The sequence below is a fragment of the Schistocerca nitens genome, chromosome 9 (genome assembly GCF_023898315.1).
Source record: "Schistocerca nitens isolate TAMUIC-IGC-003100 chromosome 9, iqSchNite1.1, whole genome shotgun sequence".
In the NCBI taxonomy this organism is placed as follows: domain Eukaryota; kingdom Metazoa; phylum Arthropoda; class Insecta; order Orthoptera; family Acrididae; genus Schistocerca; species Schistocerca nitens.
The window spans coordinates 236,299,682-236,371,770 of NC_064622.1; positions in this window are offsets into that span (position 1 = coordinate 236,299,682).

Here is a 72,089-nt window from a genome sequence, read left to right on the forward strand (position 1 = left end):
AGGTACGTAGCATCAATGAAAAAACTACCAATGAAGGTTATGATATTCCAAAGATCGATTGCAGGAACTATTATGCACACTAACAGATCTTGATGATAAAATACACGATCTTCTCGATGACGCTGATTCCGCTGTTCATGTGTTCAAATGCGACAAATACACAGACGCAGCCAAACACACTACTGTACGCACGTCACGGGGAATAGTGGGGAAACTTACGTATTCCATAGCTCAAACTACCATTAGTGATGAAGAACAAGCTACGACGATAACTTCAGTTGTTCCACCATCTACTATCAGATTTCCCACTATAAAACTTGAGACGTTTCCTAGAAATGCTGAGAACTGGACTCGTTTTTGGGAACGATTCAAGCAATCGATTGATTAAGATCCCACGATATCCACCATTCGCAAACACATTTTCTGCGTGGCAGCTTAGAAGGGGAACCGAAGTATTTAGTTGATGGTATTGCTGTGATCTCTGGCACATATGAAGAAACCAATAGACTGTACACAGCACTCTACGGCGATAAAGATAGTATTATGCAAGCTCACACGCATCATTTAGAATCTATTAAACCCATTCAATTTCCAAATGAGACTCCCTTAATTCTACATTTATCGAGTGCAATCGCCGCATCCAAGCGTTGCGCGCGCTTAATGAAGACGTAAATGGTAATGGTCCCCGAAATAGCACCAAAAATTCCCAGAACGTTTCCGGAAGAACATATCTGTCACTCAAGAGTTTGTATTTGTTATGGCAGAATGAGTGCTAGTGTGCGTATAATATTGGTTTTTCGTTCGAAAGTCTTGGAAAGCCAGTTTAGTTTTGCTAGGAATAATTGTGAGTGCGTGAAGAAAACCGGTGTTTTAGAAAGGGACATCCTTCAGGTGATAGAATTTATATGAACGGAAATAGACGCAGCGCTTGCCTCGAAGAAGATCCGTTGCGACAATAAAACGTAGACTTACCATCCACAGCTGCAGCGCTTCATGTCCACGCTGATCAGAAAGGGCAATAAAAACTACGGTCCATTTTACCTTTTTGAGAAGAACCTGGCCATTGGGGCCAAGAACGTAATTAAGTTACTAACATCAATGGAAAAAAGCAGAAATAGAAAAGTACTAACCGATTTTTCTTTGCCTAAAAGAAGACATAAAATGACAGACTGCGGGAAGAAGGGTAGGGTATTTTGATCTAATTGTAAAAAATCGTAACTTAGCGTTTGCACGTTCAAATCTCATACTAGCTCCTCACGATGGCTTAGCCCTGTCAGTTTCGGCACTAGGGCAGCGAGGACTAATTGTAAGACTTGCATCAACGCGTACGAAAGTGACCACTATTTCAGGCCTCAGTCCAGAGTTCCACAAGATATTAAGAATGTAATACATGTTTGCACACAACAGTTTGTTGATCCACAGACAGATTCCCAAGAAGATACGCCCATCGAAGTTTTAGTTGGTAGTGATCATGACCGGATGATTGTCACCGATGATTTACCCTCCCATATTTTTATATCCATTGTACGGTTTCCCACCATATTCGGTTGTATCCTCAGTGGCTACAGATGTGCGAATTTAGCTGTTGTCAACTTTTAACTTCAGACTCAAATACCCACAGATGACCATTTGAGACTATTCTGGGATCTAGATACTACCGGCATAACTGCACATCATGATGCAGTAATGACTAATAAAGATTCTGCACTCTTTCAAGAATTTCAGGCATTTTATCTTGTGCAGGATCATCGAAGAGTCGTTCGTCTTCCTAAGAAACGAAACATTAATTTTATTCTACTAACCAACTGGACGCAGAAAGTAGGTTTCGAAGTTTAGGTAAAAGACTTCTTAATAACGACTCCTTAGAGGAAACCTACCAGTCTTATGTTGGAATACATTACAAAGAACCATGTAGAACTCGATCCTCTTGAAGACCCAAGCAACACCAAATTTTACCTTCCACATCCTGACGTTAGGAAGCAAAACTTTGGTAAGATAAAGTGGAGGCTAGGTTTTGATGCACTGCCTCACGAGATCAACGCATCCTTTCTCAACAACACTTCAGAGGCAGGACCAAAGATTCTGCCGGAAATAGTTGTTGCTCTGCTACAGTAACGGATACACCCCCGTGGCTGTTATTAGCGATGTTATGCAATCGTTTCTGCAACTTATCTTGCACGAAGACGACACAGAATTTACAAGATTTTAATGGCACCAAGTTTTTCAAGATAGTCACTACCATGGCGAACGAAGGAACGACTTATCATTTCAGTAGTCTTTCATTCGACCTGACATTCAGTACATTCCTGATTTCGGTAACGCTGAAAGAACAAGCTGCTAAACATGAGACCGCATTTCCCGTCGTTGTACAAATACTAGCCAACGATATTTTCATAGATAACTTCGATTTGGTTCAAATGACGACGGTGAAGCTATCGGTATCAATTACGATCTAAGTGCCCTTATGAAACAATTGAACTTTCAATTAGTGAAATGATCCACTACTTCAAATCAGTTATAGGACGTGTGGAGAACCGAAGGACGAGAGATTATTTTAACATTAATACGAATGATGTCACGGAAAAATTATCTCATGAACCTACTACCAAAAGGTAACTACTACGCACTGTTGCGAGAATTTTACTATCCACTAGGATTATTCTCTCCTGTGTCAATCATGGAAAAACTATTATTCCAAGAAACGTGTTGTAGAGGAATTGACTGGAATGATTTGCTACCCAAAAATTTGGCAACACAATGGATTACTTGGGTATCTAATTTACCTCCGTTGTATTCCATTATTGTCCCTCGATTATTGTCAGCGACGTTCATATTCACTTATTTTATGATACTTCGGAATGAGCGTATGGCGCAGCTCTGTATATCCACATTGTTTCACACGATAACACGGTGATTCAATTGACCTGTAGCAAGAACAGATTTGCACCTGTCAAAAGGATAATACTGGCAAGTCTCCAACTTCTAGCGACACTTGTGGGAACACGATTACTAAGCTGTTTCTGTACAGATGAAGGGTACGACATTACACATGCAGTGTTACGGACGGACGCCCCAGTGACCATAGGCGGGATACGCAGTGCTGGGAATCGATGGAAGACATTCATCAGTAGAACAATGTCAGAAATTCACACATATACGTCTCCTAGTCAGTGGAGACATTGTCCTGGAAATGATAACCTAGCATATCATCAGACACGGGGACTTCTTGGCAATCGAATCCTATCTGCGCGTGTTTGATGGGAAGGACCGCCATGGCTTCCACACCCATAAGAATGTTGGCCATCTGGTACTTCAGAAATGCGTAATGACACACCGGAAAAAAGGAGGAATGTAAAACACGTGATAGCAGTTGCTATACGTCAAAGCATCATAGACATTTCCAAATTAAGTTCCTACTGGAAACTAATTCGTATAACCGGCTGTGTCCTTCGCTTCATACTTAAGATTCGCCACAAACACAAACCTACTGGAGAGCTGACAGCATTCAAACTCTCCAGTGCATGCACGTAATGGATCAAAATATCCAACGTCAATGCTTCACACAGGAATTCCAATTAGAGAAGCTGTACTGACTTCTGACCTGGTGATCTGGCTTTCATTCAAGAGGATGGATGACCAAGAGACATGTGGACGGAAGGGACAGGAAGATGTTTACAGGGAAGAGACAATAAAATAAGTATGATAATACCACGCACGCCAGAAGGACAGCAGATAGCACGTCCATTTCAGCTGGTCACCCCCAGGAGGTTGACCAGGATGGGGAGCATGTTGGGAATTGAAGTCGTCGGGATATTTATGATTAGTGATACCCTTCGTAAGACATAAATCATTGTAAACTCTTTCGTTATATGTATGTTCTATAGCTTTTAAGTAGAGTGTTATGTTAGAATGTAAGTATCTATGTCAAGAACATGTAACTATCCGACTTACCTCCTTATAAATGCATTCCTTCAGTACAGTAAGGTTGATTGTAAAGTCTTCAATTGATGGAGGAAGGAATAATTTGAGAGTCGAGTGTTGATCACTAACGAGAGAAGTGGTACTCCTTTTTGGTCGTGGATTCAAGTGAACTATATTACATGCTGCATGCCGTGTCAGTTAGGGTTCTGACTTCCATTCAAATGGTTTATCCTTTGAAATCAGAATTTCACTGACTACCGTTTGCTGTTCATATGTATGATCTGTGTCTTCTAGTGAAGAGAGCTGCGCAGGCCGCGGTGGTCTAGCGGTTCTGGCGCTGCAGTCCGGAACCGCGGGACTGCTACGGTCGCAGGTTCGAATCCTGCCTCGGGCATGGGTGTGTGTGATGTCCTTAGGTTAGTTAGGTTTAAGTAGTTCTAAGTTCTAGGGGACTTATGACCTAAGATGTTGAGTCCCATAGTCCTCAGAGCCATTTTTGAAGAGAGCTGCATTCCGAAACGTGTTCTTCACCCTCCAAAACTATTTCATCATTACGAGATTATCTTGAGTAGAAACACTTACAAAATATATGAATTCTATAGGTAGGAAACGAGTGATATGTGTGGAAGTGAATCAGTTAACTGATTTGTTTACAGATAGAAAAACAATGAGTTGCGATCAGCTTTCATTCTTTCCACAGAAATAGACATTCTGTTCAAATTAACATTTACTTCATTTCTTTATACCCTCATTGCTGGACACATACAGATTTCATTGTTGACAAATTGAAAATTGTCTCAATTTGCTGCATCAACGAAATTTAAAATAAGCAGGGTCTAAAAACACCCGAAAGCTTTGAGATGTACTGTTCCTGTGAATGCGAAACTAAAGCTCCAAAACAATATTTTTCTGTCAGAATATACTTCAGTAGGTGACAAATAAAATCGAAGAAGGGAATTTATAAAAACGATAAATTTTCAAAATGACAGAACATCAAAAATACATGTGGGTTAAAGTAGTCTTAATAACCTACTAAAGTACAAAAATCAGTACTTTTAACTAGGTATAAAAGACGAAACATAATATGCTTTACGTAAATGGTCTCACATGATGCACGTAGTGCTATTAACATCACGCAAGTTTCTCAACAGGGTAGCGGCTGTGAGGTGGACATGTGAGAACCAAATAAGAGCCAGAGAAATTATTGTGTAAGTAAATTTTTTAGCTATGGAGATAAGGTTACGAATTTGAAGAAAAAGGGAGCATCCACCATCCTCCCACCACCCACCCCTCTCCCCAAACGACTGTTTTAGTGTAAAATTTATGTCTACATATCTACAATATTGGCATTGCTTAACAACACAGCAGCGAAAAGAAGTCCGTATTACATTTATTAATGTTGGCACTGAGACCAATCGACTGTGACATGCGGGAATAATTTGGCGACCGTGGGGTCTTAGGTACGTGTTAAAAGCCGGCAGCTGCGAGGACAGGTTTAACTGAAGACCAGAGCATGTAGCAGCGGCGAGAACAGCCGGAGAGGAGTGAAGCCCTAGTTTTGGCAGCGGGCGCGGGGACAGAAGCATTAGCCACACGGTGCGAGTGTGTTTGGCAGGTTGCCGCCCAACTTAGGTGAGAGGTGGGTGAGCGGGCGTCCGGTAAGCAACTGCGTGCCTGCGTGCGCTGGCTGCGGGGATTCTGGGGCTGGTAGCCCGCCAACAGTTCCGCCAAACAGCGGCGCCACCCGTACACCTGCCGATGCGGAATTCCGGCGATTTGTCATTTGCGTTTTTACACTATGTGCCAGATATTTACAGGCGTCGGCTGGAAACGATTCGTAATTTGAGGAACGCACTGTTCACTTCAGGAGAGTTTGCAAGCAATATCAGAGTTTCCAGAATGAGATTTTCACTCTGCAGCGGAGTGTGCGCTGATATGAAACTTCCTGGCAGATTAAAATTGTGTGCCAGACCGAGACTCGAACTCGGGACCTTTGCCTTTCGCGGGTAAGTGCTCTACTATCTGAGCTACCAAAGCACGACTCACGCCCCGTCCTCACAGCTTTACTTCTGCCAGTACCTCGTCTCCTACCTTCGAAACTTTACAGAAGCTCTTCTGCGAACCTTGCACAACTAGCACCCCGGAAAGAAAGGATATTGCGTAGACATGGCTTAGCCACAGCCTGGGGGATGTTTCCGGTTTCCAGTCTTAATCTGCCAGGAAGTTTAATATCAGAGTTGTTCGCAGTAAAATGACTCCTTCCACATCATTACGACTTTTGTGAAAATGATTTACCGAACATGAAACGATCTTCTGGCATTGACGGCCGGGATGCCCCGTCCGGGGAAGCTCGACCGCCGTGTTACAAGTCTTATTTCAGGTGGCGCCAGACTGGGCGACTTGCTGTCGGTGACGATGAGATAAAGATGAGGACAACACAACATCCACTCCATGGGCGGAGAGAATGTCCAAATCGGTCGGGAATCAAACCTGGGCCCGCTGAATTGTACACAAGCGAGGTAGCACTCAGTTAAGCAGGCGAACCTATCGAACATCAAACTAACTAGCAAATTAACTACAGTGGCTGATGATGGGAGATTTCAGTGTCTCTCGAATGGAGTTAACAGTTCAGGTACAGACAACTGGCCATGTGCTAGTAGAACACACGATCTGAGGCTTCATTAGAAACTTAATTATCTATGAACAGTTCATTCACCCCGGGAATCTCGTATCTCGAACATTTTTTTGGCTGATATCGACACTGATACTGGCAAGAGTCCTGTCCGTCGAATTCCAAGACTATCGAGAGTGTTTTAACTATGAGCTCGAAGTGCGTGATGTAATTACTAATTAAAAACTTTCTAATTTTCTCCTGTACTTATACTGTAGAACCCTGCTTCCTGCCACATTTCATTATTCTAGATCAACGGGAAGTACGCTATAGGTTTTAACGAGGGAGTTTGTAGATGTCGAAATATGTTACATAAATCGTAGAATCTCTTGACTGCATTGATGTGGTAGCCGTTGCACCTCCAAGGAACATTAAACCTTAGTGTCTGACATAAATTTGGAACTTGATTTGGCTATCCGTTCCTGGGAGAAAAGGGCTTTTGGCAGTCGGTCAGAGAGACTGACGGACGTAGAACAAAATGATCCATTAAGGGCTCCCTTTTTGCCGACTCAGGTACAGAATCCTAAAAATGGCCTAAGTGTAAACCAAAGATTTTTCTAAAAAAAAAAAAAAATAAGCGAGGCATGACAGTCGAAGTAAATACGATACAATTCGGGACTCACGGGATGCATTCCGCATCACAAGGGGCTCGCAATCGTGGCAGAAAGAATGAAACCAGTACTGTAAGCAGGGTTTAAAGTACGTATACAGAATATCATCGCTGCTGTTTAACTTCAGTGGGAAGAACCAATCTGCCAACGGCCTTGCCGCAGTGGTAACACCGGTACCCGTCAGATCTACATCGACATCTACATGATTACTCTGCAATTCACATTTAAGTGCTTGGCAGAGGGTTCATCGAACCACAATCATACTATCGCTCTACCATTCCACTCAAGCGCGCGGCAAAAACGAACGCCTAAACCTTTCTGTTCGAGCTCTGATTTCTCTTATTTTATTTTGATGATCATTCCTACGTATGTAGCTTGGGCTCAACAAAATATTTTCGCATTCAGAAGAGAACGTTGGTGACTGAAATTTCGTAAATACAGTAGATCTCGCCGCGACGAAAAACGTCTTTGCTGTAATGACTTCCATCCCAATACGCGTATCATATCTGCCACACTCTCTCCCCTACTACGTGATAATACAAAACGAGCTGCCCTTTTTTGCACCCTTTCTATGGCCTCCGTCAATCCTACCTGGTAAGGATCCCACACCGCGCAGCAATATTCTAACAGAGGACGAACGAGTGTAGTGTAAGCTGGCTCTTTAGTGGACTTGTTGCATCTTCTAAGTGTTCTGCCAATGAAACGCTACCTTTGGCTCGCCTTCCCCACAATATTATCTATGTGGTCTTTGCAACTGAAGTTGTTCGTAATTTTAACACCCAGGTACTTAGTTGAATTGACAGCCTTGAGAATTGTACTATTTATCGAGTAATCGAATTCCAACGATTTCTTTTGGAACTCATGTGGATCACCTCACACGTTTCGTTATTTAGCGTCAACTGCCATCTGCCACACCATACAGCAATCTTTTCTAAATCGCTTTGCAACTGATACTGGTCTTCGGATGACCTTACTAGACGGTAAATTACAGCATCATCTGCGAACAACCTAAGAGAACTGCTCAGATTGTCACCCAGGTCATTTATATAGATCAGGAACAGCAGAGGTCCCAGGACGCTTCCCTGGGGAACACCTGATATCACTTCAGGTTTACTCGATGATTTGCCGTCTATTACTACGAACTGTGACCTTCCTGACAGGAAATCACGAATCCAGTCGCACAACGGAGACGATACCCCATAGGGCCGCAGCTTCATTAGAAGTCGCTTGTGAGGAACGGTGTCAAAGGCTTTCCGGAAATCTAGAAATACGGAATCAACTTGAGATCCCCTGTCAACGAAGTTAAGCCGGGCTTGTCTAGCACTTAGATTGGTGAGCGCCGTTGGCAAGCGGGGTACACTCTGCCCTTGTGAGGCAAACTGAGGAGCTACCAGACTGAGAAGTAGCGGCTCCAGTCACGAAAACTGACCACGGCGAGGCGAGCGGTGTTCGGACCACACGAACCCCATATCCACATGCAGTGACGCCTACGGGCTAAGGATGACACGCCGGTCAGTCAGTACCGTAAGGATCTTTAGAGGCTCTTCGGATATAGTTTAGTTTTTATTTTAGTGAAGAAGCAATGTATGCGGTAAAATAGTGTGCGATAGCGGGAATAACGGTAAAATTTATCAACGATAAGGTCCGAAGACACCTTTCTGCCCAAAAGCATGGAAGAAATTTGTATGGAATAGACTTGATATGTACCACAGAGATTCAGGATAAACAACCCTATGGCGAAAGTCATGCGAAGGAGTAGATAGCGAGGAATAACAAACTTAACCTCGAATTTAATTAACGCTGATGACCAACATTTGTGAGACAAGACTACATGGCATAATGGACGTAGGAAGTAATATTGGGAATTAGGTACTGTCGACGAAGAGGTTTTGAGAGACGAAACAGAGGCTAGCACTGAGACGTTACTGGTGTCATTTCCTATGGAATTATCGGGGAATTCGCCGTGAATGATTAATATAGGGGGCGGGAACCGTAAATGTAGATGGCGGGACGATGAGTCTTACTTCCTTCCTCCAAAATACCATCCCTGTGTCTTACTACTGCCCCCCGTTTCGTTGTCACAAGTTAGCAGATACGTGGAAGATAGCAGAGGCAGAATACTTAATGCGAAGAAAAAATCCACCAAGAAAACTGAGTAGTAGATTTGGTACCATGACCTAAACTGCGAACTACGCTCCATTCGGAAAAGTCTGGATACAGACCCAGAGGAAACACAAATAAGTGGCACACGTTTATTTAACAATAAATTACAATTAAATATGGAAGTTACAACAAATATATATACCATATCATACATTGCGCAATTTATAACAATTTCAAATGACTTTTCTGTTGCAGATGCAACGGACGACGTAGCTTTCACAATCAGACGGTGTCTATGGCCTACCTGACAGTTGCCTTCTCAAATACATTGACAAATACGAGGCTCAGAAGAAATATAAAATCATTACAGAAAATAGCATTAACAGATAAAGCCGGCAATAACGCCACAATTCGAAAATCGGAAAACTGTTTTAAAGGATTGAAACTTACTCGGCCAATCCTGCCGTAATAAAAATCTACAACTGATAAAACTTAGCAATCAGTAAATGAATCAATAATCTTTGCGAAAAGAACTAAGGGCAGAAGTGCCGTGGCACTTAAAAGGAAAATTAAATGTCTCTGAACAGGAAAATCGTAAGAAAGCTTTCATTAAATCTGTTCTTGAAATACTAAAGTTAAACAAATTTAAAACTTCTTATCTCGTATTCCCGTTACCTGTATTCTTTTTCACATCATCAGCCTTTTGCGGTTACAGGCATACATGTATGCCCGGCAGGTACGGCACCCAGACTGCTACGGGCTTATGTATACGCCCATGAGGTAGAACAGGCAAACGGCTACGGGCATTAATTTATGCCCGGCGGTTAGAAGACTTGACGGCTAAGGACTGGATACTGTTTTATGTAACTTATTTACATTCATTTAAGCCTGGACGCAGGAGAAGATAAACGTGCACAATAGAACGGCGACTAAATGTGGCCCATAGTGCTCAGAGCCATTTTGACTAAATGTGGTCTGAGTTCCGACGTTCGTGCCCTCACTGCCATTATCTGCTCTTCTTAGTGATGTCAGAAGGCGTTACATCTTTCACCTGCTCCTGGTTTGCTTCTGTTTACGAGTCGAGGCATTAGATACGATTCGATTTCCTAACTTCCAAAAGACAAATGACACAAAAATATATAACCAGACGGGGACGAACTATCCTAATGAACCAACGTTTCAGATGTCACAAATGGAGAATATCGCAGCAGCTAAGTGCAGATTCACAGCAACACTAGCGGCCGCGCAGAAAAGAAAATGGCACGCAAGGCCAAGTAAACGTAAATTCATTTTCTAATCTGTAAAATATATAAATACAAACATAAACTCTAAGACAAAGAAATCGACTCATCGTGAAATAATTATCCGTATTGGGCGAAAATCGGTAGATTTGATTTACACTCCTGGAAATTGAAATAAGAACACCGTGAATTCATTGTCCCAGGAAGGGGAAACTTTATTGACACATTCCTGGGGTCAGATACATCACATGATCACACTGACAGAACCACAGGCACATAGACACAGGCAACAGAGCATGCACTATGTCGGCACTAGTACAGTGTATATCCACCTTTCGCAGCAATGCAGGCTGCTATTCTCCCATGGAGACGATCGTAGAGATGCTGGATGTAGTCCTGTGGAACGGCTTGCCATGCCATTTCCACCTGCCGCCTCAGTTGGACCAGCGTTCGTGCTGGACGTGCAGACCGCGTGAGACGACGCTTCATCCAGTCCCAAACATGCTCAATGGGGGACAGATCCGGAGATCTTGCTGGCCAGGGTAGTTGACTTACACCTTCTAGAGCACGTTGGGTGGCACGGGATACATGCGGACGTGCATTGTCCTGTTGGAACAGCAAGTTCCCTTGCCGGTCTAGGAATGGTAGAACGATGGGTTCGATGACGGTTTGGATGTACCGTGCACTATTCAGTGTCCCCTCGACGATCACCAGTGGTGTACGGCCAGTGTAGGAGATCGCTCCCCACACCATGATGCCGGGTGTTGGCCCTGTGTGCCTCGGTCGTATGCAGTCCTGGTTGTGGCGCTCACCTGCACGGCGCCAAACACGCATACGACCATCATAGGCACCAAGGCAGAAGCGACTCTCATCGCTGAAGACGACACGTCTCCATTCGTCCCTCCATTCACGCCTGTCGCGACACCACTGGAGGCGGGCTGCACGATGTTGGGGCGTGAGCGGAAGACGGCCTAACGGTGTGCGGGACCGTAGCCCAGCTTCATGGAGACGGTTGCGAATGGTCCTCGCCGATACCCCAGGAGCAACAGTGTCCCTAATTTGCTGGGAAGTGGCGGTGCGGTCCCCTACGGCACTGCGTAGGATCCTACGGTCTTGGCGTGCATCCGTGCGTCGCTGCGGTCCGGTCCCAGGTCGACGGGCACGTGCACCTTCCGCCGACCACTGGCGACAACATCGATGTACTGTGGAGACCTCACGCCCCACGTGTTGAGCAATTCGGCGGTACGTCCACCCGGCCTCCCGCATGCCCACTATACGCCCTCGCTCAAAGTCCGTCAACTGCACATACGGTTCACGTCCACGCTGTCGCGGCATGCTACCAGTGTTAAAGACTGCGATGGAGCTCCGTATGCCACGGCAAACTGGCTGACACTGACGGCGGCGGTGCACAAATGCTGCGCAGCTAGCGCCATTCGACGGCCAACACCGCGGTTCCTGGTGTGTCCGCTGTGCCGTGCGTGTGATCATTGCTTGTACAGCCCTCTCGCAGTGTCCGGAGCAAGTATGGTGGGTCTGACACACCGGTGTCAATGTGTTCTTTTTTCCATTTCCAGGAGTGTATATACACAGACAAAGAAATGATTACCATTTCAGGAAAAAAGCAGCATGATGATTTATTCAAGAGAAAGGGCTTCACAAATTCCGCAAGTCACTAATGCGTTGTTCCTCCTCTGGCCCTTAAGCATGCAGTTATTCAGCTTGGCATTCATTGACAGAGTAGTTGGATATCCTTCTGAGGGAAATTGGCGCCAAACTGGTGCGTCAGATAGTCAAAATACTGAGCTAGTTCCAGGATCCTTAGCATAATGACAGAAACTTTCTCAACTGGGCAAAGATCCGGCTACCTCGCCGATGAAAGTAGGGATGGGGAAGATCTAAGAGAAGGAGCGTGTGTGTGTGGGAATCATCAGCTGCAATGTAAGCCCACGTGGCATGCCATAACAACAGCAAACAGGCGGGTACGATATCGAGGACGTACCGTGCTGCTGCTGTCACAGATGACAACTAAAGGGGTCCTGCTATGAAAAGAAATAGTACCCCAGACTTCATTCCTGGTGACAGTCATAATTTTACAGTAGAAGCAACTTAAAATCTGTCTGGAAATAGAATCTTATCGTAAGCTCGTAAGCTTCGCTCATTGAGCTAAACGATCCGTTTTACTCTACTCTATTGCAAATGGATGGAATTGAGCTCCCCACAAACCACACCTCATCAAACATCTCTTGTAATACATGAGGTTTTTTGCTGATGATGCTGTGTTGTACACAAGTGTGTCGCAGAAGAGTGACTGTGGAGTGAAACAAAATGACTCAGACAAATTTTCTAACTGGTGTTATGAATGATAGATGGCTCTAAACGTAGAAAAATTTACGTAAACGCAGATGAGAAGGACAATAAGATCCGTAATATTCGGATACTCCATTAGTAGTGTCTCGCTTGACACAGTCAGGTCGTTAAATATCTGGACGTGACGTTATAAAGCGATTTGAAATGGAACGAGCATTAGAGGACTATGGTATGGAAGGAGAGTGGTAGACATCGATTTATAGGGACATATTTAGGGAAGAATGATTCACCTGCAAAAAAGGTCGCACATAGAACGCTGGTGCGACCTCTTCTTGAGTACTTCTCGAGTGTTTGGGATCCGCAAGAGGTCAAGTTAAAGGAGAACATGGAAGAAATTCAGACGTGCCCTGCTAGATTTGTTAGCGATAGGTTCCAAGAAACCGCAAGCGTTTCGGAGTTACTTCGGGAACTCAAGAGGGAATTCCTGGAGGGATGGCGTCCTTATTTTCAAGGAACATTGTTGAAAAAACATAGAGAACCAGTATTTGAAGCTGGCTGAAGAATGATTCTACTGCCACCAACATACATTTCGCTTCAAGACCACGCAGATACGAGAAACTACGGCTCCCAAGGAGTCGTATGGAAAGTCCTTTTTTCCTCATTCGATCTGCGACTGGAACAGGAAAGGCAACGATTAGTAGTGGTACTGTCTCCGCCAAACACCTTCCGTTGCCTTGCAGAGTACGAATGTAGACGAATCAAGAAGCAAAGTCGGTGAAATATTCCGTAAGCATATACCATGTTCACTAGAGGCCAGTGCGGATACTTCCCGTTTGCCTTCTGTATCTGACGGGCAGATAGAGTCACAGGGCGAGTTAAAATTGTCACCTGACTGCTAATTCCACTATGATTCCTACTGATACGGTTTACATAAATCGACAATACACTGACCGAAGCCAGATAGATATTGCAATTGTAGGAAGCCGCATCACGTAATGCATATAGCACTACGTTGCTATCTGATAAATTCGAGTTGAGTATCCCTGCGGAGGGATTTTAATTATACATTCCACTGTTATCTATACGAATACCTGTCAACTCGGAGTTCGCGCAACGACTATAAAGAGGTTCCTTAGTACCACCTTCTGTAGTGAATCAGTTTCGAATCATTGAATTTATTATTACACTCACTAAACCTTTGGGGCTTTTGCATCGTCGCCAGATCAATTTCGTACTGAAACCCATGGCATAACAGCGAGAAATATTTTATTTTAATAACTGTAGCATTTCCGCTCGTGAAAGTTTATATTTTGCACATAAGTAAATGCCTTCGCCTGCTCTATCTCATCATCCACTGCGATACTGATCGCCAAGCGACTATATACAGGTTGGCCACAAAGTCTGGATTCATTTCAAAGAGATTATGGATGCGTTTATATAAATTTATTATCAATTTATTAATACCTTTCCATTTGCGCTTCAGCAGAGCCTCCCTCCGGTTCCAAGTATTGTTTCCATCGCTGGAAACCAGACCTGAACCCATTATGAAGCACATTTTGTGAAATATCCCGGAATGGACCGGTTAGATCCTGGAGACCTCTTTCCTTTCTACTGTACTCCCTTGGTTTTATGTACAACCAAGCAAAGAATCTAAGGTTGTAAAATCAGGCGAACGCGATGCCCAAAGTCATGCTGAACATCCACCTATCCATCGGTTGATTAATTTTCAGTTCGGCACTTCCACATCTAATAATACCACCACTTGCAAAGTAGGTTAGAAATCAGATTAATAATATTGCTCACGCAGCATTTGTTCGCTTTATCGGGCAACAACAAAGTTATTGACTGTGGATGGTATCGTCAGAATGGAAATAATGAAGTCACTGCCAAAAAGTCATTAATTTTGGCACTTATCTTGAATGGATTCCCACGTAGATTTCATTGAAGTTGTTATGGCTTATCTTGTTGATTGTAGGGTGATTCCACTTTGACTGCTAGAAGGTCCAGATCTGTATTTTAGCAATATTTGAAGACCTAACAAATGCGTTTTGCAGGAAATTCTTAGTGAACAAACAATCCCAGATCATAACAATGGTATGGTAGAAATAATTTTTGACTTGGTGTTCACGATTCACATTTTTATTAAACTTCTTGTAAATTCACGTATACTTCTTCTTAATTGTCACATCATCAAGAAAACAGTCTTTGAAACAAAGACTGTTCTGTGCGCATTCGCGCCAAGCCGGTACAAGTAAGTCAAAGATTATGACAGTCTCACAGAAATGAATACACACAAGAACTATATCACTGTAATATATCGATACATCGGAGTACCTATACATTAATAAAACCAAATGAGAATATTGTCACAAAAATATGTCTTTTACTACGCAGAAAAGTAGTACGATATTACTGGTATCGAAAACTGGGGTTTGCGTGCCGTAAAGGTCACTTAAATAAAGAACCATTACACATACTACGGTAAAAACAATGAAGGGATGCTCTGACTGTGGGAACAAAGCAGGGTTAGCAGTGCCTTACTGCTGAAGCTGTGATTCTAGGAACTGTTCCAGTATATCTAGGAAAATGTTCCTTGTAAGTGTTTCTTCTGAAAAAATGTGGGTTCCATATCCTGCAGTCTTTTGAATGCAAGTCACACATTCAGTTATAGTGTCTCCATATCATTCAGTCATAGTGCGAGGAGGTTCGTTACTCAATATGCTGCAGTTATGTTCTTTAATTTTTCTGCAGATGTGGGAAGTGGCCTCATCAGTAAACAAACTGTGATTCGTGAGGTCCGCTGTATCAGGCTTCTATCGAACTGGAACACTCAGCTTGGCGAGGTAATATTCGTGGTCTTATACGTTACAGCACCTGAATGGGAGCAGCTCTTTTCCTTGGCATCAAGTGTAAAACATTTAAAATAGTTGATTTTGGCACATCTAGTTCGTTGATTAAACGACGAGTTGATGAATTCATACTTCCTTCGATTAGTTCTCTAATTTCCTGAACAGGATTTTGCGGTGCAGTGGGTCTACTGTAGCGACATTTCCAGGTCTTTGGAAATGATGGACAAGTAACTGGTTTTTTGCTGTTGTTGAAGTTGGCCTGTGGAATTTGAGCTCTTGTTGCTCCTCCCGACATGATAAACTACACTGTCGCACACTATCTACGGTCAAAACTTCATCTATCGTAAACACTCCGCTAGATTGTCATAAAGAAACAAACAATAGCCTCGCAAAGTCGCATAAATGTGTTATAATTATGTATTATGTAAATGGCTCCTATATGTTGTGTATGCTTCGTACACAACGGTAAGGAGAGATGGTTACAGAGTGGTTCAGGAGCTGTCTTCGTAGGAAAGCTGGACAGAAGTAGAAGTGATTAGTGAACAAGTAACGCAGCAAACAGAAAATTTACTTAACTTGTATTTCTCCAAATGTGTGAACACTATTCACAAATGATGCAGCAAGAAATAGAGTCCAGCTGTTGATATCAAAAGGAAGAAGAATGAACAAATGTGTCGTAGAGTACTGACACCAAGAGCAACTGGGTTGAGTCGCTGCCGCTGACCATCCTATATTATGGGGGCGTGGCTCACCGGGTGTGCATCATTGGATCTACTGAATCCTGCATGACAGCTATCAACGTCCAACAAATACTTGCAATTCTGTTGCGAACGTAACGATCACGACCACCCATTACTTCCTAGAACTGGTCCAAGGTTTTATGACCAATCTCTACATTATTTGTACATGTTTGGCATTATGTAGTATTTTGTAAGTTTTTATCAGATTGGTAAGCAAGATTTTCCCTTCGAGGTCATTGAAGGTGGTTTCGCATTTTTATCCCTTCATTGGTTTTGGTTTCGTTCTGGAACTGTTCGTAAATAAGGCTTTGGCTTCGTTTGTACCAGATGTAGCTCTCTTTACCTTTCCCTCCCTCCTCCCATCATAACAACTTTCTAGCCAGGGTATTGTATCATCGAAGGTTTTTCACTTTAAAACCTTGCTCTTCACGTTCGCACGTAAAGTTTCTTTCACAACAAGCTAGAATTATATTCACTTACACTCTTCATATTTGTCACAAACGTAAACGTTTAATGTTGATTGCTCAGATAATATGCAGTCAGTTTCCTGTAAACTTAGTAACTGACAATATTATGTTACCTTTATTTATTTTGTTTAATATGTGTAGTCGCAGATGCTGTAACAGCCAGATTACCACATATTTAGATGCCTACGGTAGACGAACTGAAAATTTCTTAGATCTCGGACATTGTCATTAATACGTTCCGTATCTATCTGACCAAGATAGTTTTCTAGAAAATACTTTCTGGACCACTCTTACGCGTCTTCCAGCCCACGATCTGTTTTATGTGGACGACTCTTCCAGCCTAGAGCTGACCAGTTAGAATCATGTCCTATTACAGCAGCCTGAACAAGAAATTTATTTGCTGTATTTCTTCAGATTTTCCTGAAGTCTTCTACCATTTCAAATACTGAGGCAAGTGGTCTACAAAAGTTCATAACTACCATGTTTGACCGACCATTAACAGTCACCGTCAACCAGATTGTGTCAAATTCGGAATCAGTAATATTTTTATAAGATCTATCGAGTTCTTTACCGATACAGTTATTTCAACACGAGTGGGTTTCAGCCAATCTAAACTATGTGTATTCCAAAGGGAATTTGAGATTTCCGGTTTGGTTTCAGTCAGTGCTATTGGCCAATTGTTACCGTCACTGAGGCTCTATTTTGGTTAGCTAAAATCACGTTAACGTCGGGGGTTCCAGGGGATTCCAGGAGCATCGAAGACACCATAGGATTCGGCTACATACCGTTGCAGTCCAGGGCAGTAGCATTAAACCTGCAAACGGAGACGTCGCAGCTTCTAGCTGTTTCCAGAAAACGCCTCCTGCCTTTTGCATTTACACACAAGCAGTCCATGTCTGCTTCCGCTGTGCAGAATTATAAAGCTACACCAAGTGAGATTACAGTAAGCTGTGGGTATTTACTTTACAGGTACGTTCGACTAATTCTATAATGAAACGTCCAAAGAAAATGATCTTTCCCGTAAAGTTCAAGTTGTTTCGTAGTTTCGGTGTCATACGTCTTGTAATATTTAGTTTAAGTAAGAGATCCTCTAACTGCTTGAAACACATGAACCATTTTATTTAACTAAAAGCAGAATTTAGTTGCCTTTGCTCGGTTTTTTTTCAAGACAGGAAATTCATTTCTACGCAAATTCGATACGAATATCGTGCACAAAGCGGCGGAGAACTATGAAGGAGACGCTGACATGCGTGAAATTGGAGTGTTCGGCGTTGAGACGTTGCCTCACAAGGAAAATAAAAACATTTCACATTATTCACGGTCCTGGTCCTACGAGCTTCTAAGCTCGCTCTAAAACGTTCACGTACGCGCTGTTTCAAAGCAATTCCACGTATATTGCGACGTAAAGTTTCATCTCGGCAATATCACCACTATGAAGGAGAGTATATTGCCGGAGAAATAAGTGCACAGCAGCTTGCCTTATAAACTGTCTCCATAAGGGAAATGGACAAATTGCATTTCCCGTTTACAGTACAGAAACAGTAGAGACGAACCACCACAGAATGTATCGTACCTTACAAAACAGTGTAAGTCCCATGCATAACAGTAACAAATTCAAGTTATTAAGGTATTCGAAAAGGAAAACAACCTTCACAAAGTACAGAAAATTGTTACAAGTCACTGGAAGTAAATCTTTCAACCGTGTAATTAGAAGGTTGAATAGAGCCAGAGGAGTTGTTGCGCAAGTTCTATTTATTTTTGAAGGCTGTTTACAGAGCTCCTAAATGTCGTACAATATAAAATAAAGTGTAGGCCGAAGCGAGTATGGAAATAAAGTCAGAAAATCGCAGAGGCTGAAAGACAAAAATGTTATATACAGTTATTAGTAAAAGCTAGCAAAATACAATATAATCTCTCAATACGTAGGAATTGGCAATAAACACTAACACCACCTCAAAGATTTTTCCATAAACACCTTTCACTAAAATAATAACTGAATCGGTTTCGAGACAGTAACGAAAAAGAACCTGACAGTATGATTTACTGGTTGGGCTAGTGGGACGTCGAAGTCACTTTTCATATTTTCCAAAGTGTTCGAGGTATCTAAGTAAAGTGTTTGCAATGTGCTAGTACACAAAGCTTCAAATATTTGTATGTTTACCTAAAGCTCGTAAGTTTTGTAGTCTTCCAAAACAGTAAATAATTTTGTTTGTTACAGTTGGTAACCCGTGATAAAATAATCGCGGTGAGTTGATGAATAATTCATTAAAGATAAAGGTATTGTTTGAAAAGTGAAAATTGTGTCCTGAAATATTGCGAACGTAACGCAACAGCCTAATGGAACTTGAAGTGAGTAGAGTCAAGTGGCACGTCATCTGAATATCAGTCCAAAACGTAGCCGACACGTCAGTGTACTGAGTTGACGTTTTCCCTGAAGCAGAAAATTTTCTATATGCTAGGTAACTGAAAAGAAATTTCATTGAACTTAGTTAATATTTCAGATGATACTGCATCTGGCACTTCTCTAGATGTGGATGATATTTCATTACGTGTGATACACATTTCAGAATGTATAGCTGCTATGTAATTATTAGTGCACATTTCGTTCCGCATCGCTGAGATTTCTGAACATATTATCTCTGCTTCATAGTTGAGCAGTATAGTATTCAGATCTAATAGGTCACTGGTGGTGGGAATAATAACAGCATTAAGTATTTCGCTTTCAACCCGCGATTCAGTTTCGCAAGCTGAAATGTCAACATAACCCACAGCTATATCAATAATTTCACCCTCCTTTGTTAATTCAATCTCCTGTAAATTTTCGTGCCCCACGTTAAGCAACTTCCCAGTCTATAAAATGACACAGAAAAGTTTACTGAAGTCACATTTCTGAACAGACGTAAATCAAATTAATGTTAGCATGCAGCTTAATACAAGATTCATCCATGTTGCGCAACGAAGCTACTCATTATCGTTGACCCTACTCACTATTATGAAATAAAAGCAGAAGGTCTATACTGCATGAGCACACTTTTGAAAAGAGGATCACTCTATGCACAAGTCTTCTTTTACAGCGTCATGCTTACATCAGATTTCCAATAATTGAATAGCTTTTTAGTTACGTTCGTTATCCACCTTTTTTGTATAATCTTTTTTGTTTTCTTTGTATAATTCTTCCAGTTAATGCTGTTATTGTTTTTCTTTCCTATGTTTACCAGTATCATTTCCATCAAAGAGAAAAAAAAATGATTATAATGATATGACAAGACTAAGTTTTTTGTAGTTTACTTATGTAAAATCGCTCGTTTTCCCGATCAAAATGGAAAATGTTTGATATTTACACTGAAATGCTTATGCTGTATTCTTCCGAAGCTGAATCGTTCGGAAGTCAGAACAAATGACAGTGCGCAGCACAGGAACAGAACACGGCAAGCATAATTAAAAAACAATAATAGCAACGCTGAATCTCATCTAATGCGGATGGTCAGTTTACTTTAATTTGGTTACCAGTACTAATAGTCGTCAATATATGAATATTTATTGCCGTGCAGATTTGTTTGGTTACGGCGAACTCTGATTATATGAAATATAGTGCAGCGAAATAAGAAAATATGAGCTGGACTTCGCTAAAGAAATTTACACTGGAAGGTTTCACCTTTCCCATATTGTACAAAGCTGCGCATAATGACGCACGGATAGCGTACAAATCGACACGTCACCAAACTAATTCCCTTCCAATGTAATTAACACTCAAACGTAACAAAAATTTATACGTCATTAGTGAAAGGCAGTAGTGTCGTTTCCGATGAATAAAACATAGACCATGTCGGAACTTGCATTTATTATTTCAGATATACTTGAAACATATAACGAGAGATGCATACACTCTGTAAAGCATAAGAAGAGAGAAAGCTGATAAGAGGCGATTTGGGCTTCATATTTTTCAAGGTGAACGTTGAAAATAACAGCAATGATAGCTGTAGAAATACGGTAGTGGTATTTTACAATATTATGTTTGCCGAACGAACTAATTAACTACATTCCGAAAGCACGCACCATATGCATACCAACAATTTGCTCACGTTAGCCGTCACTTAGCTAAGACATAAAGCACTCACAAACACACAGAACACTGTTTTGACCGCTAATGGCACTTTCAATGTATTGAGGATATTTCGCAGGTGCCATACGCAGTCAGATACAACACATCCTGCCGGCTTGACAGAATCTGCATTTATGTTCAACATGAATTTCTCACAGTGTTTCCAAATTTTTATCGAACAAACATCCCTCACATACTGCAACATATTGATGAGACGGTATAATGCAGATGTCTGCTACCACTCGCGAGTTCTTTCTGTAGTGAAGTGGTGCGTGTTTGTACCAGCGTCTTTTAACATTTACGTGTCACTCATGATAGTATTTTGTAATATGCAGTGGTACAGTCCTCAGTTCTTTTTCATTTCTTTTATCGTGTACAACCTTCGATTTGTTATTGCAAGAATTGGTGCTTCTGATTTCAGCAGGGACATCTCCGTGAAAATGCTTCAGGTCTGTCGCGAACGGTATGTTTGCAAAGTTTAATCTGAGTCTTTATAGCCAATATTTAGACCTCACTCTGATTTACCGGATACAGTCCTCCTAAAATTGGTGACCTGAAGCATGCCTCGTCCTTTGATTTTACCTTTATTACTGTGTTAGAGCCCGGCGAAATACCATCTGACTTTCGGGAAAATGTTGTTGTTGTGGTCTTCAGTCCTGAGACTGGTTTGATGAAGCTCTCCATGCTACTCTATCCTGCGCAAGCTTCTTCATCTCCCAGTACGTACTGCAGCCTACATCCTTCTGAATCTTATTAGCTTATTCATCTCTTGGTCTCCCTCTACGATTTTTTACCCTCCACGCTGACCTCCAATACTAGATTGGTGATCCCCTGATGCCTCGGAACATGTCCTACCAACCGATCACTTCTTCTAGTCAAGTTGTGCCTCAAACTCCTCTTCTCTCCAATCGTATTCATTAATTACTCATTAGCTATGTGATCTACCCATCTAATCTTCAGCATTCTTCCGTAGCACCACATTTCGAAAGCTTCTATACTCGTCTTGTCCAGACTAGTTATCGTACATGTTTCACTTCCATACATGGCTACACTCCATACAAATACTTTCAGAAACGACTTCCTGACACTTAAATCTATACTCGATGTTAACAAATTTCTCTTCTTCAGAAACGCTTTCCTTGCCATTGCCAGTCTACATTTTATATCCTCTCTACTTCGACCATGTTCAGTTATTTTGCTCCCCAAATACCAAAACTCCTTTACTACTTTAAGTGTCTCATTTCCTAATCTAACTCCCTCGGCGTTACCCGAATTAATTAGACTACATTCCACTATCCTCGTTTTGCTTTTGTTAATGTTCATTTTATATCCTCCTTTCAAGACACTGTCCATTCCGTTCAACTGCTCTTCCAAGTCCTTTGCCGTCTCTGACGGAATTACAATGTCATCGGCGAGTCTCAAAAATTTTATTTCTTCTCCGTGGTTTTAAAACCTACTCCGAATTTTTCTTTTGTTTCCTTTACTGCTTGCTCAATATACAGATTGGACAACATCGGGGAGAGGCTACAACACTGTCTCACTCCCTTCCCAACCACTGCTTCCCTTACATGTCCCTCGACTCTTATAACTGCCATCTGGTTTCTGTACAAATTGTAAATAGCCTTTCGCTCCCTGTATTTTACCCCTGCCACCTTCAGAATTTGAAAGAGAGTATTCCAGTCAACATTGTCAAAAGCTTTCTCTAAGTCTACAAATGCTAGAAACGTAGCTCTGCCTTTTCTTAATCTAGCTTCTAAAATAAGTAGTAGGGTCAATATTCCCTCACGTGTTCCCATATTTCTACGGAATGCAAACTAATCTTGCCCGAGGTCGGCTTCTACCAGTTTTTCCATTCGTCTGTAAAGAATTCGTGTTAGTACTTTGCAGCCGTGACTTATTAAACTGATAGATCGGTAATTTTCACATCTGTCAACGCCTGCTTTTTTTGGGATTGGAATTATTATATTCTTCTTGAAGTCTGAGGGTATTCCGCCTGTCTCATACATTTTGCTCACCAGATGGTGGAGTTTTGTCAGGACTGGCTATCCCGAGGCTGTCAGTAGTTCTGATGGAATGTTGTCTACTCTCGGGGCCTTGTTTCGACTTAGGTCTTTCAGTGCTCTATCAAACTCTTCACGCAGTATCATATCTCCCATTTCATCTTCATCTACCTGCTCTTCCATTTCTATAACATTGCCCTTAAGTACATCGCTCTTGTATAGACCCTTTATATACTCCTTCCACCTTTCTGCTTTCCCTTCTTTGCTTAGAACTAGGTTCCCATCTGAACTCTTGATATTCATACAAGTGGTTCTCTTTTCTCCAAAGGTCTCTTTAACTTTCCTGTAGGCAGTATCTATCTTACCCCTAGTGAGATAAGCCTCTACTTCCTTACATTTGTCCTCTAGCCATCCCTTAAATTCAATATTTCTCCTGTCACCCAAGGATTTCTACTAGCCCTCGTCTTTTTACCTACTTGATCCTCTGCTGCCTTCTCTACTCCATCCCTCAAAGCTACCCATTCTTCTTCTACTGTATTTCTTTCCCGCATTCTTGTCAATTGTTCCCTTATGCTCTCCCTGAAACTCTGAAAAACCTCTGGTTTAGTCAGTTTATCCAGGTCCCATCTCATTAAATTCCCACCCTTTTTAAGTTTCTTCAGTTTTAATCTACAGTCCAGGAAAATATTATTACACAATTCCGAAGACCGCAAGAGCGGAAAAGTGCAATAATATCGCACAATCAGCTTAACAGCTGATGCATCCAAGTTTCTGATAATAATATACATAAGACTGAAAAAAAATTGAGGGTGTTTCAGATGACGATCAGTTTGGCCTTAGGAAAGGTAAAGGCACAAGAGAGTCAATTCTAACATTGCAGTTGATAAAAGAAGCAAGGCTAAAGAAGTATCAAGACATGTTCATAGCATTTGTCGACCTGGAACAAGCGCTCAACAGTGTAAATGGTGGAAGATGTTCGAAATTCTGAGAAAAATAGAGATAAGCTATAAGGAGAGACCGGTAATATGCAATGTGTGCAGTATAAGAGCGAAGAAGGTATAATAAGAGTCTACAGCCAAGAACGAAGCTTTTGGATTAAAAAGGGTATAAGACTGGGATGTAGTCTTTCCCCCTACTGTTCAATTAGTACTTCGAAGAAGCAATGACGGAAACAACACAAAGGTTCAGGAGTGGAGTTACAATTCAAGGTGAAAGAATGTCTACCATACGATTCACTGATGACATTGCTATCGTGAGTGGAAGTGAAGAAGGATTATATGACCTACTGAATGGAGTGAACGGTCTAATGAGTACAGAATATGGACTGAGAATATAACAAAGAAAGACGGAAGTAATGAGAATTAGAAGAAATGAGAACAGTGAGAAACTCATCAACAGGACTGATGGTCACGAAGTATATGAAGTTAAGGAATTCTGCTACTTAGGAAGAAAAAAAGACTGATGGAGTAAGGAGGACATCAAAAGCAGACTAGCAATGACAAGAATGGCATTCCCGGCCAAGATAAGTATACTAGTATCTAACTTAGCCCTTGATTTGAGGAAGAAATTTCTGAGAATGTACGTTTAGATTAGATTAGTACTTGTTCCATAGATCATGAATACGGCACTTCTTAATGATGTGGAACGTGTCACGTTAATAAAAGGTGTCTATACAAGATATTACGTTATATACAAGATATTACATTACACAAAGTATTACATGACACTTAATATTTTTGATTTTTTTTGTGGAGGGTGGGGAAATTACCCACTTATTATATCCAAACATTCATCTAATGAGTAGAAGGAATTTCCATTAAGAAATTTTTTAAATTTCCTTTTAAATGCCATATGGCTATCTGTAAGACTTTTTTCATGCTATTAGGAAAGGGACCAAAGACTTTTGTGGCCGCATAATTTACCCCCTACTGAGCCAAAGTTAGATTTAACCTTGAGTAGTGAAGATCATGTACACTGCTATTACTTTTGAATTAGTTCGGACTGTTAATAACAAATTTCATAGCTGAATATATATGTTGTGAGGCTACAGTGAAGATCTCTAGCTCTTTAAATAAGTGTCTCCAGGATGATCTTGGATGAGCTCCAGCAATTATTCTGATGACACGCTTTTGCGCAGTGAACACTCCTTTACTCAATGATGAGTTACCCCAGAATATGATGCCATACGAAAGCAGGGAATGAATACAGGTGTGGTAGGCGAATTTACTCAGACGTAGATCGCCAAAATTTGCAACGACCCTAATAGCATAAGTAGCTGAACTCAAAAGTTCCAGCAGATCCTCAGTGTGTTTTTTCCAGTTCAACCCCTCATCAAAGAATACACTTAGAAATTTTGAATATTCTACCTTAGCTAACCGTTTGGGAATTGTTTGGAATCGGTGTTTCCTGATCGAAGTCTATATTTATTAATGCTGTCATTCCATTTACTGTGTGGAACTGTGTATATTGTGTTTTGTTAAAGTTTAATGAGAGCCCATTTGCAGAGAACCACTTAATGATTTTCTAAAAACATCACTTACAATTTCACCAGTTGATTCATGTCTGTTGGGTGTGACAGATATACTTGTATCATCGGCATAAAGTAACAGCTTTCCATCTTCGTGAATATAGAATGGCAAGTCATTATTACATATTAAGAACAGCCGAGGACCCATGACCAAACCTTGCGGCACCCCATTCTTGATTGTTCCCCAGTTTGAGAATTCACCAGTTTTTTGCATATTGTGGGAACTGCCTATTTTAACTTACTGCACTCTTCCAGTTAGGTATGATTTAAACCATCTGAGCACTGTCCCATTCATACCATAGTACTTGAGCTTATCTAGAAGTATTCCACGATTTACACAATCAAAGGCCCTTGATAGATCACAAAAAATCCCAACGGGTGACTTCCGGTTACTCAGAGCATATAATATTTGATTAGTGAAAGTATACAAGGTGAGTCACCTAACATTACCGCTGGATATATTTCGTAAACCACATCAAATACTGACGAAGCGATTCTACAGACCGAACGTGAGGAGAGGGGTTAGTGTAATAGGTTAATTCAAACCATAAAAAATGCACGGAAGTATGTTTTTTAACACAAACCTACGTTTTTTTTAAATGGAACCCCGTTAGTTTTGTTAGCACATCTGAACATATAAACAAATACGTAATCAGTGCCGTTTGTTGCATTGTAAAATGTTGATTAAATCCGGAGATATTGTAACCTAAAGTTGACGCTTGAGTACCACTCCACCGCTGTTCGATCGTGTGAATGGAGAGCACCAAATTACGTAGGGATCCAAAGGGAACGGTGATGGACCTTAGGTACCGAAGAGACTGGAATAGCACATTACGTCCACATGCTAACACCTTTTTATTGGTCTTTTTCACTGACGCACATGTACATTACCACGAGGGGTGAGGTACACGTACACACGTGGTTTCCGTTTTCAATTACGGAGTGGAATAGAGTGTGTCCCGACATGTCAGGCCAATAGATGTTCTATGTGGTGGCCATCATTTGCTGCACACAATTGCAATCTCTGGCGTAATGAATGTCGTACACGCCGCAGTACATCTGGTGTAATGTCGCCGCAGGCTGCCACAATACGTTGTTTCATATCCTCTGGGGTTGTAGGCACATCACGGTACACATTCTCCTTTAACGTACCCCACAGAAAGAAGTCCAGAGGTGTAAGATCAGGAGAACGGGCTGGCCAATTTATGCGTCCTTCACGTCCCATGAAACGCCCGTCGAACATCCTGTCAAGGGTCAGCCTAGTGTTAATTGCGGAATGTGCAAGTGCACCACCATGCTGATACCGCGTACGTCGACGCGTTTCAAGTGGGACATTTTCGAGCAACGTTGGCAGATCATTAAGTAGAAACGCGATGTATGTTGCAGCTGTTTGTGCTCCTGCAATGAAGTGAGGACCAATGAGGTGGTCGCAAATGATTCCGCACCATACATTTACAGTCCACGGTCGCTGTCGCTCTACCTATCTGAGCCAGCGAGGACTGTCCACGGATCAGTAATGCATGTTCCGTAGATTCACTGCCCCGTGGTTTGTGAAACCCGCTTCATCGGCAAACAGGTAGAACTGCAACGCATTCTCTGTTAATGCCCATTGACAGAATTACACTCGATGATTAACGTCATCACCATGTAATTGCTGATGTAGCGACACATGAAACGGGTGAAAGCGGTGACGCTGCAGTATGCGCATGACACTACTTTGACTCAGTCCACCGGCTCTCGGAATGTCCCGTGTACTCATGTGTGGGTTCATGGCAACAGCAGCTAACACACCAACTGCACCCGCTTCTCCTGTGACGGGCCTGTTACGGACCCGTTTGCGTGCTACGACCATACCTGTTGCATACAGTTGGCGGTAGTTGTTTTGCAATGTGCGGCACGTTGGATGCTCTCTGTCCTGGTAGCGTTCTGCATACACCCAGCAGGCTTCAGCTGCATTTCGTCAACACTAGCCATAGATGAGTATCATCTCTGCCTTTTCAGAGTTCGAATACACTATGGTCACAGTTCCTACAACACTACACTATCACAGACGTGTGGTAACACGGTTTACTACAGTTGGTCTGCGTGCGGAGACGAATGCAGAATAACAATAGCAGCAAGCGCTACATGCGGGCACTGCAACAGTTAGACCAAACCACAACAGTGCACTACAGCTACACTAGTAAACATGGTCGTCATCGTAAACATGTCCCTGCAGATGCTGCTCGCCGACCGTGGCCCGTGTTTGTTACAACACGCAACTGAACGTCGGAGGTTTCAAGCGTCAACTTTAGGTTACAATATCTCCGGATGTAATTAACATTTTACAATGCAACAAACGGCACTGATTACGTATTTGTTTATATGTTCAGATGTGCTAACAAAACTAACGTGATTCCATTTAAAAAAACGTAGGTTTGTGTTAAAAAATATACTTCCGTGCATTTTTGTGTGGTTTGTATTAAACAATTACAGTAGCCCCTCTCCTCACGTTCGGTCTGTGGAATCGGTTCGTCAGTATTTGATGTGGTTTACGAAATATATCCAGCGGTAACGTTAGGTGACTCACCCTGTATATAGCATTTTCCATTGAAAGCCTACATGGAATGATTCGACGACCCTACGGGGAGGAAATGTCAACTAGGGTACGACGACTGGAGAACCTACGCAAGAAGAAAGGTCAACAACTCTGCTCACTCACTTTTCTGCTACGCTATCGTGATAACCGGTATAGTTCCCAAGTTTTTAAAAGTGAGAAGAATGTTTCATTCGGCACAAGCTAACCGTATTTACTCTCGTATGGAACTGGCATTACTACGTGAGCGGATACATCAGACACGACGAGGACTGTCGGTATGTGATGGCCAACTGCTAAATCTTCATTTACTTATTAGCAATACTATGCAGTTTTGTCATTGGAACAAAGTGGACAGTTTAACATTTAGATCTATGGAGATTAGGGCAGAAGTGTCTTCCAATAGGCAGAAGGAGAAGTTTGATCGTCTACAAGAGGGTCGACAGGAAACACCGATTCCAAACAATTCCCAAACGGTTATTAATTTATCGGAAAAAGAATTGTCTAAGGAAGAACTTTCTGTTCTGTCTAAAGGAGGGAATTTCGCAATAACTCCATCCAAGATTCCTATGGAGGACATTATTGCTAATATAGAGGCAGGAATTCGTCAGTTACCATCATATTCTGCTGATGAAATTAGAATGGAAACCTCCAGGATATTACGCAAAGCTAAGCCACCCAGCAGCAATCTGTCTCAAGGGGAAAGGAAGGCATTGCGGGAGATCAATGCAGACAAGAATGTTATTATAGTTGCCGCTGACAAGGGAAATGTTACTGTTTTAATGAATACTGAGGATTATCACAAGAAGATCAGTGATCTCCTGGAACCCAGCACATACAAGAAGTTGAAAAAGGATCCCACAACGAATGTGCTGAATGCCACCAACCGTCTGATAAAACAGTCTTCCATTCCTACAGTAGTTAAAAAGTATCTTTGTAAAACGGAGGCTTATCCTCCGAGATTATATGGATTACCAAAGATACATAAACCTGATGTTCCTTTGAGACCAATAGTCAGCGCAATTGGAGCTCCTACCCAAGAATTAGCCAGACACCTTGCCTCTTTGTTACAACCTTACATAGGCAAAACTGAGAGTCATATTAAAAACTCTCTACACTTCATTGAGAAATTCAGGGAAATTACTGTCGGTCCTAATGACATCCTTGTCAGTTTTGATATAGTGTCATTGTTCACGATGGTTCCAGTTGATGAAGCTCTCTCCCACATAGCCGATATGTTCCCTACTGATATAGTAGCCTTGTTCCAACACTCTATCCTCAACCTGTTTTCAGTACAATGGTGAATTTTATGAACAGATCGATGGGGTAGCCATGGGAAGCGCCCTAAGTCCCGCTATTGCGAATTTATTCATGGAATCTCTTTAACATCAAGCACTGCAGTCGGCCAAAAAAAGCCCCTCGAAGTGGTGTCGGTATGTGGATGATACCTTTGTAATATGGAATCATGAGGAAGAAGACTTGAATGATTTCCTGGTACACTTAAATAGCATCAACCCAAAGATTCAATTTACTATGGAGTAGGAGAAGAATGGACAACTTAACTTCTTGAATGTATCAGTTATCAAACGGGCGGATGGGACCTTAGGCCATAAGGTCTACAGGAAAGGTACACATACTGATCGCTACCTCCATAAGAACTCAAACCACCACCCTAGGCAAAAGAGGGGGGTCATAAAAACACTAGTGGATAGGGCCAATAATATTTGTGAACCAGGCTACTTACAAGAAGAACTAAATCATTTACGAATCGCCTTTGCGAAAAATGGTTATACGGAAAACGAGATTAACCGAGCACTTCACTCAAATAGAAAAAATGCCTAAAAATAGGGGAGAGCAACAACCATCAGCTGGAAAAGTATTTCTTCCGTTCACCCATAATATCACGGATCGCATTGGAAAAGTACTAGCCAAGTTTCAGGTAGAGACCATTTTTAGACCTACTAAGAAAATTAGTGAATGCCTAAGATCAACAAAAGATGCTCGTCACCCCCTAGCCACCCCAGGGGTATATAAAATTCCGTGTAGTTGTGGCTGGGTTTACATAGGAACTACAAAAAGAAGCATCAATACACGGTTGACGGAGCACAAAAGAAACTGTCGCTTGGGACATATCGACAAATCGGCAGTAGCGGAACATGTATTTAAGGATGGAGATCACGAAATAAAATTTGGTGAAACAAGCGTGCTAGCGAGGACGTCGCACTATTATACACGTATGTATAGAGAGGCAACTGAAATCCACAAACATCAATACAATTTTAATCGTAAAGAAGAAGGATTAAAATTGGATAAGATATGGCGGTCGTCGTTGCATCAATCACGTGGCAATCGATTGCCTGCAATCGAGAGAACAGACGATAGCCAGAGATAGCTGCACATCGACGCCACGTGACGTGGGGTGGCGCCCCCTACGATCTCCATATAAGCGGCGGCCCCAGCTGCTAGCAGCCTGTCGTCGACTCACCTCGGAAGATGTTCTCCGTAGTTGAGACCGAAACGTCAGGAAGTGTTTACTCATGAAACTGATATTTTGTCAAAAATTTATTTTTACAAAGGTGTGAAGATACTCTACAATACATTACTTTTTCAAGAATTTGGGATAAGGCAGTCAGAAGACAGATTAAGTGGTAGTTGTTGACATCAGACGTATCCCCCTTTTTATGCAGTTGTTTAACAATGACATACTTCAGTCTATCTGGGAAAATACCCTACATCAGAGAGCTAGTACATATGTGGCTAAGAATCCCACCTATACCTAGGGAACAAGCTTTTATTATCCTGCTGAAAATGTCATCAATTCCATGCGAGCTTTATTCTTGAGAGAATTTATTATCTTAATAACTTCAGAAGGAGAGGTGGGTGGAATTTAAATTGTATCAAATGGTGTGGTAAGGCCTCTTCCATTAACTGCCTTGCTTCTTCTAATGAACATTTAGATCCTATTTTCTCTACAACATTTAAAAATGATTCTTCAAAATGTTTTCTACTTGCGGCTTGTTGTTTATCAAGTTTCCATTCGGTTTGATGGTGATGCCGTCATCCTGTACTCTTGGTTGCCCTGTCTCCCTTGCAATAATATTCCAAATTGTTTTGATTTTGTTATCAGAGGTATTAATCTCACACATGATGAACATGCTTCTGGACTTTTTAAGAACCATTCTTAATGAAGCACAGTAGTTTTTATAATATTTGGCTGTTTCTGTGTCATTACTCTTTCTTCTTACTAGACACAGTTCCCTTTTGTGGTTACAAGATATTTTTATTCCTTTAGTAAGCCAAGGTTTTTTGCATGGATACTTATAATTAGGTTCTACTGCTTTCTTGGGGAAACAGTTATCAAATTCTCTTACAAGTGTGTCATGAAATAAGTTATATTTTAAATTAGCATCGGGTTTCTTATACACCTCATCCCAGTCTAACTGCTGAAGATTTTCTCTGAAATTTCTAATTGTTGAGTAATTAATTGAATGCACAACTTTGGAGGGTAGGAAACTTCCTGGCAGATTAAAACTGTGTGCCCGACCGAGACTCGAACTCGGGACCTTTGCCTTTCGCGGGCAAGTGCTCTACCAACTGAGCTACCGAAGCACGACTCACGCCCGGTACTCACAGCTTTAGTTCTGCCAGTACCTCGTCTCCTACCTTCCAAACTTTACAGAAGCTCTCCTGCGAACCTTGCAGAACTAGCACTCCTGAAAGAAAGGATATTGCGGAGACATGGCTTAGCCACAGCCTGGGGGATGTTTCCAGAATGAGATTTTCACTCTGCAGCGGAGTGTGCGCTGATATGAAACTTCCTGGCAGATTAAAACTGTGTGCCCGACCGAGACTCGAACTCGGGACCTTTGCCTTTCGCGGGCAAGTGCTCTACCAACTGAGCTACCGAAGCACGACTCACGCCCGGTACTCACAGCTTTAGTTCTGCCAGTACCTCGTCTCCTACCTTCCAAACTTTACAGAAGCTCTCCTGCGAACCTTGCAGAACTAGCACTCCTGAAAGAAAGGATATTGCGGAGACATGGCTTAGCCACAGCCTGGGGGATGTTTCCAGAATGAGATTTTCACTCTGCAGCGGAGTGTGCGCTGATATGAAACTTCCTGGCAGATTAAAACTGTGTGCCCGACCGAGACTCGAACTCGGGACCTTTGCCTTTCGCGGGCAAGTGCTCTACCAACTGAGCTACCGAAGCACGACTCACGCCCGGTACTCACAGCTTTAGTTCTGCCAGTACCTCGTCTCCTACCTTCCAAACTTTACAGAAGCTCTCCTGCGAACCTTGCAGAACTAGCACTCCTGAAAGAAAGGATATTGCGGAGACATGGCTTAGCCACAGCCTGGGGGATGTTTCCAGAATGAGATTTTCACTCTGCAGCGGAGTGTGCGCTGATATGAAACTTCCTGGCAGATTAAAACTGTGTGCCCGACCGAGACTCGAACTCGGGACCTTTGCCTTTCGCGGGCAAGTGCTCTACCAACTGAGCTACCGAAGCACGACTCACGCCCGGTACTCACAGCTTTAGTTCTGCCAGTACCTCGGTAGCTCAGTTGGTAGAGCACTTGCCCGCGAAAGGCAAAGGTCCCGAGTTCGAGTCTCGGTCGGGCACACAGTTTTAATCTGCCAGGAAGTTTCATATCAGCGCACACTCCGCTGCAGAGTGAAAATCTCATTCTGGAAACATCCCCCAGGCTGTGGCTAAGCCATGTCTCCGCAATATCCTTTCTTTCAGGAGTGCTAGTTCTGCAAGGTTCGCAGGAGAGCTTCTGTAAAGTTTGGAAGGTAGGAGACGAGGTACTGGCAGAACTAAAGCTGTGAGTACCGGGCGTGAGTCGTGCTTCGGTAGCTCAGTTGGTAGAGCACTTGCCCGCGAAAGGCAAAGGTCCCGAGTTCGAGTCTCGGTCGGGCACACAGTTTTAATCTGCCAGGAAGTTTCATATCAGCGCACACTCCGCTGCAGAGTGAAAATCTCATTCTGGAAACATCCCCCAGGCTGTGGCTAAGCCATGTCTCCGCAATATCCTTTCTTTCAGGAGTGCTAGTTCTGCAAGGTTCGCAGGAGAGCTTCTGTAAAGTTTGGAAGGTAGGAGACGAGGTACTGGCAGAACTAAAGCTGTGAGTACCGGGCGTGAGTCGTGCTTCGGTAGCTCAGTTGGTAGAGCACTTGCCCGCGAAAGGCAAAGGTCCCGAGTTCGAGTCTCGGTCGGGCACACAGTTTTAATCTGCCAGGAAGTTTCATATCAGCGCACACTCCGCTGCAGAGTGAAAATCTCATTTTGGAGGGTAGTTTTGAATTACTGAATGGAGGTATGTCATATACTGTATATAGCAGAGCATCATGATCAGAAAGGCCATTTACAACAGGAGAAGAATTTATGGTCTTAAACCTATCTTGGTCTACAAAAGTGTTATCTATCAATATGCTGTTGTCCTTTACTGCCCGAGAAGGAAAGTTAATGACAGATGTCAAATTGAAAGAACCGAGCAAGACTTCCAAGTCATTCTTTCTATTACACTCTTTCAGTGAATCAACATTGAAGTCCCCACAAATAATAATTTGCTTTCCCCTATCTGACACATAGCACAACAAGGCATCCAAGTTTTCCAGGAATATACGAAAGTTTCCTGAAGGGGACCTATATACTGCTACAATTATAAAAGAGCCCTCCTTCAGTTTAAGTTGACAGGCACATTCTTCTATATGTTGCTCTGGACAAAACTTTTTGTATCTAAGCTTTATACACAGTGATAACTTGTGACATATATGGCAAATCCTCCTCTCACCTTATTCTCTCTACTCATATGTGCAGCTAGTTTATAACCACCGATATGAACCTTTTCCATTTCAGACACAATGTGATGCTCAGACAGGTATAGTATATCTACTACATTATCAGATTCAATGACAAACCAGGAGCTCATTTACTTTATTATTCAATCCCGGAATATTTTGGTGCAAAATGGTAACATTATTTTTTACTTTACTGGTGTGAGAATCTACTTTTTTCTTTAATCCATCAATTTTTGGTTAAATATGGTAACATTATTATTTACTTTCCTGTTGTGAGAATTTTGTGAGTTTTGGATCTCTTTAGCACCTGCCTGCCTGAACTTCTCATTGGACACTGATATTAGGTACATCCATGAGTACTAGTGTCTCCCCTTATGGATTTCGCTAACAACCCTGCCAGTTTACCCTTCCCATTCCTATTGAGGTGTAGTCCATGCCTTGTGAAATCCCCCCTGTCAAAAGCATCGACAGGAATCAATCCAATGTCTGACAGAGTAGCCACCCTACGCAACTGATACAACTCCATATTTACCCTCCTGACAGATCGGTTCAATCGGGGTTGATCACGCCGCACGAAAGCAGGCACCAGCCCAACATTGGTATGGGTCGTTGCTGAGGCTATTTTCACCAGGTCACACTCAATACTGTAGCCCTGATCCCTATCATTACTGTTTCCCACTTCACCCACTATCATCACATGATCCTGCTTTGTGAAACCATTGCGCAAGGAATCTATATCCTGTACCACCTGGCTACGACTTGCACTTGGCTTGAAAAAGTTTGTGACCTGGTAACTGTCACCTGATTTTTCCTGCAAAATCTGGCCCACACCTCTTCCATGGCCGCTACCTAGCAACAGAACTTTCTTCTTACTTTCTACTTTTTTTGAAACAGTTGGTTTCCTAGTGAGATTCTGTTGCATCGTAACTACGTCTACTTCTACTGGAGCCTCTTCCTTACTTAACTGTGGTAGCAAGGCAAATCTGTTGGTTGTGCCAATTGGAAAACTGTCAGACACTGTCCTCTTTCTGTGGCCCCTGTTCCCAGCTACCACTTCCCACCACTGTTTACCCTCCTCCTCCCTTAACCTCTTCAGTTCCTTCCTCGCTCTGTCCAAATCAGGCTGAAGGGCTTCAATTTTGTCCTCCTGTTCAGCTATAATTCTATCTCTTGAGCAAACCCTGCAAAAGAATAGAAGAGTCTCGTTTGCTTCCTCAATTCCCACGCCGCTACAATTTCCCCAACGAAACCACCTGTCACAACAGCTGCACAAAACCCCTGAACTAACTTTCCTACTGCAGCTCACACACTTAGTATCCATGGTAGTTTGGAAATTAGTTAAAAGATTTACTAAGTGATAACGATAATATATTAAATACGGATGCAAAAGCACACTAAATATGTTTTGGAAACTAATATGTAAGTAAGCTATTACCATATGTACTTAAATTTGTGGTATAACGCTAAATATGCACGATCAAAAATTAGGCCTAAACAGCCGAATGTAACAAAAACAAACTTTTTGCGAAGAATACGTAAATAAAAGAAAAACCTTTAATGGCAAGCTTGAAGAGCACACTAATGAACATATTTAATTAGTTAATCTATACCAAATGCACTTAAATTTGCGGTAGAACGCTAAGTATGCACACTCGGAAAGTAAGGCAAAGCCGCGAAATATAAACAAAACGAACTTTTTGCGATTACTGGAACAATACGCAAATAAAAGAAAAACCTTCAATGGTGAGCTTGAAAAGCAGCCTAATGAACGTATTTCATCTGTTAAACTACAGCAAATGCACTTCCAATTGCGGTATAACGCTAAATATGCACACTCGAAAATTTAGGCCTAAGCAGCAGTAAGTAAACAAACGAACTTTCGCGATTACTAGAACACTACGCAAATAATAGAAAAAAATTTAATTTTGAGCTTGAAGAGTACACTAAAGAACGTATTTAATTAGTTAAAAGTGTTCAACTACAATTAATTACAACTTAAATTACTTATATTTCACGAGAGCTCTGTCTCCGTACGTGCGGCCTTGTGCAGGGCTACCAACCCACGTTTGGAACAGAGCGTTGTATGGTAGTACAACATGGGCTGTGTGAAAACCAGAACAGAATACAATCGAAGCATTTGAGATGTGGTGCTAAGGGCGAATGTTTAAAATTAGGTGGGCTGATAAGGTAAGGAATGAGCAGGTTTTGCGCAGAGTCGGAGAGGAGAGGAATATTTGGAAACCACTGACAAGATAGGATATTTGTTAAGACACCAGGATATGAGTTTCATGGTACTGGAGGGAGCTGTAGAGGGCAAGAGCTATAGAGGAAGACAGAGATTGGAATACATCCAGTAAATTATTGAGTATGTATGATGCAAGTGCCACTCTGAGATAATGAGTTCGGTCGGCCAAAAAAACCCATCAGAAGACTGATGACTTAAAAAAAAACTACATGAATATTTACAGTTTCGCTTGTTAAAATCAACATACTGCTGAATTATTTCCTTCAACATCCAAGCAGAACCTCTCGTCTGAAAAGACTCGAGTTTTTTTAACAGCTTATCAGTAGCATTAGTCAAATATCAATCCTCTCTTGCTCCAGTGGGCATTAAACTTGCATTCTTTGCCTCACTTGAGCAAGAGAATGTTTGAGACTAGCGAACAACTGATGTTTATAGATTGGTTACTTTGACGAACTTTCTTCTCCAAAATTTGAAAAAGTGCATAAAAGAAATGTCGAGGCTCCTTAAACGCAAACCAGTTTTCTATAACGCATGCACATGTACGACTTCCAAATGCAAGCTTAACAGGAATCCACTCAAGATCATCTTTTTTAATACATCTTGGTGATGATTCATCCAGTATTGCCAATACATCGAAGTTTCAGAGTCGACGATGATGATGATGATGTTCGCCTTACCAAGTGACTTCTCCAGAAACAGTCTTCTTTTTATTCTTCTCCGTTGATAAAGCACTAGACACCGCAGTTCTGCAACCGCTCCACATTCTCCACTGCTTCATGGCCAGTCAACTGTATTTCTGATAGTCGCTGCAGCTTGCAAACTCTACAACACTGAACGAGAAAATGCATGCCTTAGGAGAGATAATGTTGCATTCATAGATATTGCAAAGTCTGAAACATGCCAGCAGGACGAAAGAAAAGAGGCTGTCTGAACGATCTGCATAAGGAGAAGAATCAATAGATGGAAGATGCATGACTTCCATTTTTTTTCTAAAAGATCATATAAGCAACCGTCTAAATATCACAGGCCCGTTACATAGAATTTTCGAACGAATTAGGAAATTAGGCTCTGTGGAGACCAGAGAGAACCACCGACACTAGGTTGTTGAGCTGATAATTTTGAAGTGAGAACGTACTACGCGTATGTGGTATTATTTATAGCGTATGCGGATAAATTTCAATGCGTACTGCTCCATCAGGGCTTAAAATATTTGCAGCTATACTAATTTCAGTTAACAAAACTTGCTAGTTGGCGAAGGAAAGTTACCGATGTTCATGATGTGTACGTGAGCCCACATTGTAAATGTTGGAGCATATACAGATTATCATCAACATAGAATCTGCTAGATTAGACCGTAAACAGAACAAACGAGGTCATCGAAATTTGTTGGTCCGCTTGCCCGCTATTTAACGTTGTAACATTCAGACAACAGTGGAGAGCTTCTCAACATGTTCTGAAATCCTTTAATGCAGATTTATAGAGCAGTTTTGTGAGGCGTCAGAGTACTTCATTTCCATGCGTTGTGAGGATCGTTAATTAAACCTTTTGTCATATTTATTTATGGAAAATAATTTCAAAATACTTCATTTTTGATCTTTTTTGTTACCAATGAAATTTCTGCGTTTATTTGTTAGCACAACAAACCGCGTCATACATATTCAAAAGTCCTGTTTCAAGGCTGGCGGCGTGCAGAGTACATTATGCTCGATCGATAGATATTCTTAGTGAAAACTGCTACAACATGCAGTGACAGATGGTAAGAGATTATTCGATATCAGAGAAGAACTGAAAGTTTGGGTAGAATTATAGTGCTGATATTGCAAGCTAGCCGTCACAAAAGGTGAGAGCTTAACAGATCTCTCTCTCTCTCTCTCTCTCTCTCTCTGTGTGTGTGTGTTTTTTTTTAATTTCTTGCGGTGCACCTTCTTTTAAAATTCTCCCACTCAACCAGTTTTTTTTAGCATTAACGCAATCCCCATTCTCTAATTTTTAAAATTCACGCAATCCACTATCTCAATGAGACCATGCTCTCAAGGTCCCTGGTGATATGAGTATATCTCAGTCTCACTGATAACATCATAGATTCAGTGTCAATTACCTAACCTGACGTCATCAGTCTGCGGCCGCGAGCTCGGATCCCGTTCACCACCGGCAATGGAGGGTGAAGCTTTGACAGTGCCAGCCACTCGTGTTGGCGAAAGGTTAGTAAAATCATTAGATGAACGTCGGCCGAAGAACCCGAGACAGAAGCCAATAAGTAATTTGTCAACAAGTGGCCACGAAATCCTTAACAATTTTCAAACCACTGATTCCTGCATTAGTTCAGTTCTAATAAATAATCCTTATACTGGCTGGAAGTGCTGGACACGCGAGCTGGGGTGGCGATGGCGCTGCACAGATCTAGGCAACCGTGGCTTTTCATGCAGTTTGCTCTATACAGTCTCTTATTGGTGACGTCCAAATAATTTAGAGAATTTCACAATACGTCAAGCCGCAATACATAAACGTAACCTCCATCGGAGGCTCATTGAGCTGATAATTTAGCCTCACCTACCATGACCGGTTGTGAATATTTCAGTGGCTGTCCATGGACCACTCACTGTCATGCTGTTGGCACACTCAAAGTGTTTTTGATAGATGAGTACGCCTAGAATATTTATCAGTCTACTTCTGAATTCCCGATAAGACCTTTACTGTCAAAACATTTATAAGAAAATGCTTTTCACGTCATATTTGACATATGCCAGGTGTGTGCATGGCTTACAACTTGTACGCTGAAGCCATCAACAACATGGACTGCTGTGAGAATATGGTTTAAAACATGGAAGACACAGGACTTCTTCATCCTCATCTCTTTGATCGTGAAGAACGTTCATAGGATTGGCTACGTACTTTCTGCGCTTTATTTGAGGAGTTTCATCGAGAGATTTAACTTGACTATGGCATCTCTCTCTCTCTCTCTCTCTCTCTCTCTCTCTCTCTCTCCCTTTTTAGTAGGGTTTGACATGGAACATTCATATTCCTCTTTAAAGCGTTATCTTTTCCGCCTGGGACAGTTTATTGTTCACATTGTAACGCATCTTCCACTGGTGTCCCAGCTATCTTGTCCACCCAAAATATCTCTGGAACAATAACAGCTATTGTAAAATGACTTTCACCGGTATCAATGTAGGGCTGGGGCCTATGAATGTACATATTTGGAAACATTCTAAAACGAAAGCATATGTGTTTTTTAACATAAACTTATGTTTTTTTAAATGGACCTCCTATATTTTTTCTTCAGCAATCCATAGCATGACAAAGCACATACACAATGGCGTTGATTGCATCGCAATATTCCCATTATATCCCGAGATATTAACACGCGAAGTTGACGCTTGAAACACCCGACATGCGCTGCTAGCGCACGTCCTGAGGCTCAGGCGTGAACCCCATGCTGCCCGTAATCGCGATGTGATTGACATGCGTAGTCACACTTCCATACTTATCAAGAGGTCCGAAACGAATAATACGGTCTGCTGTCATCCTGCATTAACGTCGTACATTCCAGCAGATATTTATCCCATAGGCTAGGGGTGATGCTGTTCTGGTACATATCTGTGTATCGCAACGTTAGTCACAAAGTTAACTTCGCTTATCGTTAATCCGTTACTAAAAAGGTAATGCCGTTCAACGTTAAAACTTTACTTGACTGTAGATCTAGCGCAAGTGACAGTTAATCATTCACTCGTAATAGTAAAATTCATGTTGATGGTTTTAGTGAAACGAGCAAGTGGACTAAAAGTTTTACCGTTGTTTAGGTAAAAATGGTTTGATTTGAGAAGTTCAGGTAGGACGTAGAAGATGAATGTAAACATGTTTAACCAATTAGTTTTATTACCACATAATTATCAATGTTATGTTTATGTAATGCGTTAAATGACAAATTATTGCAAACAAATGTTTCTTAACATCACTGGTTAAATGTCCCTTTGTAAAAACTTCCACTGTGATACCAGCACTACATACAAACATAGCGTTCACATCTCATGCTCAAAGTGAAGCCCATTGGCTTCCATACATAGGGTCACTCTGCGGATGAAGGATGCCCTACTTCGTGCTACTGTTTCCTCTTTGATGATTGTACAAGCATCAATAATGCGTTTCTTCATGTCCTCTGGTGTTGTTGGTTCATGTTGGTAAACAGCATCCTTCACTGCTCCTCAAAGAAAATAATCCAGCCGTGTAAGGTCTGGAGATCGTGCAGGCCACCTATCTGGGCCACATCGTCCAATTCACCTACCAGGGAACTTACCGTTCAGAAGTCGTCGTGCTCGTAAGGCGTTATGTGCAGGGCACCCGTCATGCTGATACCACATGACCATTCTCCGGTTCAGAGGTACGGTGTCCAAGAGCACAGGAAGATTGTATCGTATAAATCTGGAGTATTGTCTGCCATTTTGGATGCCATTTATAAAGAAAGGTCCGATAATGGTATCTCCAATAATCCCACACCAAACATTAACTTTCCACGGACGTTGATGCTCTACCTGACGGAGCCATTTTCGATTGTCTGCGGACCAATAATGCATATTCCTCATATTTACAATTCCTTTGTTGGAGAATGATGCCTCGTCGGTAAAGAGAACATCTGCAAAAAATTTGAATTAGTCAGAAGTTTTTGCTGAGCCCACCGACAAAATGTTACCCTATTGCGGAAGTCATTTCCATTAAGATCCTGGTGTAAATGGACATGGTAAGGATGAAATTTATGACGTTTAAGAATACGCTGTGCAATTGATTTCGACACACCAACTTCACGTTCAATTAGACGTGTGCTGATTTGAGAATTCACAGCTATGGTAGCGAGCACAGCAACTTCAGCACGTTCATCTGTGCGTGTTCTAGGACGATGTCGAGGTCTTGGATTTAAGCTTCCCGTTCCACGTAGACGAGATGTGAGACGACCAAACATCCGGCGCGAAGGCTTGTCAGGGAATCGTCTTCTGTACAGTCGTTCTGCCTGAATAGCATTTCGTCCACCTACAACAGGGTACAGTACAGGTATGTAGAGTAGGGTAGAAAACAGGCATATTAACTTAATAATCATAATATTCGTTGTCAGTACTATCAACAAACAAGCAATCTCATATTGTATTTCCCGTCAACGTACATTCTCCATAGATCAGCAGCATTTCCACCATATCTTCATGTGTGTACATTATACTGTACAGTATAAGTTCCGCAACATAACGTTTATTCACAATGTGTACTAACTCCGTGCCGTCACTAGATTACTCTGATGCACGACTACACTGGCAAGCGGTGTACTGCAAGCCTAAGCAATAACAAATGGGATGCTCGGAGGGTGGTGGAGTACAGGAGTTTGCATGGGTCGCAAATCATAAACAAGGCGAAGTGGTAACTGTGGCAGTAGTGGGAACTACGTTGGACACTTGACTAGATAGAGCCAGGCTCTGCGTGACAGGCACAATGGTTCATATAACGCATTAGATGAACCTTATTTTGGGTGTGCAGGATAAATAAGACAACCTGACGGGTGTACACCGATCAGTACTGGTTCATATTGTGTACGTAAATACGTAAAACGTGCAAGAGGGAAACCATTATGTGCTTATGAGAGTTGATGGCAGCAGACCGTATTATTCTTTTAGGACCTCTTGATAAGTATGGAGGTGTGATTACACATGTCAATCTCATCGCGGTTACGGGCAGCATGGGGTTCACTTCTGAGCCTCAGGACGTGCGCTAGCAGCGCATGTGGGGTGTTTCAAGCGTCAACTTCGCGTCTCACTAGATTAGATTAGATTTACTTTCATTCCAATTGATCCGTAGTGAGGAGGTCCTCCAGGATGTGGAACATGTCAGAAAAACAACAATACATGACAAATATTTACAACTAAAACAAATAAGCTAATGTACCATTCCACAGGTCCCAAGTGGAATGATCGTCATTTTTTAATGAACACTAGAGTCATTTTACAAATACTAATGCACTGAATTAAAAATAAAAAAGTTTTTTATTTATTTATAAGGTAATACAACTACTGTAATACTTATTTACAATGAACACATTACTGCACTGAAATGGTGCAGAAGTTAGATTATACTAACACACACACACACACACACACACACACACACACACACACGCACGCACACACACACACACACACACACACACACACAAATTTTCAATGAACACATTACTGCACTGAAATTGTGCAGAAGTTATGTTGTACTTATATACAAATCAGTTGGTTTTACTAAGAAATTCATCAATGGAGTAGAAGGAGTTGGCCACCAATTAATCCTTTAGGCTTCTCTTAAACTGAATTTCATTGGTTGTTAAGCTTTTTATGGCTGCTGGCAAGTTATTGAAAATGTGTGTTCCTGAATAATGCACACCTTTTTGTACAAGACTAAGTGACTTTAAATCCTTGTGAAGATTATTCTTATTTCTAGTATTGATTCCATGAATTGAGCTGTTGGTTTGAAAAAGTGATATATTTTTAATGACAAATTTCATTAAGGAATAAATATATTGGGAAGCAGTAGTTAGTATCCCTAGTTCCCTAAACAGGCTTCTGCAGGATGTTCTTGAGTTCACACCACATATAACTCTCACTGCACGTTTTTGTGCCCGGAAAACTTTAGCTTGGCTTGATGAATTACCCCAAAAAATAATCCCATATGACATTATGGAATGAAAGTAAGCATAGTATGCCAGTTTTTTCATTTTTATATCCCCTATGTCTGACAAAATTCGCACTGCAAACAGAGATTTGTTAAGACGCTTCAGCAGTTCTGTGGTTTGCTCCTCCCGGTTGAATTTATTATCTCGGGATGTAATGGGAATATTGCGATGCAATCAACGCCATTGTGTATGTGCTTCGTCATGCTATGGATTGCTGAAGAAAAAATATAGGAGGTCCATTTAAAAAAAAACATAAGTTTGTGTTAAAAAACACATATGCTTTCGTTTTAGAATGTTTCCAAATATGTACATTCATGGGCCCCAGCCCTACATTGATACCGGTGAAAGTCATTTTCCAATAGCTGTTATTGTTCCAGAGATATTTTGGGTGGACAAGATAGCTGGGACGCCCTGTATATTGCCGAAGCTCGTTTGTGTTTATTTGCTGTCTTTTATTTTGGTATAGATTTCGCAAATGTCCTGACTTGATCCGACGTTTGCATGCATTCTTGATCAGGTGCCGTGACGTTTATCAGGCACTGTTACGGACCTTACCACTCTGTTCTTGAGCAGCTGAAGGGCTAGCTTCAGCACTTAAACCACAACCAACACCATTAGCATCATTTTTATCTGTCAAATACGAAAGTATCAATGAAAATCAAAAGGAAAGCAATCAAACATCACATATATGTTACCGGATTGAAATCAGTTTAGGATACAATTTGCAGTATGCATTAGATATGGTCTAGACTTGGCTTTGTTGGACCCATTGAAGGTAGTAGGGGTACTTACTTACCAAATGACAAGGGAGGAGGTTATTCCGGTGGGCCAACGTGCTCCTATTTAAGCGGTCCTTCGTGCATCATCGAAAAATTGGAATTATTTTAGTTCGCTCACATTTTAAACATTTGCTTATGTATGCAGTGCGAAAATAGTTCTTGATCTATGGACTTTAATCGCTGTACTTACTTATTAAGTAAGAGCGTTGTCTTGGAATACATAACAAATTATCTTATGCAAGCAAGACCTACTGTCACTAACAAGAAAACATAAAATACGTGCCCTTCCTCGCCCGATAATCTACATACACTACGCTTTTGCGGAAAGACGACGGGCGTATTCTAAATGCATTTTAACGAAGCAGAAGCAACTGACCACCGTGCCCTTATGACCAATGTGTCATCGTCTCCTCTACTCCAGAACAGGTTTAACAAGAGTAGTGTAGGAAGACTCTTAGCCAGCCGTTGTGACCGAGCGGTTCTAGGCGCTTCAGTCCGGAACTACGCTGCTGCTACGGTTGGAGGTTCGAATCCTGCCTCGGGCATGGATGTGTGTGATGTCCTTAGGTTAGTTAGGTTTAAGTGGTTCGATGTCTAGGGGACTGATGACCTCAGATGTAAAGTCCCATAGTGCTTACAGACATTTGAACCATTGTGAGCGGATCTGTTACATGTTCCAAGTGTTCCGCCATGAAAGCACTTTCTATGGTTGGCCTTCCCCAGAACATTTTCAATGTGACCGTTCCTATTTAAGTTGTTTGCAGCAGTAATCCCTAGGTACTTAATTGAATTGACAGCTTTTAGATTTGTGTGGTTAGACGATAAGCCGAAATTTAATGGGTCCCTATTGATACTCTTGAGGATGAACTCTCACTATTCATTATTTGGGATCAATTGCCACTTTCTCCACCCTACAGGTATCTCCTCTAAGTCATTTTACAACTGATTTTGATCTTCTGATGACTTTACTGGACGGTAGACTACAGCTCTAACTTTAAACCATGTAAGAGGGCTGCTCAGATTGTCATCTGAATCGTTCATACAGGGTGATTCCGATGGTGGAGAAAGGTAAATGTACCAATTTGAAGTAGAGTACCTTGGTCCGAAAATGACCGAGTCGAAGTGACAATCGCTCTGAGACATCTGACAGTGGAATACATGTACTGGTACTGTTGTTGACGAGACCGTAAAGTAATCAACTTGAAGATGTGGTAGTATGGACCAAAACAACAAACATGTCCAATAAACATATCTAAAATGCACACTTTGAGATCATTTGCTCATATTCGCTACTGTGGAACACATCTCTTCTGATGAACACTTGCTCATAACTCATAAGATATACCTACATTGTAGAGCTTCTGTTTACTTGACTTCTTTTCTTGTGCTGGTCCATACTACCACCTCCCAGAGTTACCTACTCTACAATTTTAGGTATAACAGTACCGGTACATATATTCTACTGTCAGAGGTGTCAGAACGATTTTCGTTTATAAATTTCGATTCGGGACTAGAGTCCCTTACCTCAGAGCCATACGATTACCCTTCTCCATCATTCCCAAAAGTTTATAAATCATCACATAATCTTACTATACAGACTGAGGACATCATAAGGGCTATAAAACTTCTTTGGGGAACGCCTAATGTCACTTATGTTTTACTCGATAACTATTAGAAGAAAGGATAGAAAACAAAAATCACTCATAATGTCACTGGTTTTTTTTATAGGATTTCGACTGACTGCTGTGTTCCTATTCTCCTTTATAATATTCTAAGGTCGTAGTGTACATGAGTTCCCTGGGGACTAAGTTGGTCAGTCGACAAGTTTTCGTCAATTACTGCGAACTTTGACCTTTCTGGCAGGAAGTTACGAATCCATCCGCACCAGCAGGAAGACGATATTTCATAGGCACCAAGTTTGATTGCAAGTCGCTAGTGAGGAACGGTGTCAGAAGGCATCGGGAAAACCTCAAATGTAGAATCAATGTGATAGTCCTGTCAATAGTATCGGCTACTAATTGTGAATATAGAGCTATTTGTGTTTCTCGAATGCGGTATTTTCAGAATCTGCGGCGTATGTCACTACATTTTCCTTCGAGGTAATTGATTATGATCGAACACTGTATACGTTCCACGATCTTACTGAAGATCGACGTCAAATTTTAGGTCAGCAAATTAGCGAATTGTTCCTCTTTCGTTTCATGAGCATTGATGTTGCCTGTGCAATTTCCTGGTCTGAAGGGATCTTTCGTCGAGCGAGGGGTTTTATATGACTGCTAAGTACATGACTGTTATGTCAGCATGCGTCGAAAGGAACCGAATTTGTATTCAAACTGACCCGATGGAATAGCCTATATTAAATGACTGAAGTTGCTTTGCTAGAATGAAGATATCGACTTCTAAGTTACTCGTTATTGTATCTGTTCTTGATTCCTATTTTGCAATATTTATCCGGCCAGAGCGGCCGAGCGGTTCTAGGCGCTTCAGCCTGGAACCGCGCGACCGCCACGGTCGCAGGTTCGAATTCTGCCTCGGGCATGGATGTCTATGGTGTCCTTTGGTTAGTTAGCTTTTTTTTTTTTCGTCATCAGTCTACTGACTAGTTTGATGTGACCCACCACGAATTCCTTTCCTGTGCTAACCTCTTCATCTCAGAGTAGCACTTGCAACCTACGTCCTCAATTATTTACTTAACGTATTCCAATATCAGTCTTCCTCTACAGTTTTTGCCTTCTACAGCTCCCTCCAGTACCATGGAAGTCATTCCCTCATGTCTTAGCAGATGTCCTATCATCCTGCCCTTCTCCTTATTAGTGTTTTCCACATATTCCTTTCCTCTCCGATTGTGCATAGAACCTCCTCATTCCTTACCTTATCAGTCCACCTAATTTTCAACATTCGTCTATAGCACCACATCTCAAATGCTTCGATTCTCTTCTGCTCCGGTTTTCCCACAGTCCATGTTTCACTACCATACAATGCTGTACTCTAGACGTACATCCTCAGAAATTTCTTCCTCAAATTAAGGCCGGTATTTGATATTAGTAGCCGTTTTTGCCATAGCGAGTCTGCTTTTGATGTCCTCCTTGCTCCGTCCGTCATTGGTTTTTTACTGCCTAGGTAGCAGAATTCCTTAACTTCATTGACTTCGTGACCATCAATCCTGACGTTAAGTTTCTCGCTGTTCTCATTTCTACTACTTCTCATTACCTTCGTCTTTCTCCGATTTACTCTCAAACCATACTCTGTACTCATTAGACTGTTCATTCCGTTCAGCAGATCATTTAATTCTTCTTCACTTTAACTCAGGATAGCAATGTCATCAGCGAATCGTATCACTGATATCCTTTCACCTTGTATTTTAATTCCACTCCTGAACCTTTCTTTTATTTCCATCATTGCTTCCTCGAAGTACAGATTGAAGAGTAGGGGCGAAAGGCTACAGTCTTGTCTTACACCCGTCTTAATTCGAGTACTTCGTTCTTGATCGTCCACTCTTATTATTCCCTCTTGGTTGTTGTACATATTGTATATTACCCGTCTCTCCCTATAGCTTACCCCTACTTTTTTCAGAATCTCGAACGACTTGCACCATTTTATATTGTCGAAGGCTTTTTCCAGGTCGACAAATCCTATGAAAGTGTCTTGATTTTTATTTAGCCTTGCTTCCATTATTAGCCGTAACGTCAGAATTGCCTCTCTCGTCCCTTTACTTTTCCTAAAGCCAAACTGATCGTCACCTAGCGTACCCTCAATTTTCTTTTCCATTCTTCTGTATATTATTCTTGTAAGCAGCTTCGATGCATGAGCTGTTAAGCTGATTGTGCGATAATTCTCGCATTTGTCAGCTCTTGCCGTCTTCGGAATTGTGTGGATGATGCTTTTCCGAAAGTCAAATGGTATATCGCCAGACTCATATATTCTACACACCAACGTGAATAGTCGTTTTGTTGCCACTTCCCCCAATAATTTTAGAAATTCTGATGGAATTTTATCCATCCCTTCTGCCTTATTTGACCGTAAGCCCTCCAAAGCTCTTTTAAATTCCGATTCTAATACTGGATCCCCTATCTCTTCTAATCGACTCCTGTTTCTTCTTCTATCACATCAGACAGATCTTCACCCGCATAGAGGCTTTCAATGTATTCTTTCCACCTATCTGCTCTCTCGTCTGCATTTAACAGTGGAATTCCTGTTACACTCTTAATGTTACCACCGTTGCTTTTAATGTCACCAAAGGTTGTTTTGACTTTCCTGTATGCTGAGTCTGTCCTTCCAACAATCATATCTTTTTCGATGTCTTCACATTTTTTTCCTGCAGCCATTTCATCTTAGCTTCCCTGCACTTCCTATTTATTTCATTCCTCAGCGACTTGTATTTCTGTATTCCTGATTTTCCCGGAACGTGTTTGTACTTCCTCCTTTCATCAGTCAACTGAAGTATTTCTTCTGTTACCCATGGTTTCTTCGCATCTACCTTCTTTGTACCTATGTTTTCCTTCCCAACTTCTGTGATGGCCCTTTTTAGAGATTCCTCTTCAACTGTACTGCCTACTGCACTATTCCTTATTGCTGTATCTATAGCGTTAGAGAACTTCTAACGTATCTCGTCATTCCTTAGTACTTCCGTATCCCACTTCTTTGCGTATTGATTCTTCCTGACTAATGTTTTGAACTTCAGCCTACTCTTCATCACTACTATATTGTGATCTGAGTCTATATCTGCTCCTGGGTACGCCATACAATCCAGTATCTGATTTCGGAATCTCTGTCTGACCATGATGTAATCTAATTGAAATCTTCCCGTATCTCCCGGCCTTTTCCAAGTATACCTCCTCCTCTTGTGATTCTTGAACGGGGTATTCGCTATTACTAGCTGGAACTTGTTACAGACCTCAATTAGTCTTTCTCCTCTTTCATTCCTCGTCCCAAGCCCATATTCTCCTGTAACCTTTTCTTCTACTCCTTCCCCTACAACTACATTCCAATCGCCCATGAGTGTTAAATTTTCGTCCCCCTTTACATACTGCATTACCCTTTCAATATCCTCATACACTTTCTCTATCTGTTCATCTTCAGCTTGCGACGTCGGCATGTATACCTGAACTATCGTTGTCGGTGTTGGTCTTCTGTCGATTCTGATTAGAACAACCCAGTCACTGAACTGTTCACAGTAACATACCCTCTGCCCTACCTTCCTATTCATAACGAATCCTACACCTGTTTTACCATTTTCTGCTGCTGTTGATATTACCCGATACTCATCTGACCAGAAATCCTTGTCTTCCTTCCACTTCACTTCACTGACCCTTACTATATCGAGATTGAGCCTTTGCATTTCCCTTTTCAGATTTTCTAGTTTCCCTACCACGTTCAAGCTTCTGACATTCCACGCCCCGACTCGTAGAACGTTATGCTTTCGTTGATTATTCAATCTTTTTCTCATGGTAACTGCCCCCTTGGCAGTCCCCTCCCGGAGATCCGAATGGGGAACTATTCCGGAATCTTTTGCCAATGGAGAGATCATCATGACACTTTTTCAGTTACAGGCCACATGTCCTGTGGATACACATTTGACAAGGCCGTTGGCAGAATGAGGCTGACTTCTTATGCCGAAAGTCTTCGGCCGCCAATGCTGATTATTCATTAAAATTTAGGCAGTGGCGGGGATCGAACCCGAGACCGAAGACGTGATCATGAATCGAAGACGCTACCCCTAGACCACGGGTTTAAGTTGTTCTAACCTCTAGGGGACTGATGACCTTAGCAGTTAAGTCCCATAGTACTCAGAGCCATCTTAACCATTTTTTTCTTCTTGTCCATTACGATTGATACAGTAAAGAAAGAATCGACTGTGTCTCGCCGCTGGTGTGGCTTATTTGCAACGAGAAAATCTGATGATTTTCTTGCAAATTTCGAGAAAAAGTTTCGTTGTGGAAAAATGTTGAAAGCATCTAGCATTGAATTCCGAGTTTAATTCCGAACTTCATTGAAACATCGATAACAACAAAGATTTTGTGTCCTTTTAAATGTGGCAAGCTTGTTTCTATGTTACTGATCTGTTTAGTTCATGCAGACTGAGGCTAACCTCGCGTACAATACGTTAACAATCAACAAATCGATATTAGGGTCTTTGGCTCGAGATTACGATATGTTCAATGTGGTCTATGATTTGGTTTACAAATTATTTCATTCAAAATAAATATGTTACAGTTTCTAATGAATTCTCGTTTCAGTGCAAAGTGTCTTCCGCATTTTCTCGCTTGTGTTGAGCTCCACAGTTCATTGATGGTAGTATTTACTATTAGTGAGAACTGTACTGACGCACACGTATGGAGTCACGAATTGTTTCGTTCCTTTAAAATATCATTAGGTTGCCGAGTTTTGACAAATTCATCGTGTTAGAGATCTAATTGTCCTGTGTCACGTCACAGACTGAATCTGGAAACGACTATTACATACGCATTTGCCGAGAGCCGGTAGAAGCTTAGCGAATAATACGAGATGCATTTTCCTCTTAGCCATATTGGCAATCAGCTTTGTAGCAGTGCTGCTCATCTGCGTGACCAACTACTATACACTGGTATGTAAAACATAAGAACGAAAATAACTCCCGAATATGTGTTACAGTCTAGTAACACAGCTCAATGAAAGTCCATAGAAAGAACTACTGCGGTATGATGCAAGAGGTAACTCAAAAAATACGCAGTCAGACGAATAGAAATGATAATTTTGTTCATAGCCAATAATTACACTGACGTCACCGAGTTTTATGATGCTCCACTGGACATTAGAAAAGGTTCCTAATAGGGCCTGTGATCACCACTGACGGCAGTGCATACCCTGCAACGTGCTCCGTTGCTGGCCAGAAGTTTGGTAATGAGGTCTTCCAGCGGGGTGTTCTGTTCCTCCACCAGCGCTGGCTGATCGTTTTTGTATGGGAACATGCTGCATTATGTCGCCCAAACGCATCCTACACAGCGCTCTGGGGTTTAAGTAAGGGTAACAGGCAGACTAGTCCACTCGGCGAACATCCTCTCGTTCCAACAACTATTAAACCGGCGCTACTCAATGTGATCGCGCATTGTCACTCTTAAAAATCAAGTAATTACCGAATGCGCCCCGAAGACACGCACTGGCGGAAGAGTACAGTGTCGCAGTAATGATTATCGCGGTGCGTGTAACGTGTGCAAAGATTTGGACGTTAGTACGACGCTCACACAGCATTATGCCTTGCCACACCATGACACATGTGTCATCAAAAGCTGCAGGTACATTACGTTTTCCCAGCTTTCGCCACCTGATGACACGTCCAGAATCAGTACTCAGATTGATTCTGCTCTAATCCAGATGTTACGCTCACAGACGCTGCCGCCGATTTGATGGTATCACACAACATACCGGTCGTCGGGACCTACGCGCGCGCTGTACCCATGCCACTGTGGGTTGTGAGATTGTGGCTTGCACTCCTATTAAACGTAGCAATTTCATGTTGGTTCCTACTTACCTGCTTCACAATGTTGTGGTAATCTTCTGATGCAGTTGGCCGTAGTTGACCGTCTCGTCTCCTTCGGGCAGCAGTGGCTTTGTTTTGGAACGTACGCCATGTACGTGAAACATTGATGTGCGCAATACCAGACTCCTGAGCTACACTCGTCACATGTCTTCCTTTCCCAGTTTCCCGATGATTGCTGTCCGTGTGAGGTAAGGTAATGTTATCTGTCTGTCATTTTGTCGTGAACAAATACGACAGTGGACGGCAATCTGCGCCTGTTTGCTGATGACGCCGTGGCGTACGGTAAGGTGTCGAATTTAGTGACTGTAGGAAGACACAAGACGAATTAGACAAAATATTCAGTTGATGTGATGAATGGCAACTAGCCATGAGTGTGAAAAAGTGTAAGTTAATGTGGATGAGTAAGAAGATCAACCCTGTAAAGTTCGGATACAGTATTACCAGTGTCCAGCAATATGAGGTGGAAGCAGCATGTGCGAACTGTGGTAGGGAAGGCGAATGGTCGGCTCGGGTTACTGAAAGAATTGTAGGAAAGGAGACCGCATATAGGGCGCTAGCGCGACCTATTCTCGAGTACTGTTCGACTGTTTGGGATCCGTAGTAAATCGGATTGAAGAAAGACATGGAAGCCATTCAGAGACGGTACACTATATTTGTTACCGGTAGGTTCGAACAAAACGTAGGTGTTACGGAGACTCTCCGGGAATTTAAATGGAGGGATGGCGACGTTTTTTTCGACAATATTGAGAAAACTTAAAGAACCGGTATTTGAAGCTGACTGCCGAAAGATTCTACTGCCGCCAATATACATTGCGCGTAATGACCACGAAGGTAACATACGAGAAATTAGAGCTCATTCCAAGGTATATAGAGAGTCCAGAATGAGATTTTCACACAGCAGCGGGATGTGCGCTGATACGAAACTTCCTGGCAGATTGAAAATTTGTGCCGGACCGAGATTCGAACTTGGGACCTCTGCATTTCGCGCGCAAATGCTCTACCATCTGCGCTACCCAAGCATGACTCACGCCCCATCCTTACAGGTTTACTTCTGCCAGTATATCGTCTCCTACCCTCCAAACTTCACAGAAGCTCTCCTGCGAACCTGCTTGGGTAAATATGATGGTAGAGCACTTGCCCGCAAAAGGCAAAGATCCCAAGAGTCTCGGGGTGGCACACAGTTTTAATCTTCCATGAAGTTTCATATAGAGATTCGTTTTTCCTTCGCTGTATCTGTGAGTGGAACAGAAAAGCAAGGGACAAGTAGTTCTACAGGGTACCCTGTAGCACGCACCGTACAGTGGTTTGCGGAGTATCTTTGTATGTATAGACTTAGATGTATGTCTGTAACTACTCGCTTATTCACACTCGTCGTTTTCTTCCGCTTCGTCATCTGCCTGGTGTCGCGGGGCCACCTCCATTTGCTGCTATAGTTACCTTCGCCTGACGCCGTGTGACGTCCAGCTTTCTACGCAATACTGGGATACCTGTACCTTCATTCAGTTCCATGTAGTAGGTAATATGTTGTGGTACTTAATCTATTTCGTTCTTAAGTTTTGCATAACAGCATAGTTGTGTTATTGTACTCGAGAGTATTATCATGAACGTTTCCTCACTACCATACTAGCAATGAGAATTTCTTCCAGCAGTAAAGATGCCTCCATGTACACCAGAAGAGAGCACCATCACATGTGTGACCTCGGGTGCAGTGGGCCCAACTTCGCTGGTACGCCAGTGAGTGGCAATACATATGCGTATTATTCAAATGCTTTTTCTTCGAAGTGCAGCTCGGCGGTCGCTCTTCGGCTATGCACAACGCTTCAGTCGTTTCGCCGGCTGGGTGCTGTGGGTAAGGCCGCCCCGGGACGGGCCGAGGTATTGGCTACCTTGGAGGAAGGCGGCTGTTGTGGCCACAACCAGGCCGTCTCTTCTCCTCTGTGTGCCACGCAGGGCGGCCCTTTCACGAGGCGGCACACTTTTATGATGCAAATACCAGCTCGAAAAATTGCCGGACACGCCCTGCGGCAGCGCACTGCGTTTTTCATTTTTGCGTTTTTCCCTTACTCAAAAGCGCTTAAATGTATATGCGGCGCGGAGTGGTGCACTGTGCCCCACCGCCCGGGCGTTTTTCCGCGTCCAGTGCTCCGCGCGCTGCGTGTTTACGCCGGTCTCTGTGCGGCCAGCCGCTCCTTTTGTCCGTCTGCCTTTGACGCCGTCTTTGTTTATATTGCCTTTAAATGCTGTGTCTATCGCGACTGTTTCCGCTTTGCAGAGGACTGGACTGCAGCAATGCTCACGTTTATCTCCGAACGCCGATATTCAGTCGCCGTAAAACTGCACGACCCGTAGAAATGTTGTTCTGTCTAACCGCGAAACTTATCCCAACAGGCAGTGGAAATACGAGCCCCAGAGAGTGAAGTAGTAGATACGCATCCCACTCGGCGTAAGTTTACGCTTTCCCAGAGTTTATTTCATGAAGTAATTTAACTAACGGAGTATCGTCGACAGCAACACGCGAAAGATCCAATATCCGTTAGTACGCAGTGTTAACCCTCACGTACCTCACAAAAATTGTAGGAATAAAAGAAAGAATACTGAGTGGCCAGATGAGGCTATATTTGAGAGATTTATCTGTGCTAATTTTTGTAAAAATGTGTTGCGAAAATTGTTTATCGTAACGACACCACGCTGTACGCAGTAGAGATCAGAAGTGAGCTCCGTATACTTGCTTGAAACTTGCCAGCGAGTCCTCTGACATCATCTCCGATCTCGCCGTCTCCAGTGTGCCCGTGCAATCTTTAAACTATATTTTACACAGGCTGTATCCCCACACAGTCTAAAACTTGGCAAATAACGAAATTTAATTTAAAGCGGCTGAAGGCCCATGACTTAGAACACAACTAAAATCAATTCAACTTTAATTGAAAACCGTCAGCTATGAGCCATACAAATACACACAACAGAAAATAAGCAAAGGCAGTGCAGTTAACGGCGCTCAGAAGTTTCGGCGTTCGGCCAGCACTTGAAATACTAACGTTCACTTAGGTGAGACAGGCAGTCGGCCCAGCCATCGACAACCCGACGGCAACCCAACCGACAGACCTTCAACATACCAATGCTCAAGGTGAGTTCCGCTCCACACTTGAACCAAGGTTCCGCTCTGCATTTGCACCAAAATTCCACGGATGCTGACAGCAGAGACTGTGGAACCAAACGAAAACGGATCCCAGGCAACCCATAAGGGTTGGACGATCATATCTCGACCACCGCGCATGTGCGTCCGGGCTGAGCGAAGATAGGGGGCGCGTGTTACGGTTAGGTCCGCGGACATAGCAGCAATAGTGATTAGAAAAGGAAAGGATAAATACCCTGCAGTACTAAAAGCTACAAAACTATTTTCTTATTAAACGTCTTGAGAAAATTTCGAGAACGTCTGCCCTGTGGTCGGCTGCAGGTGCTGAGGGACCTCTTGGGTCTAAACCAGCACCAATTTGGATTCAAAAAAGGGAAGTCTATTGATAATGCGGTTAAAAGAGCTCTCCAGATTGTAGAAAATCCGAAGTTAGTAGTCGCGCTCAAGATTGACATCGCAGGCAGTTTCGTGAGCCTTCGAGATGTCATGGTCCCCAAATGTCTGTATAAGAGCTTTGTGGATTTTTGTGGTGGACGTAGCTTCCAGTGGCTTGCGGAGCAGACCAAGGTAATCAAAAAGTTTACCTAAGCTTTCCCTCAAGGCTCCATAAGTTGTCCACTGTTATATGATCTAAGTACTGACATCTATTACATCTGTTAGACGGGGCAGATTCTGCTGAAGTAGTTGCTGCAGATGCAACCGACATCATAGAAGTTGTGTCTGCAGACTCCAGTGCGAGACTTGAGGCAAATGCGAATGATGTACTTGCTCAGATGCAGCACTGGAGCAAGAACAAGAAAATGACTTAGCTGTTGGTAAAACCTCATTCATCCTTTCAAGAGAACACTCTCTCTTGCCAGAAAACATTCCCTGAGACTTAACGTGAGACCTATAAAATGCAGCATTGTTTGTTGTTATTTGAGCAACATTCTAGATGGGGAGAGGAAATTTCTACAACACGTAAAATCTGTTATTCTGAAAGCGGCCACAATTAAGTCTAAGACTGCCCACTTTGGCATTGCTGTCTATTAAATACCGTTGCATGTTGTGCGGTTATCCGACAAAGTTATCCTCAACACCATTGTGGGCTTCGCTGCCAACTTCTGGGCACTTCGACTTAGAGTAGGCAGCTACAAGACAACACTGCAACGAATTCAGCGGATCGTACTTTGATGCTCACCAGTGCCTTCCGCACTACACCTGTGTAGGGTTTACTGGTGATTCTCCGGATATGTCCGACGGATATCGTGGCACGTCCTAACAGGCGTGAAGCCCCAACGGTACCTACCGGCCGCCGTGTGATCCTCAGCCCACTAGCGTCACTTCATGAGGATGCGGAGGGTCAGGTGGTCAGTACACAGCTCTCCAGGGAGTATGGCAGTGTACGAGCCCGAAGCCGCTACTTCTCAGTCAAGTAGCTCCTCAGTTCCCCTCACAAAGGCTCAGCGCACCCCGCATGCCAACAGTGTTCGGCAGACTGAACGGTCATCCGTCCAAGTGCTAGCCCAGCCAGACAGCTCTTAACTTCGGTGACGTGACGGGAACCGGTTTACGCATAACACGTCTATACTATTTAACGTCGTCTACATCTACATCTACATCTAAATCTACATACATACTCCGCAAGTCACCTGACGGTGTGTGGCGGAGGGTACCTTGAGTACCTCTATCGGTTCTCCCTTCTATTCCAGTCTCGTAGTGTTCGTGGAAAGAAGGATTGTCGGTATTCTTCTGTGTGGGCTCTAATCTCTCTGATTTTATCCTCATGGTCTCTTCGAGAGATATACGTAGGAGGGAGCAATATACTGATTGACTCTTCGGTGAAGGTATGTTCTCAAAACCTCAACAAAAGCCCGTACCGAGCTACTGAGCGTCTCTCCTGCAGAGTCTTCCACTGGGGTCTATCATCTCCGTACCGCTTTCGCGATTACTAAATGATCCAGCAACGAAGCGCGCTGCTCCCCGTTGGATCATCTCTATCTCTTCTATCAACCCTATCTGGTACGGATCCCACACTGTTGAGCACTATTCAAGCAGTGGGCGAACAAGCGTACTGTAACCACCTTCCTTTGTTTTCGGATTGCATTTCCTTAGGATTCTTCCAATGAATCTCAGTGTGGCATCTGCTTTACCAACGATCAACTTTATATGATCATTCCATTTTAAATGACTCCTAATGCGTACTCCCAGATAATTTATGGAATTAACTGCTTCCAGTTGCTGACCTGCTATTTTGTAGCTAAATGATAAGGGATCTATCTTTCTATGTATTCGCAGCACATTAAACTTGTCTACATTGAGATTCAATTGCCATTCCCTGCACCATGCGTCAATTCGCTGCAGATCCTCCTGCATTTCAGTACAATTTTCCATTGTTACATCCTCTCGATATACCACAGCATCATCCGCAAAAAGCCTCAGTGAACTTCCGATGTCATCCACAAGGTCATTTATGCATATTGTGAATAGCAACGGTCCTACAACACACCCCTGCAGCACACATGAAATCACTCTTACTTTGGAAGACTTCTCTCCATTGAGAATGACATGCTGCGTTCTGTTATCTAGGAACTCTTCAATCCAATCACACAATTGGTCTGATAGTCCATATGCTCTTACTTTGTTCATTAAACGACTGTAGGGAACTGTATCGAACGCCTTGCGGTAGTCAAGAAACACTGGGAACCCGTGTCTATAGCCCTCTGAGTCTCGTGGACGAATAGCGCGAGCTGGTTTTTACACGACTGTCTTTTTCGAAACCCATGTTGATTCCTCCAGAGTAGATTTCTAGCCTCCAGAAAAGTCATTACACTCGAACATAATACGTGTTCCAAAATTCTACAACTGATTGACGTTAGAGATATAGGACATGCTGTAACAATCAGCACGAAAAAATGTTTATGAGTGTAACATGTACAGTGTACTCATAATATAGAACCAATGTTGATACTTTAAACATTTTCTGGCTATCAACTCAGCAACCGTGTACGCAATTATATAAAATGTAATAATCAGCCAATCGGGTGCACACAATTTTTTTTTCAAAAGTAAACGCGCTAACCAAGTTTTGATAGTTCTAAGACTACCTTCATCAGAATGGTAAAAGAAACTTAGAAAAATATATAAGGTATTAATAATATACGTAAAATTGAGACATATGTGAAAATTCTCAACTAAAACCAGAAAACTGTACTTACATGTAACCACATAACAAATTCAAAATTTTCTGCAACAGTGTTCTCGCCAGATGACATGTTTGTGTTCCATGACTCAAGAATAAAAATCGTAATAAAAAAGACAGATATTTATCACAGAATGATGAAACCATGGTGGCAAATGGCGGCACAATTTAACTGCTGTAGCCGGCTGAGGCCGGCACATAAAGAGCGCAAGAGTTATCAGACTAAACGGCATGCAAGCCGACACTGCCATGAGAAGGAAACGAGGATTATTAGTGTCACCTAGCAACAAAACGCCGATTTTATAAACGTCTACGTTAAGAGCAAAATTATATGGCTGTAGGTATACTAGAGTAACATATAGTACCCAGATAAAAGGCAATATGAAAGTTGGCAAAATTAGTAAATTAGCCTTTTCATAGGTAGTTTCAAATAAAGTAAAAATCTGACAGTGGCCGTTTGATATGGGAAACCCACATACCCGACGCTACAATCGGGAAAAGTTCGAAAAGTAGGCAATTCTAAGTAACGGCTCTAACCTTGAAAGAAGTTTTTAATACGCAACTGTATTTGTTCGTTAAGAATAAAACCGCCTTTAAGCGAGAGGTGTTTGAAAATTTCCAATTCATCAAGGATATCTAGTCTGAGACCTTTTATTCTCGGAGTGCAGGATACTGACATCTTGCAATGTGATTCATAAGTGGTCGGCCGAGGATAAATTATGTATATTAGTGACCTTTCTCCTAGAAGATATTTTCTAAATCTTAGAGTTATAGCTCGCTTTGTTTGTCCTATGTAGTACGCCGGACAAGAGTCACAGCCGATTTTCTAAACTCCCGACTTTTGCAAATGAGACTGTGTTGAATCCAGATTGTGAATAAGATTATTTTTTAGAGAATTATTGGTGGAAAAAGCTACTTTGAAATTATATTTGTTTTGCAGAAGGCGCTGTATTCTGTAAGAGACGGGTCCAAGAAATTGTAAAGAAATAAATTTTTTCTTATCTTTCCGGCAATTAATGGAAACACGCTGATTGGTGATTCTGTCCTTCTTTTTCGTATTGAAAGTGTTACTTACTATGTTGGGTTCGTAGCCATTATTAACTGCAATAGTTTTGATAAAATTTGTTTCTGCTTCAACATTTTAATTAGAAAAGGTAATAATAATAGCTGTATAGACACCTGAATTTAAGAAGGGTTTTTCATGAGACTGGGCGTGTGTTTAAGTAAAAGGTACTATTTGATCAGTGTAAGTTTATTTACGGAAGATACTAAAAGAAATTTACTCATCTACTATTCACATAGTAAGGTCTAAGTAGTGTAATTGCCGGAATTTGTTTCCAAGCTCGCAGGTGAAAATAAGTTTTTCGTGAAGTTTGTTGAAAATTTTGAACAGGTGATCAATCCCGTTATTCGACACTCTACAAAAAATATCCTGGGGAATTCATAAAAATGTCTCGTAGGATTCCTGCTAAAGGGTTCCCCATCGCAAGACCATCAGGATTTTGATATAACTGTCCACTGAACTCGAAATAATTAAATTTACATACGATTTGAAGCAAATTCATGAAATCAGTAATCTAAACATCAGATATTTCTTTTTTAAAGAGTGGTCAATTTTTTTTCTACTATGTATAACGCTGTTTTGACTGGCACATTGGTGCAGAGATTTTCAATGTCGAAATAAATTAACATAGTATCTTGGTCACAATGTATGTCTTTAACTTTGTTGACTAAGCTTTGACTGTCGGAGATAGTATAATTATTCTGAAAACCAAAGATTTTTTTCAAACTGTCGTACAGAAACCTAGCTAGGTCATGGTAGGTACTATTCATACTATTCGAAACGGGACGTCCGGAATATCCTAAGTTATGAACTTTAAATTGTACATTTAACTTTGGAGCTTGAGTTTTCAGATTATTTAACTGCCTTTTTTGGTGAGGTTTAAGTAAAAATTTAGCATAGTTAACCACAACTCTGATTTCTTTTTGCAAAATGGGAGTGGGATCCTCACGTAGTTCAGAAATATCGTTTTCCTCAAAATAACTCCAAGGTTTTCGTACCATGTTCTTGCTTTTTAACAATGACGATGACATTTCCCTTTATCAGACTTCGTTATTAAAGCATCATTTACTTTAAACTTATTATTTATGCTTTAATTATTTTTTATCGTTATTAACAGGATTATGGGAAACAGTTAACTTTAAGCTAGCAATTTTTCCGGTCTGACGAGAGCTGTCTATTTTTGCACTGTCAAAGCCAGTTTTCATATCTGCAACTGTATATTCTGTTACATTTTTCTTTGACAATTGTGGCATAACATTATATTTTAAACCCTTTTCAAGCAAAGAGACTTGGTCGTTCGTAAAATTTATGTCAGTTCTTATTTAAAATTCTATCATAAAATTTGTAATCACTTTTTCCAAATGTATTAGTACTACAACCCTTTTTTACAGGTAACAGGGAGGCAGTTTACTCAGTTTCTTGTCATGCCTATTAACATTAGTGTTCTAACATTTATCTACGGATTCATTAATAAGAACCCAAAAATCATCAATTTCAACATAGTATTGAATATCAAAAATTTTAGTTAGTTCCAAATACAGGTAGTCACCCTCTTAATTTCGGGCACATTTCCTAATGTAAAGTGTACTTATTTTTTTCTGAAATTACTCTTTGCACTAATGGTTGGAAAGCGCGTGGTTCTTTCTGTGACTGTTTAAAATTTAGATAAGCTTTAACATAATTAGACTCAAGCCCCATTTCGTAGCAACGTTTACCACAATTAATAACCATACCTGTTTTGAGAACTTCTATTTTAAGGTCTTTATATTTAGTGACAGCTTTGGCTACCTGGGCAGGTAAAATCTTAATATTTTAAACATTTTGAGGCTGTGAGCTCAACAACCGTGTATGCAATTATATGAAACGTAGTAGTCAGCCAACCGGTTGCAAATAATTTTTTTTTAAATTGTTATCTGCGAAAGTCTAGTCTCTATACGTCATTGAGAAAAAGGGGGGAAAAGTAACGGGGGAGTCAGGGGGCAGTATAGATGGAATCAAAGACTGTACTGCGAGATGGCTCATCTCAACATACAGAAATAAGTCCAACAGACATACTGTACAATATGTTGTAATAATACACGAAGAAAATTATTCAAGGTACGTACGTAGCAGCATTCTCGTCATTGGAATAATAAAGCCCTAAGACTGCCTTTGATATGATAACCAATTCTGATTTAATATTACCGGATGCTCACTGACTAACTGGACCATATTATGTATTTTATGTGCGTATATTATCCTGTTTAACACAGTCATAACGAAATTTGCGTCTCTTGTGACATGAAACCATAGGCGAGGTTGAAATTCTTTTATTGAAGGACGATTCGTAGACAAACGCCTAGGTCGTTATGAGAAGTATGTGTAACGATTAGAGCTGTACTTCCATACACTACTTATGCAAGTCTACATTCTACTTCAAAGAGGCTAAATCATACGTGGTACGTGTGATATGAACAAACAATCTTGCCTGCAGTGTTAAAATTTCTTATTACATCCAAATCACACATTTTATTTAGGCATCTCATCTGATATTTGGTAGCGATGGGTATATGAGATACGGGGCATAAAAATATCCCAGCAGGTAAATGTCCCCTGTCAAGGCTTCAAAAACACTGTGCATGTGATGTTTGTAGCCAGAATATGCACTACACCTCCCGCATGTTTTTGACGTAAAGACTCACTGTAGAGTTGATCCCGTATGGTTTGCATTGGACTCGCCATGTGCCATGACGACACCACGCAGTGTTTTTAAAGCCTTGACAAGGAACATTTACCTGCTGGGATATTTTTATGTGCGGTTTTTCACGTACCTATCACTATCAAATGTCAACCAAACGAAGCTGTCTAAGTAAAGGCTGCGTGGTTTGGGGGAGGGTACCAGACAGCGAGGTCATCAGTCCCATCGGATTAGGGAAGGATGGGTATGGTAGTCATCCGTGCCCTTTCAAAGGAACCATCCCGCATTTGCCTGAAGCGATTTAGGGAAATCAAGGAGAACCGAAACCAAGATGACCGGACAAGCGTGCCACGGATCTCATCCCCAAAAATTTCAAGCTTATGAATATTGGCTGTTTTAAAGACCGATTAAGCATTTTATAAGCATAAACGTGGTAGTGGTGTACACAAAACTGTATAATAATTTAATATTACTGGTGCTTTACGTAAAGACGTTGGTCCGTTGGTGCAGGATATTTCATATTAACTCTTGGTAACGGAAATCGTACACGCATTTCATAATACATTTTAATAAATGATAACCAGTTAGAAACTGATAGACCTACGTGCAGAGTGTTGTTAACTCATGCAGTGTAATATAGCTGCCTATTGGGCTCTAAATGATATGTTGCTCATGGTTTATATAATTATGTATACGGGAACCCCAGGTATACAGTCTAGGTCAAAATTCACACTGTGTTGATTCTATCGCAGTAGTACAGCTGTGTACTATTATCAGTTTCACTGCTCGAAATATACCTTCGCTCAAGTGGAAAAGGGCTTATTTGCTCGTCGGTTGTTAAACCATCGTTTAATAGACTGTTCAGTTCCAGTACCGAAGATATTCCTCGGTTTGTTGACACGTGTCACCATGAAAAGTTCTCGCCTGTTTTTAAGTGGCGGCTAACCAGCCTCTGCATACACCACACGAATGAGACTGGATTTGTAGGGTAATGCGGTCAGTCAAATGTCTGGATGGTGAACAACATCTGGTATCTTCTAAAATGAAGGTCTAGCTTATCAATTCACTATGCTGCAATCCTCAATGAGCGTGTGGACAAAGATATTTTAAAATGAGAGGAGACTGCACCAATCTGTCCTTAAGTTCTTACCGCTAAATATTGTAAAATATTTAGTGCCTTTAGACATCTACAGTTCAGATCATAAAATGTGCCCGTGATATCAAACTCTGATCAAAGGCGAGGACCAAACACTGCACTGAGGTTTTAAAATACCTGGTGCTGCCCCTCATTAAGTTCTGGTAACGCAAAAAAGTGAGGTGAACAATTACAATTCACAAAAAAAGATTTTCTCCTATAGGGAAACTGAAACTAGTCGTATCAGCCCTGTTCTCCAGGCTCCTAAGGGCCAGCTGTAGTTAACTTGTTGTGCATGTGAGACTGGAGCAAGAGCTAAATACGTCCTAGTCATCCTCAAATAACAGATATTTGATTGGGCTCCTTATTGTGGAAGAGATAGGTACTATTGACTGCTAATGTAAAAATCGTGACGCTAGAACGCTGCTCTGGCGAACAGCGTTCTATTGGTGGCCAGCGGGAAAGGACTCCAGTAACGTGGTGAGGCGCCGACGAAATAGCCATTGATGTAGCTGATGGGCGACGTTATATTTCCAGGTGACACATGTTTTCCTTGGATCGGAGGAGATACTAATAAACTGCTGTTTCCGTAGTAAGGACTTTGCATGGCCCATTCTAATTAGGAATATACTGTCAAGTGTAGAACAGCGTTTCCGAAACACAGCCTGATTAATCCCGTGGCTTAGAGTGCCAAAACTATGAGTCGCTTTATTATTCGCTCAGAGGTCTTTCCCACAGCTCTTAGTACTCTAGAGGCAACCGGTGTGGACGCATTTCAGTTGGAGGCATCGCGTCCTGCATTGTTAAACATTGTTATTCCAGTCAAATTAATTAGACACATACAGGTTGTTGGATACAAAAATAAGTTTACTCTCGTAAAGGCCTTAACATTGCTCGAGACGCGCGGGGCCGTGGCGCTTGCGTGGTCGAGACAGAAGACTGTTTGCCAAGGTGTTTCGTTAATTACCTTCATTCTGACAAGCAGCAAGACACAATGCAAACAGCTCACAATGTGGCATGTCTGGCTGAGGCATACGTTCAATCGTTGTGTCGACGTGACTGCTACCTAGAGTGGACAAAGGGCCGTGGTTCATGTACAGTTACAATTGTTCGCGATTGGAGAAGATCATACAGAGTAGGTGGAGCTTTTCAGTTTGAAAGTTGCAGGTCTAGATACCACCGAGTGCGAAAAACCTGAGTGACAAAACTCAACACGGTCCATCCGTAGCCAGACAAATTATATTATAATCACTTACTGCCTTCTATCTGGATAATTTGTCAGGCGTTGTGGCACGCCATATTGAAAACTGTGGTGTCCTCGTGCAGTCTCACGCAGCAGTCATCGCATGCTGCAGTTCTCACTCGGAGTTGTTGGACAATAAGTCCAATTTACGTTTCTTCACGTGTGGTTCAAATGGCTCTGAGTACTATTGGACTTAACTGCTGAGGTCATCAGTCACCTAGAACTTAGAACTACTTAAACCTAACTAACCTAAGGACATCACACACATCCATGACCGAGGTAGGATTCGAACCTGCGACCGTAGCAGTCGCGCGGTTCCGGACTGAGCGCCTAGAACCGCTAGACCACCGCGGCCGGCAGATTCTCTCCCCTTGGTGTATTCCTCAACCTACGCAAAGCAGCGCGCCTGACATTAATTGGCCATTGACTTTTTTTTTCTTTCCACCAAAAGGTAGTTTTTCTCCCATAATGGCTTGCTGTAGCCTCATGTAGGAGAAGCCACGTGCGAGAAAGGTCACTTTAGAGTACATCAGACGATGCAGAACTTGACAGCTTTTGTTTTCTTAGGTTAAAGCTTCTGGGCTGAGAAGCCGTTGTCAGTACATGAAACCACTGCATGGTGACTTTGTCTGCGAATGCGGGAGACATCTTCGGAGGTAATCCTGTTTGCCTTTGAACACTTTATGCTGAACAGTATCCGCGGGGGCAGGAGAGCATAGGAACACATATGTAGTGGAGTACGAACCAGTGGCTACACAGAAGTGCGCCGTTTCCCCAGCATTAAGTATGCAAATGTCCTCTGGCTGGAGCAGCCTCTAAATTACTGAATGGCTCTGAACACGATGGGACTCAACTGCTGAGGTCATTAGTCCCCTAGAACTTAGAACTAGTTAAACCTAACTAACCTAAGGACATCACAAACATCCATGCCCGAGGCAGGATTCGAACCTGCGACCGTAGCGGTCTTGCGGTTCCAGACTGCAGCGCCTTTAACCGCACGGCCACTTCGGCCGGCAAATTACTGAACCCCTGAGACAAATGTTAATCACTGTTGACATTAATGTCACCCAACGGGAATGGAAAAGGGAGTTGTCACACCAGATCGGTAAGTGCAGTGCTGTCAAGGAAATCCTGTGTTCGGGCATACAGAGAGCATACTATCAGCCGAGCTGGCTCATGCACAGTATAATTAAACTGACGATGTTCCGAGTGCTATAGTGCGGACTGTATACGTCGGAGGTCGCTGAAACAACGTAAGTATGTTCTTGAATCTGCGTGCTCGCGGAGTATGCTAAAAAAAAAATAATTCCGCTTTGTGTCACCTGTTGAAAATATGGCGCTGTAAGTAGTAACAATGTAAAGTGTTCCCTGTTTTCACGCCAGGGTGCTATTTGTCGCTCGGCGACGTGTGTTGATTTGTTTTGCTAAGTGACTCTTTCATGTAAATGGTTAAGAAGTTTGAAGTTTTCCGTACAGAACACGATGGCTATCAAGAGGAAAGCCCGCGCTACCGGTAAAGTAGTTCTATCAGAACGGCAGCATTAATAGCGCTGCATTTCGAGAACATCGCCGACAGGGAGAGCTCAGAAGTCCTGTGTCAATAGATGGGCTGAAGAATATTATCAAGAAACTTAAGGAAACAGATAGTGCAGAAGGGAGAGTGATGCGGTACATCCCCATGGCAGTTGTTGATGAAGCTGCTGTAGATATAGCCAATCATGCAGCACACGCTCCATATTATGAAGCCATTCTTCGATCTGTGCGTGGTCAACATACAAAAAAGATTTTGCAAGGCTTTTACACTGGTATCCCTACAAGATTCAGACTGTCCACCAAATGAAGCCCCAAGATGAGCTACCACTCCGTGACTTGGCCGTTCATTTTTTGGAACATAAGGAAATGGACCATGTCTAAAATCGAAATACCTATTAGCACACCTTATATCATTAGGGATAAAAACAAAGTCTCTGTATGCGTCCCTAAATTGACGAATCAAATCATCCAGGTTCGGCTTAGAATACCACAATTCTTCTAACACAATAACAGCTGCAGAATAGTTTATCTTGTTGTCATAAAACGTTATAGCTAATTCATGAATCCTCTGTTGATTTTTTTTTATACCCGCGCCGACGCGGAGAAGTTGCAGCAGCGTCTGGCACATGTCCAAGCCGGTCAGGCACGTCCTGGCCTGCCGCCGGCCTTGAAGAAGTTACGCCTGGAAATATACTTTGGACGCACGTTTTACTCTGCACGGTGCCGAGAATGCACAGAACTGTCGTATATGGAGTTCTACTCGGCCACATGTTGTGCAGGAACATCCACTGCTTTCAGATTATGTGTCTATGTTGTGTGGTTTCACAAGCTCCATCGTTCTCGGTCCTTTTGTCTTCAAGGAGATGACATCGCATGGGCCTGTTAGGTCTACAGTGATATCAGAATTTTATACGGGACAATGCCAGATTTTGCTTTCCAGGTGAAGGATTTTCTTCAAGAAGTCTTTAGTAAGTACGCAGTCATCACTAGGAAATTTCAAGGTGAGTTGCCTTACCCCCTCGACCTAAATCCATGTCACTCCTTTGTTGTGGAGATATTTCGAAGATCGTGTCTGTCAAGGATGTATTCAGCGGACGACTGTGCCGTGTTACGGATGCAGCATGTTGCTAAGTCGGAAGACCACAATGAACGCATGTTGTAACTTGTGACCACATCCTAATAAAAATGCCAGAATCACTGTTATCATATATTTGATCAAATGGCTCTGAGCACTAAGGGTCTTAACATCTGAGGTCATTAGTCCCAAGAACGTAGAACTACTTAAACCTAACTAACCTAAGGACATCACACACATCCATGCCCGAGGCAGGATTCGAACCTGCGACCGTAGCAGTCGCGCGGTTCCGGACTGAAGCGCCTAGAACCGCTCGGCCACCACGGCCGGCAATATTTGATCGTTCCTCCCAATTTCTCTCACCCAAACCACATTGTGACTTCTTACAGCCTTATATTTTCACTGGTGGCAGAAAGTGGAACTATTACGGTTTTCCACGATTCTACACGGACGCAGCGATTACTGTACATACTAAAAAGTATCAGCGTCCTGCGCTGTTTACGCCAGACAACGCAGCACTCGCAATACTACACAATACACGGTACTACTACTACAACCGCTTGTAACAGAGGCGAGGCTGATAGGGGAGTACCAGTGTGTTCCCCAGATGAACAAAACCACACTTTCCATTGCTTGGTTGCCACTCACGGCATCCTTCCTCCGAAGACTAAATCGTGGCAGCATAAGAGTATCCGTAGCCTTTGGGTGCCTCTTGTGAAGGCTTTTACTGATCTGTCTTAATTTCTCCAAACGCCTTCTATAACCATTCACATTCCACTGAAGCGCAGGAGCAGTTTTAACCAATGGACTAAATACTCGTCGATTCCCGAAGTTCAGAATATCGGGAGGAGGACTAGATGGATTTCGTCTTCATTCATATATCTAAGGCCATCAGAAATTACTGAAGTTCTATGGTTAGAGGACTACATGTCCTGCCTTTACGTCTGTTCTCTCAACTTGTTGTTTGTCCTTTCTATGCAGGGTGTGGTAAAGGGACAGATGAAGATATATTGTTTCCAGACTTGATATTCAAAGTGAAATTCACCAGCTTTTCCTCTGTACTCAAATCTGTTTTGTCAGTCAAGCTGGCCACTGAAGTACCGCCTTTATAGCTGCTGTTATCTGCACGAGTGGATCTGTTAATATCTGCACTGGGCACTTCCTATGAGGCATATTATTTGACGATAGGTTGCTTTACAATGGTACAGGACGAGGTAGCTGGTGCTGAAGTTGCATAGCCTTGAAAATATTTTGTGCGCTTTACCCCTAGTGACTGGAGCTTCTGATCTTCCTTTCCTTTGATCATAGCATGGTGGTAAGGTGCTTGATGCTGCTAACCATGTGCCTGAAAACCACATCTCCCACAGGTGGGCTCCTCACTGCACGTTGAGACTGTGTTCCCAAATCTCTGGCACTGTCAGAGGCGAGTCGTGTTCGGGACATACGGAGGGACTCGTATACATAAGAAAACCGCCTTTGTGTTTCCAAGTAATGTGGATGAATTATAGATGAGCTTCAAGGTAGGTATTTTTTCAGTCCTACTTTTAAATACTTCAGCATTCCTTCCATGGCTAGTTGGGGTCCCTATACGTTAGATGGTCACCTGATATGACACTTTTGCTGTAATTCAGGGCACCGTGCCTTTTAACAACAACAGAACATTCTGAAAGTTTAATTTTGCTTTGCAGCAGTTTAGACGTTTACTTGTATGTCATTGTCTCTATTAGCAAGTTATTGTTTTGTAACCCTTCATCACAGCTAGGTGCAACAGCAATTGTCTTCGTAGTATCCATCGATTTTGGCATTATTCTCTTACTATTCATTACCGGAATAGATGTTTCAAGTGGGCTGTCCAACTGGGATGCTTGTTTGGTGTGCAGGAAAACCCTCCTGTGGTCCATCATTTTCAATGCCAAACTGAATATTGTTTTTGTTATGTGAGACATTTCGCTTACACGAGAAGCTAGTAACTTATTCGTCCACCCAGAAAGAGGCTTATATCACTGAGGTTCTACAACTCCCGCATGGAGTGCTCTTTGTTCACTGTTTCCCCTCAGTAGCCACCGTCGCGCAGCTCGCCTTGAGATTTTCTTTATGGATGTTGGCACCACCCTCGTGATCCGAGCAATTAAGCCGCGACCTTTGCACCCTGTGTCAAGTAAGTTTTACTTTCGTACTCCATAAAGGCTGCTGGAGCATGCCCAGAACTTAAGGTTACAGAAGACTGGCGAAACCCCACGTTTATGATAGCCGTACCCTGACAACGAAGGCTGAGCTCTCAGAGGAGCTCACCATTTAGAACGATCCGGGAAGCACGTGTGGCTCTCCGAATCCTCCACGATGCCCTTTGCTGAACATGAAGAGTTGTCTTCTGCAGAGCCTTCTACTCAACTACGTATGCTGAGCGACATGTTCCGAAACACGCGAGCCTGACTCGATGTAGTACTTCGTCGTCATACCTGTTACGTATTTCACATTTCACTTCTTCACGGAGCGCGCACATCCTCGACTTCATCGCCTGCTAGTGCTATCAGCATCATCCACATACTTTCGATTTGTTGGCCGTGCATTGCAGGAGAATGGCTAGATGCTCCTGGTAATTGTGGATGCTCTGATAAGTGGTGTTGCGAGAACGAAAGGAATGATTTTTCTAAAAGAATTTTAGGAGGGTTAGAGACTAAGCTGTTCTAAGGGTGTCAGATTTGTAGTCCAACGAGTAAAATCTGGCTTAGACAAGTAGATAACAGAGCTCTGACTTAACGGAGGGAATAGGAGAGGGACCGATGCAGCTGTAATGTAATGTAGCTTTCTGCACAGATACTGGGATCTAGAAGCCAGAGGTGGCTGAAGCTATTTTGCAACAAAATTAGTGTGTGTATGTGTGTGTTTTCAGGTGCAAGGAAGGCGAGTGTTTTGGCTATGGTACAACAGCGGCCCATGTTGGATGACGAGAGACTTGAACCAGGAGATTTTACTAACCTCGTTCAGAGAACTTCCTGCTTTTGTAGAATGTGCATTAGACATCTTAGAAAAGATGCAAAAATAAAATGAAGTTGTAACACCATAGCTCTAATGCTTTACTGATTTATTTTGCCTTTTATTTTATTTAATGTTACATCGTTGAGCTTCTGTAAATGTGTTTGATTGAATAGATGCCATGAGAGTGTTTATTCTTTTCTCTGTTATAAACTTGATGTCTTTTATAATGTGGGAACTTTGACTTATGTAATATGTACGATATGAGCAAATTATATGTTTATCTTTCTCACTTAATACACTCCTGGAAATGGAAAAAAGAACACATTGACACCGGTGTGTCAGACCCACCATACTTGCTCCGGACACTGCGAGAGGGCTGTACAAGCAATGATCACACGCACGGCACAGCGGACACACCAGGAACCGCGGTGTTGGCCGTCGAATGGCGCTAGTTGCTCAGCATTTGTGCACCGCCGCCGTCAGTGTCAGCCAGTTTGCCGTGGCATACGGAGCTCCATCGCAGTCTTTAACACTGGTAGCATGCCGCGACAGCGTGGACGTGAACCGTATGTGCAGTTGACGGACTTTGAGCGAGGGCGTATAGTGGGCATGCGGGAGGCCGGGTGGACGTACCGCCGAATTGCTCAACACGTGGGGCGTGAGGTCTCCACAGTACATCGATGTTGTCGCCAGTGGTCGGCGGAAGGTGCACGTGCCCGTCGACCTGGGACCGGACCGCAGCGACGCACGGATGCACGCCAAGACCGTAGGATCCTACGCAGTGCCGTAGGGGACCGCACCGCCACTTCCCAGCAAATTAGCGACACTGTTGCTCCTGGGGTATCGGCGAGGACCATTCGCAACCGTCTCCATGAAGCTGGGCTACGGTCCCGCACACCGTTAGGCCGTCTTCCGCTCACGCCCCAACATCGTGCAGCCCGCCTCCAGTGGTGTCGCGACAGGCGTGAATGGAGGGTCGAATGGAGACGTGTCGTCTTCAGCGATGAGAGTGGCTTCTGCCTTGGTGCCAATGATGGTCGTATGCGTGTTTGGTGCCGTGCAGGTGAGCGCCACAATCAGGACTGCATACAACCGAGGCACACAGGGCCAACACCCGGCATCATGGTGTGGGGAGCGATGTCCTACACTGGCCGTACACCACTGGTGATCGTCGAGGGGACACTGAATAGTGCACGGTACATCCAAACCGTCATCGAACCCATCGTTCTACCATTCCTAGACCGGCAAGGGAACTTGCTGTTCCAACAGGACAATGCACGTCTGTATGTATCCCGTGCCACCCAACGTGCTCTAGAAGGTGTAAGTCAACTACCCTGGCCAGCAAGATCTCAGGATCTGTCCCCCATTGAGCATGTTTGGGACTGGATGAAGCGTCGTCTCACGCGGTCTGCACGTCCAGCACGAACGCTGGTCCAACTGAGGCGCCAGGTGGAAATGGCATGGCAAGCCGTTCCACAGGACTACATCCAGCATCTCTACGATCGTCTCCATGGGAGAATAGCAGCATGCATTGCTGCGAAAGGTGGATATACACTGTACTAGTGCCGACATTGTGCATGCTCTGTTGCCTGTGTCTATGTGCCTGTGGTTCTGTCAGTGTGATCATGTGATGTATCTGACCCCAGGAATGTGTCAATAAAGTTTCCCCTTCCTGGGACAATGAATTCACGGTGTTCTTATTTCAATTTCCAGGAGTGTATGTTTGGTAATCTTTAAGATTGAATAATTTTGTTTAAATAATTTCTATAGAAATATGAAGGTGAGCAAAGGTTCTTTTTTATTTAAAATGTTTGTTTGTTGTTATGTAAACTGCTGACCTTCACTTAAAGTTCTTATTTATGTCGTATGTAAAAGTTGTTGTGGTTCCCCTCAGGAACGGAACTGTGCAGCGCGCGCAAATTGCGGTTGGCCAAGGTAGAAATGGTGGAACAAGAGTCACTCAGGGACGAGCTACCGAACTGTGCACCGCCCATGTAAAGGTTGTATATTGTGCTGGTTCCGAGAAAGGCTTTTCCTGCCGCTTACCAATGCCTCGGATGGATAGATAAATAGCTGGAACTATTCTGGAATTGGCATCTAACATCGCCACCAAGAAGGGACAGAGTCCAGCAATTCTGCCTTCAAATCTACCTACCAACATGCAGTTGCCACCACATTGCGCAATCACTGTAACGGAATACTATGATAATGTACAGTGAAGGATCAGTTTATTGGATGTTTTAGTGTGCACAAATATAAGGTAACTTACAAATGAATTTATGTACCTACCTTGATTTTTTCCTATCACAACACCTCTCAGGTCCTCTCCATTTGAACTATGATTACCGAGTGTCCTAGTTTGTGGAAAAAATGAAAGCCTCAAAGCCAAATAGTTAGTTAAATAATGATGTTTGATCTTTGGTAAGAAGGGAATATTCTGATTTACTGTGGATTTAGTGAAATTGTGGGAGGTAGTAAATGTAGTCATGTGAAGTTTCAAAGTCACCTATTTAATCATTTACTTGAAAGTATAAGACTGTGGTAATAAAGACAATTTGCTGTTGCTTTTAAAGATTAAAACTTCTTGAAACTGAGGCTTATAAGGTTTTGCTTAATTAATGATCTTAGTGCTGCCTGTAGTAAATTTTAAAGGTGAGTTAGTTTCTTGCAAATTTGTCAACATTGTGTTTCACTGTAGTAAGAGTAGAAAACTGCAATAGTGGAAAGTTATATATTCATGTTGGCTAAGTGTTTGTCTCTCTTGTGTATTAGAAGTGCCTGTTAATAGTATAACAGGATCCACAATTTGTCTATTGTGCTAATGTTAGGTAAAAAGTAACTGGATTACCACTATTTATGAAAACAATAATTTCTTTATTCAAAAGACAGTGAGAAGTAACCTGTTAGTGAA